The sequence below is a fragment of the Aplidium turbinatum genome, chromosome 16, assembly GCF_918807975.1.
Source record: "Aplidium turbinatum chromosome 16, kaAplTurb1.1, whole genome shotgun sequence".
NCBI classification, from domain to species: domain Eukaryota; kingdom Metazoa; phylum Chordata; class Ascidiacea; order Aplousobranchia; family Polyclinidae; genus Aplidium; species Aplidium turbinatum.
Window position 1 is genome coordinate 1836026 of NC_137487.1, and position 60948 is coordinate 1896973.

The 60948-nt window shown below is 38.3% G+C and overlaps 2 protein-coding genes and 1 pseudogene across 2 annotated transcripts in view; 2 read left to right on the plus strand and 1 right to left on the minus strand.

The window, feature by feature from the left end:
- The window catches only part of LOC145785071 (trifunctional enzyme subunit beta, mitochondrial-like), a 14358-nt gene extending 12449 nt beyond the window's left edge, over positions 1-1909 (plus strand). Inside the window, exons 11-13 of the mRNA XM_082596775.1 lie at positions 1-42; positions 582-746; positions 1169-1909. The exon at positions 1-42 is cut by the window's left edge and continues 33 nt beyond it. Coding sequence (XP_082452901.1) covers positions 1-42; positions 582-746; positions 1169-1207 — 246 coding nt within the window. The 3' untranslated portion in view covers positions 1208-1909. The remainder of the gene's footprint in view (positions 43-581; positions 747-1168) is intronic.
- A 17427-nt stretch (positions 1910-19336) lies between these two features.
- Positions 19337-20937, minus strand: LOC145785888 (zinc finger BED domain-containing protein 5-like; annotated as a pseudogene).
- A 5689-nt stretch (positions 20938-26626) lies between these two features.
- LOC145785564 (uncharacterized) lies at positions 26627-55407 on the plus strand. The gene is made up of 12 exons (XM_082597223.1): positions 26627-26797; positions 27058-27191; positions 41048-41144; positions 42084-42205; positions 44978-45077; positions 46374-46522; positions 47486-47555; positions 48080-48177; positions 48909-48987; positions 52849-52974; positions 53247-53411; positions 54994-55407. The coding sequence occupies exons 1-12, from the start codon at positions 26714-26716 to the stop codon at positions 55099-55101; spliced, it is 1332 nt and encodes a 443-aa protein (XP_082453349.1). The 5' UTR covers positions 26627-26713; the 3' UTR covers positions 55102-55407.
- Positions 55408-60948: the final 5541 nt, after the last annotated feature.

Consider the following 60948-nt stretch of genomic DNA (forward strand, 5'->3'; position numbering starts at 1 on the left):
TCGGATTACTTCGCCGCCACGTATATGAACAGACCCAAGCGGGTGAGTGGTGTTGTCTTGCTGTTACGAACGCGCATGTCCGTCAAGGAACGTGGTTGGTTGGCCGGATGGTGACCTTGCGGAAACAACCATCAACCCAGCAGACTGCGAAACATCATCACTTTTATCAATACTGCATCTTCATTGATATTCACGAAAGAAATAAAAGGTCGATTCCAACTCAAAAGTTTTTAGTTCGAGATTGTAATTTTGCTAAAATCGCAATCTTAACCAGAACATAGTAGCTGCGGCTTACGTGATCGTTGCTTCTACTGGTGGCCAGGCTCTCTTTTGGAAATGTGGTTCACAAGCACGAAAAACAGTAATATCTTTATTGACTTACCCAAGAACTTGTTCTGATCAAAATATCGTCCTCTTATACTTTTTGTTTTAAAATTTGGAACATATGATTTCAGTAGGAGGTCAACTTCCTCGGCGGGGGGAGGTCGTTTGGGTCAAACCTGGTGGCACAACTTTCCACTCTGCGAGAAACGTGTCGCTTTATTTAAGTGACGTAACAATTGCATTTGCATGACTTGCAGGTTGGTGCGCCACCCATGGAAAAGTTCAACCTGTGGGGAGGCTCCCTCTCGATCGGACATCCGTTTGGAGCGACCGGATGCAGGCTGGTGACCACCTGTGCAAACAGATTGAAGGCGGAAGATGGTCAGTTCGGTTTGCTTGCCGCGTGCGCCGCAGGCGGAATTGTAAGTTGAACAACATTTTAATGACGTAATGGCTTGGCGTACCAACGACTCGGCCGGCCTCAAGTACCGTTTATGTCGACAATGTATCAGCGCTCGTGCAGCGCTGTATCCTTCGTTGGTCCACGCGAGGCCGAGCAAACAATTTCATCGCAACTGAGTACTTGGTTATCACGAATTCACTTCCTCAATTACTCAAGCAGGAACAGGATTCAATGCATGTTTGCCACGTGTTTGATATCACTCAATAGAGTATGATGAACCTGCGTATGTTGTAGCGGATATCATCTCTTAGATTAGCAAGCGATCAGCATTATTTAAAACGATTAGTTAATATTCTTGCGTCTGTTGAAATATTATCATAGGAGCCGACAAGTAGGCTCCTCATCAATGAACGCGAGCGGACAGTGTTGTTGTTGTTTCAGGGTCACGCCATGATCATGGAGAGGCATCCAGACTATTGACCGCACCATCATTCCTTTACAATGTGAACAATTGTATCCGACATGTGTGGATTTGCAGTCACGGACTCCTTCAGTGATTTAAATTATAAAAAAAGCTTTTTGTGATCAAATAATTTTCAAATTTCGAAATATTTAAATATACAAATTTACTGTCCAAAACTGCGATATTTTGTAAAATGTTAATTTGTTTTGCTTTGTCCATCCGAACTTTTGTAGTAATTTCCTTTGCAATGGTTCTGTTGTTTGCTTGAGAAACCACTTTCTCGTCTCGCTTGCTACTTGAAATAGCCTGATTAGGAATGAGAAACTCATGTCCATGTTTGTCACGTGATGAGGCCTTAAGGGGAAATGGATCGAGATGACTTCCAACCATTAGAAATGTCGACAAAGAAAGGCTGCTGATCCATAAGTGAGCGTTTATCGTTTGTTGTGAAGTAACAAACATTTCCGACTGAAAGTTGTTTCACTTCCTTTCGACATATTTTCTACTGAATGTTTTAAAGCCGGTTTTGTTGAAAATTGGAGGCAAAAACCAACTGACTTTCAATCCAATTAGTTAGTGGTCGATAGATGCCCCACCTGAGTGATGTGATATTTCAATGGTGCTGGCCCAATTGCTTTGAAACGGAAGATATATTATTATTATTGGCGATTATTTCACGTGAAATAAATTGAGAAAAGAGGAATTTTTTTCTTGGATTTGCCACCCCGGTGCGGAGCATGCAAACTCTAAGGTATTTTTGTTTTGGGATATTTTTAATAAACCGCATTTTTGGTTTTCAATACCGGTAGGCTAAACAGAATGTTAGTCTGCCTACTTACTTCCTTTAAGTCAGGGGCGTTGAGTCGGAACAAACTGCGTTACAAAGGGTTATGTTGGTATGTTTATAGCTTAAGCTACAGCAGAACTCGCCTATAGTGAAACCTGAAGGACGATCCCACATGAGCAGCGATGTAGGCTACGGCTTTTAGCATTTAAAATCGAGATTTTAAGAATTGTCAAATCCGACAAGAGAGTAACATTGCAAGTCAAAAATAATAAACTGACAGTAGGTCTATATATAGACAAGCTCGTTTGAGAACAATCTATTTCAGTGGTTCTTAACCTTTTTATTTTAGCGGACCCCATTTTGGTGCCTGTCGAAGCCGCCTACAAATGCTTTACCTAAATTTTTAGTATTTTCTTGGTATATTGCCTTGCCTGAACCGGGCATCGACGGCCTCGGATTAGACCAAGGATTCCTGTGACATGTATGAATGATTGTTTCAGATGAGTTTGCCAGCTGCTGTTTTCCAAAATTTTTACCAGTTACAGAGAGATGCTCCAGTTTTTGCTTTCTTATTACATGGCCGAGAAATTTCTATTGCCTTGTTTTAATATTTTTAAACAGAGATCTGGTTTGGTTCACTTGTAAAACTTCTTTGTTTGTTTTTGCAAGCCATGAAATACATTGCATTCTACGGAAGCACCACATCTCAAAAGCATTAATTTATTCAGCCATTTTTATTTCAGAGTTGTATTGAATGACAGCATAAATATAGAAATCAAAAGCTCTAAACCTTGTCTTAAAGAAGATATTTTTATTGCAAAGAGTTGGTACCGTATTATTTCTTGGAAGCCTGCTTTTGCTTTTAGGTTTATTTGTGGCATATTCAACGAAGAGATCACAAAATGTAAAGATGGAAAAGATTTCTGAGATGAGATGGAAGAAAATCTCAGGGTGGAAGATGGAAAAAACGTCTTCCCCAGACAGCAAAATCAGTTGTTTTTACATTGATTCAACGTCTGCAGAAGTTGAATCAATGTAAAAATAGTCGATTTTGTTGGCTGGGTTGATTCCATCCCATACCCTGACACCTGACTGAATGGTTTTACTTTGATGTTGAGAAAAGCACCAATTTGACGTCATAATGTAACGTTTTACTAAAACGGAGAAAATTGAAAACCATTAATCGCTATTGAACAAAATCACTGGGGACAGCTGCGGGCGGAAAGGTTATTGCGTGGAAAACGATTGATCAATTATTTTCGTTTACAACAAATGAGTTCCCCAAAGAACGCAAATATTATAGAATAAAACATTTTGCATAAGGTTGAAAACAATGGATAGTCACGGGTAGGGTATGGAATGGAATGGAAAACGTTTTTTCCATCTTCCATCCTGATATTTTCTTCCATTCCATCTCAGAAATCTCTTCCATCTTCACATTTTGTGATCTCCGAGTTGAATATGCCACAAATAGCCTAAACCAAATAAACCTAAAAACCATAGCTTTCTGATTACAAATACGTAGGTTTGACAAAATACGCGTCAGGCAACAGTCCCGTTGGTTTAATACGAACCGAAAATCGAATTATTTCAGCAAGCAACGTAATACTTTCTATGTCGTGATAAAGTGTTAGAAAGCTAATGATGGAAGATTGTCTTCCATCCCATCATCAGGATCTTTTGGAGTGACAACTGCCTTGATTCGAAAACGTATTAGGCGATGTGGGATTGGATCCAATATGTGCTTCACACAGCCCATAGTGATGGAGTCACTTGCAAAGATGAGGTCCGGGTTTGAGCCTCGTTTCCATCTTCCGCCGTTAAAGGAAGTTGTTCTAACCCCAATCAAAACCCTCACCTAATCGTGAAGGTTGGGGTAGGAAAATAGTGAAGTAAATGGAAAATAGTAAAGTTTTAAATTTTCTTTTTGTATAATAAAGTTTAAATCGCCCTTAGGCTACCGGTACACTTGTAAGTGTTAATAGGACTATTTTCACACAAAAAAAGAAGTTTTATTTGTCCTATCTCTTTTGGACTCGTGATATTTGGTATGAAACTAAAAAATAAGAAATCAAAAGAAAACAGAAACAACGGTCATAACAAAGAAAAAGAAGCCGAAACTCCGATTTGTAATTTATCAGCAAATGAAACTATGGCCAATTGGGATGCAAATGACAAAACAGAGCTCAACATAAGAACAGCCCAAGCAAAAGCAAGCTTACAACAAATGAAACCAATATTCTTTGCAATAAAAATATCTCCTTTTAGTTATAGTCTGGGAGCCTACGACAGAAGATTTCACCCCATAAGGTACAAAAGGTTTGACCCCTTGAAGTTACTGGGGTCAACCATGTCACTCACAAAAAGTATGGAAGATTGACCGCACCGGGTGGATCTGGACCCTAGAGCCCCCTAAAAAGCCCAAAAAGGGGGTTAATTTCACCCCATAAGGTACATGGACCAAACTTGGTGAAAACGAAGTTCTATGTCAGGACATCACAAAAATATCAAATCTAACAATATTTTCGAGTGGAAAGGTGATGTAAGACTCCCCCCAAAGTGACCCCCCAGGGGGTTAATTTCACCCCATAAGGTACATGGACCAAAGTTGGTCAAAACGAAGTCTTATGTCAGGACATCACAAAAATATCAAATCTAACAATATTTTCGGGTGGAAAGGTGATGTAAGATGCCTTCAAAGTGACTTCCCTTAATGTGACCCCCTCGGAAGGTTTATTCCACCCCATAAGGTACATGGACCAAACTTGGTCAAAATGAAGTCTTATGTCAGGACATCACAAAAATATCAAATCTAACAATATTTTCGGGTGGAAAGGTGGTGTAAGATGACTTCAAAGTGACTTTCCTTAATGTGACCCCCTCGGAAGGTGTATTTCACCCCATAAAGTACATGGACCAAACTTGGTCAAAACGAAGTCTTATGTCAGGACATCACAAAAATATCAAATCTAACAATATTTTCGGGTGGAAAGGTGATGTAAGATGTCATCAAAGTGACCCCCAGAGGGTTTATTTCACCATAGAGTACATGGACCAAACGTGGTCAAAACGAAGTCTTCTAGGGCAGTGGTTCCCAACTCGTTTTTAAGGCGACCCATTTTAAAAAAAAATTCAGTTCGGTAAAATCTTGCGACCCAAGCAAATTGTAATATTTTAAAAGCCATACAAGATTGTGTTGCAAACAAACAGCACTACAAAAGCAGTAACTTTTTCCGAAAATAATATGTTTATCAAATCACTAATGAGATAGCTGTGCTGGCTTGCTGTCAGTGAGTTTTTTGAAATCGAGGCGTTATTTTGCTTAGGCATAGCCGCATGTCGGCTTTAACTTCCAGCCAGTTTCGCTGTTCAGTTTTCAATACACACATGGCGCTAAATCCAATCTCACAAAGCCAAGTTGTTGCAAATGGAATCTGTTTTTGAATCCCTAATTGTGAAACTGTGGGATACACTTTGTACATGGAAGCCCAAAAGTGGATATTTGCAGAATCTTTGGGGTATTTGTCTTTGAAGGACGCAAAAGAAATACAGTTTGCTACTTCGGTCGTTATGTCCATAAACTGTTTTGCAACATGGATGGAAAATTGAGGCAGATCTTTTCCAACAAATGGATCAATTATCCAATCATTTTGGTTATTAAGTGTTAGAGATTCTCCATAGTAGTGCACAAACTTTTTGGCAAACTGTTCCAGGTGTCTAATTATCGTTTGCTTAATATCAACTTCATTGCCACAGATATATTACGTTAGCTGAGGAAATATATCGTACTCATCTCTGGTGACATAACTTTTCCAGAATATGAGTTTTTTGTGTTAAGCAGAAACATTTGCGGCGTGATCAATCACCGTAAAACCGTTGCCTTGCATAGATAAATTTAGAGAATTCAGAGAGTCAAATATATCGGCAAGGTAAGCAACTTTTGCGTTGAAATCTTGTTGCAAAAACTTCTCGGCTAATCTCACACAGTTCTGTTGCTTCAGGAAGATAGCAATCTCCTCCCGCACATTACAAACTCGCTTCAGAACTCAATCTCTTGACAACTATCGCACTTCTGTGTGCAACAGCAATGCTTGATAATAATCAGAATCCACAAAGACGAAAACAAATGCCGATTTAGTGGACTTGTTTTGATGAAATTTACACACTTCACATCATTCAACACTTTATGCAGCTCTTGAGACAGCTTTTTTGCAGCACAGGCCTCTCTGTGGAGAAAGCAATAAGTCCATACAGCACTTGGGGCTTTGTCTTTGATGCGTTTTACCACACCAGACTATGCGTGGTCCAACGTGTGGAAAACTTTATCATAGTTTGTCCGACATAGCGTTCGTGACATATAGTGCACGTTGCAATATATATCCCGTAACTTTGTCAAGTTAATTTATGTTTGAGACTGGAATTTTTGTTGGGTTTACATTTAATAATAATAATAACAATAATAAAAGCGAAAGTTGTTAAAACTTCTTGCACTACGATCATGCTACAAAGCTTTCCGATGTCTCGACATGAAACGCTTCATGACTTGTGTTTATATTTTCCAGTTTTGTGATCGATCTCATCACGTTTTAAATTTTTTTTTATTGTTATTTTTTTCGCCCAAGATACAATATGCCTGAAAAACAAGCGACCCAAAAAAATTATCAGGCGACCCAACTTTGGGTCGCGACCCATGAGTTGGGAACCACTGTTCTAGGGCACCACAAAATATCAAATCTAACAATACTCTCAGTTGGAAAGGTGATAAAAGACCTACCCAAAAGTGAATCTCCTCCTATAGTTTAATTTACTTCATCCCTTTCTCGAACCAACCTTGGTGTAACGAAAGTGCTATGCCAGGACAGTACGAATGGATTAAATTTAAAAATATTTTTATATAGGTTTTGATGAAATACATTCACAAGCTGTCCCATGATGCATGAAATGGAACTATAGCCTACTTTACAAAAAGTTTTTGTATAAATCATATTAAGTCAATCGAAAAAAGGCAACAGGACATGACAATACATGGCTTTGTAACACCAAAAACAGAAAGTACACAAGAAGCATATAGGCTACAGTAGCCAGAAAATTGATCCAAGATCTTGATACCACCACTAAATGTGGACTTAATCGAACAACTGACTATCCAAATCAAAACGTTTCGAAATGAATCATTTGGAACGTTAATTTAGGCAGTAATGAACATTTTCCAGCTGCTACAATAAATAACCTAATAAACCCAATGCAGTAAATTTTTGTTTAATGCCATTTGCTTCATGTCTCCAATCAGTTATCGTAACTGTTCATTCATAAACAGAGATTGTTCGTGTAAATGTAAACGGTCGTTTCTTTATTCTTCATTGTCACTGCTGTCGCTTTCACTTTCTTCATCTTATTCTTCAGATTCATACAATTCTCCTGTTATATACAGAGATAAAGCAAGCTGTCTGCGATGTACCAGCCCCAAGCAATGTGGTTATCCGCACGTCTGACACTGACTGTCTTGTAATTGGCTTAGGTTGCTATGGAACTTTTGATCCTTCATTAAAGATATGGATAGAAGCTGGCTTGCAAAGCAATAACACGCAGCGGTACATCAACATCAACCAGCTGCATAGGCCTACCGCACTTGGAGTGACGATTTGCAAGTGTTTACCTGCATATCATGCCTTTACAGATTCTGATTACACCTCGTCATTTAGCAGGAAAGGGAAAGTGCGGCCGCTGAAATTACTCCAAGGAAACCACGAAGCGCAGGCAGCTTTTAGCCAACTCGGACACGACAAAGAAATTAGTGAAGACACTATCATCGCCATAGAGAACTTTGTGTGTAACATGTACAAAAACAAGAAAATTAATTATGTCAACGAAGTCCGTTTACAAATGTTTTTAGACGGCTACAAATCCAAAAAAGAAAATGAAAGGATATCATGCATACCAGAAGCTACTGTAGATAGTAGTACTCTACCACTTTGTTTACGAGTACTTCTCCAGAAGACAAGGCGCACACATCTCATCACAAGATGGTGGTTATCTTCAACTAGAAGTGAACAAGCAGCAACGTTGCTGCTAGAGTATGGCTGGAAAGAAGAAGGAGGTTCTTATAAAGTGGTGTGGTTTGAAGGTAAAGGTATAAAGCATCTTTAGATGTCTCTGCGTGGAATCTGATCTCATCCAGGAAAGTCAAGAAGGTAAACAGCATTGGATGTCGCTTGGGTTACCCTTTATAAATATAAAACTTTCTCCTGGTCTATCAGTCGTTTACTTTCTTACTGTAAACATTAGCCAATAACTGGCTGTAAAGTTTCGTTTTAGGAACCTATAACCAATAGTTTCTGCAATCTTGAGAAAAATGCCTGGGTGCACTAAATAACAAATAAATGTTGAACTTTTTCCAGTTAATAGTAAGTTGCAATGTTGCATTATTCGAAGAAAAATAGACGTCTGTAAAAGATAATAAAATTACTATTGTATGTTACGCATATCTGTAGTGCATAATAGCAATTGTTTCGTACAGTCTTTATTTCTCTGTATATAACAGGAGAATTGTATGAATCTGAAGAATAAGACGAAGAAAGTAAAAGCGACACCAGTGATTGATTGATTGATTGAATCTTTATCCTCGGACTGGGAAAGCTTCTTGCAGAGCTTAATCCTGGCAGTTTCGCATACTTGTAGAGGCTTTGAATCACTGGCGCAGGCCCGGTCACCGAGATTGACTGAGTGAAGTTTCCGATTGTTGAAGGCTTGTTGTCGGGGAATTATTCCATCCATTAGATGCCGCTGAATGGAGAGCAGCCCTTAACGTGCGTTGCTCAAGCGCACACCCCGAGAGTCGAACCAGCGCCGCTATTGATCTTGAAGCTTCTTCGTTCCAGAAGTGACGCGCTAACCAATTGAGTTACCGTTTACATTTACACAAACAATCTCTGTTTATGAATGAACAGTTACAATAACTGATTGGAGACATGAAGCAAATGGCATTAAACAAAAATTTACTACATTGGGTTTATTGGGTTATTTATTGTAGCAGCTGGAAAATGTTCATTACTGCCTAAATTAACGTTCCAAATGATTCATTTCGAAACGTTTTGATTTGGATAGTCAGTTGTTCGATTAAGTCCACATTTAGTGGTGGTATCAAGATCTTGGATCAATTTTCTGGCTACTGTAGCCTATATGCTTCTTACGTACTTTCTGTTTTTGGTGTTACAAAGCCATGTATTGTCATGTCCTGTTGCCTTTTTTCGATTGACTTAATATGATTTATACAAAAACTTTTTGTAAAGTAGGCTATAGTTCCATTTCATGCATCATGGGACAGCTTGTGAATGTATTTCATCAAAACCTATATAAAAATATTTTTAAATTTAATCCATTCGTACTGTCCTGGCATAGCACTTTCGTTACACCAAGGTTGGTTCGAGAAAGGGATGAAGTAAATTAAACTATAGGAGGAGATTCACTTTTGGGTAGGTCTTTTATCACCTTTCCAACTGAGAGTATTGTTAGATTTGATATTTTGTGGTGCCCTAGAAGACTTCGTTTTGACCACGTTTGGTCCATGTACTCTATGGTGAAATAAACCCTCTGGGGGTCACTTTGATGACATCTTACATCACCTTTCCACCCGAAAATATTGTTAGATTTGATATTTTTGTGATGTCCTGACATAAGACTTCGTTTTGACCAAGTTTGGTCCATGTACTTTACGGGGTGAAATACACCTTCCGAGGGGGTCACATTAAGGAAAGTCACTTTGAAGTCATCTTACACCACCTTTCCACCCGAAAATATTGTTAGATTTGATATTTTTGTGATGTCCTGACATAAGACTTCATTTTGACCAAGTTTGGTCCATGTACCTTATGGGGTGGAATAAACCTTCCGAGGGGGTCACATTAAGGGAAGTCACTTTGAAGGCATCTTACATCACCTTTCCACCCGAAAATATTGTTAGATTTGATATTTTTGTGATGTCCTGACATAAGACTTCATTTTGACCAAGTTTGGTCCATGTACCTTATGGGGTGGAATAAACCTTCCGAGGGGGTCACATTAAGGGAAGTCACTTTGAAGGCATCTTACATCACCTTTCCACCCGAAAATATTGTTAGATTTGATATTTTTGTGATGTCCTGACATAAGACTTCGTTTTGACCAACTTTGGTCCATGTACCTTATGGGGTGAAATTAACCCCCTGGGGGGTCACTTTGGGGGAGTCTTACATCACCTTTCCACTCGAAAATATTGTTAGATTTGATATTTTTGTGATGTCCTGACATAGAACTTCGTTTTCACCAAGTTTGGTCCATGTACCTTATGGGGTGAAATTAACCCCCTTTTTGGGCTTTTTAGGGGGCTCTAGGGTCCAGATCCACCCGGTGCGGTCAATCTTCCATACTTTTTGTGAGTGACATGGTTGACCCCAGTAACTTCAAGGGCTCAAACCTTTTGTACCTTATGGGGTGAAATCTTCTGTCGTAGGCTCTCGGTCTATTAAGGTCTAGAGTTTTAAAATGCTATATTTATGCTGTTTTTCATTACAACTCTGAAACCTGGAATATCTCAACAAAAATGGCTGAAAAAATTAATGCTTTTGAAATATCGTGCTTCGTAGAATTCAATGTATTTCATGGCTGGCAAAGAAAGCAGATAGGCCTAAAGAAGTTTTACACCAAGTGAACCAAACCAGATGTAGCGTGTAGCCTACTGCGGTTTTTCTTGTGTGTTTTTTAGGTCTTATTACGGTCAGGGTCGGATTTAGCTTATGGGGGGCCCGGGGCACTTTTACGTCAGGGGGCCCCCGTGCAAAAACTTTTTTAGCGCCTACGGCGCGAAAAACCTCCTCTACGTCTACAGTACGGTAGCATTAATACAGCACTGCACAGTATTTTGCATAGGGACAGTGCAATAACGAGACGACTCGCTTTATTGATTTTTCTTGCGTTTTGGACAGCTGGAGGGTCACTGCAAAATTTAAAAATTGGCAGAACTGCAAAAAGTTTTGTTTGCTTTTACGCAAATTCATTTTTAACAAATGAATTGCTATATTTTGCGCGAGGTTGAGGATGCTAGAACATCGACAAAACCTTGCTGCAGCAGTTTGAGGTTAACTACTGTTACCACTGTAGCGTGAAATTTATTGCTGCATTATCATAACTAGTATAGCATTAGGCTACATAAGCATGATATCACATATTTTCATACCTTTATTTTGGCAATACACACTTTGTACACTCGTAGACAGGTCAAACACGCTACACCTATGCGACATATGGCGGTAGACCTCAAGCTGTAGTTGCACCAAATTTTGTCATGACACTATGACCCTCCAGTTGTCCACCTTCTTTTTGAGTGAGCAATCCCCTACTTCTACCATCCCTAACTTTGCAGAAACTTCAAAGGCTGAATGAAAAAATAACGCAAAATCACATTTTTTCCACGTAGGGGAGCCCCTCAAAAGTCGGGGGGCCCGGGGCACCTGCCTCCTCTGCCCTCCCTAAATCCGGGCCTGATTACGGTTGTGAAACCTGAAGGCCTTTCATCCCCTGCAGTTCTTCTGTAAGACTAGGGATATTCTAGGTATCCCTGTGTAGGACATTGCGTCGCTTATTGGAAATTTAAGGCACTAGCTATAGGAATTCAAGTAGGCTATTTGTGCAATTCAAATATTTGTGCGCTTTTTAGGAATTTGGAATGCCACTAATAAATTGAGCGCATTCTTGCTACTGGCAGTGTAGCGATCCATTATTTCATCATATAAATTCCCTTTCTTTAACTAAATGAACCATTTCAAATCATGCGTAATTTCCTACCTAAAGAATTGTAATTTTCCATTTAAACTGCTCCCGAAGTAAATAAGAAAAAGGGAACACAAAATAAAATGGTTTGTTCGTCCTTTGACGAGAGCTCTATAAAATCGGACTAGCTCTATCACATCAAACCAGCTCAATTAGACAAAGAGCTCTATAAAATCGGACGAGCTCTATCACATCAAACCAGCTCAATTAGACAACGAGCTCACACGAAACCAGCTCTATCAAATCGGACGAGCTCTATCAAATCGGACTAGCTCACATCAAACCAGTTCAGCTCTCAGAAAACATTAAATTGTTTGTCTACTTAAAATGTAATAATTCGCGATAATGTTTTACTGTTTTGCAATTTCACTATTCTGTAATGTTTAAATTCAATTTGTGTTATAGACCTACAATATTATACGAACACCTTCTGATAACTAAAAATTATAATTCGAATAACAATTGTGTGGAAATTAGATAATGGAGTCAGATAGCTAAATTAGATAGATAGAAATTTCATCACCCAGTCAGACAGCCTTACTATTAATTCTTATCAACAACACTTTTATAAGTTACGTAAAATAAGTGTTACCACAGCAGTTTAACATTTAGCCTACGACACTTAGTTTTACGTTTTCTTAGCGTTGTAGCCCACATAGGCTATGTTGCATGGTTGGTTGGTTTTTGAATCTTTATCCTCGGACTGACAAAGCCTTGATATGTTAATTCCTGTAGTTTCGCATACTTGTAGATGTAGAGGCTCATGACGCAAGGTGGTTACCGAGATTGACAGAGTGAACTTTTCCGATTGTTGAAGTGTTGTTGACGGGGAATTATTCCATTCACTCGGTGCCGCTGAATGGAAAGATGGTCAATCAAAAATAATAATTACTTTGTTCCTCTGTATGCTACTACAAAACTTCAACGAAGCATCAGGCCTATAGTGGAGTAAAAATATGGAACTCAATCCCACTAGATATTAAAAAAAATCTTTTGACTCATTTAAAAAAACTTTACAAAAACTATCTAACTGCAGAATATTAAAGTTGATTGCAGTGTAATTTACTAATGTGGACCGATACTCTTTAAGCTTTTAATCGTTGACTATCAACACCTAATATTGGAACTTGTAATTTTGTCATATCATGGATGCAAGTTTGTTTCTGTCTTGACTTTTTGTTGCTAGTGTAGATATTTTAGTGTAATGTTTACTAAATGTTTATCATAGACTTGGCTGAGGGTGGCTGCTTGACTCGAAGACCGTCATGGTCACTTCGCAGCTTCCCGTTGTGATATACTTAGGTACTACTTCAACGATGCAATGTAGTACTTTTGTTATTTTTCTTTGTTTCAATTGTGTTCGTTAAGCGTGTTGCATCATTTAATGATTTTGCTGTTATGATATTGCACAACAAAATAAATTAATCAATCAATCAATAAATATATACATGTAATCAAGAAGTGTAGACATTATTCTCTAGTCATTCCCGCCGCACTATCGCGCTCGGAATGTTGCTGTAGGCTAAATACTTACAGCTATGTATGAGTGGATAGTCTGGATTATACGACGTCTGCTACACCAGATCTCTGTTAAAAAGTATAAAAACCAGACAATATAAATTTCTGAGCCATACATTAAGAAAGCAAAAACCGGAGCATCTCTCTTTCACTGGTAAAATTTTTGGAAAGCGGGCATTTGGCAGACAAAGACAAAGTCATCTGAAACAATTTAACGACAAGACAGAAACAATCATCCATGCAACATATACGTAATAGGAATATTTGGGCTAATTATTTATCTGAGACCGTCGATGTCTGGTTCAGGCAAGGCAATTGAAGAAGATATTTGGTATGAAAACACTTTAAATGGCAACACTAGAATCAGTTCAGAAATACCACTTCCGTGTCACTGTTTTGTTTTGTTTGCAAGGACCACGGTTACGGTATTAATAATAATAATAACAACCAGTGGCGTATCCTGGTGGGTTAAGCAAGGAAAGCAATAAAACTCGGGGGGGGGGGGGTAAGAGCCTGCCAAAGGCACGCGTATTCTAGGGGGTCCGGGGGCATGCCCCCCGAAAAATTTTTGCAAAATTACCGTACACTCAAATAATACGGTAGATTATAATGCTTTCTGAAAACACTTTTAGAATAATGTTTGTATGAAATTTATTAGCAGATAAACAGCTATTAACTTATTAAAGGTAGCTCTTACATGAACGGTAGGGTGCATCATCTCCCCCTTATTTTGGAAATTGAATTTGTTCCATTGTTAAATGGTGTCCATTTAAGGTAAAATGACACCAAAAAAATTTTGGTGGTCAGGGGACCCTCCCTACCACCACCTCCTGACCCCCCTAGATCGGCTTTTCAAAAATCGCCATAACTCAAAAACCCAACAAGATAGACATATGTTGTTTGGTACCAAATTTGTTGTAACTACTTGATTTAATGCAAATCTGCAGAAAAAAACTACATTTAAAGAGTCTCACCCATTAGTTTCTTAGGAGGCTACCAGCACAGATGTGTAAATAATTGTAGTGTACAAGAAAACTCACATGCAACAAGCAGTTGATAACTTGTGCTATTTACTTTGAGGTTTGTGCTAATTTACAGCAGACACAGTTACCATAATTACTGACATAATTTCTCCATAATGCAATTTCCATTGATGTGATTAGCTAAGTGATAGGGCAGTGATATCATTTCAGTCCTCCCACATTTTAGTTGGAATTATTTCTTCACTTTGTATTTTGTTCTCCCAGCAGTAAGCCATGTTGCTAACATAAAGTTAAATTCCAGTCAGTTAGATTTTCATGTTAATCAGTGATGTTTAGGTATATACCAGTGCTAGTTATTTAGAAAGTATTCAGCAACTATTGGAAGTTATGACCGATCAAATTTTCTAAAAAGTAAGCAAAAACAGAACAAAAAGACTAACTGAATCAAAGAAGGAATGCTGCAGTTAATGCACTGAGAAGTCAGTTTGAAAAGGTGCCTTCAGACATTTTTTCCTGGTCATCATAAACGTCTGACAGTGCAACATCAGGGCATGATAATGTGCAAAGCTATAGCACAAAATCAGATGCACACAGGAGAACATTGAAAACTGGTGTGCTTCTGGATGTGCCTTATAATATCCTGGCAAGAAATTCAGTTGTTAAAGTTATGACGAGATGCGGGATTTCACCAGCAGCTGGATCAGCTTTTCTACAAAGCTTCATGAATAGAATGCACATACTCAGGAACAGAAGAGCTCACTGATTCACAGTTGTTATCAAAATTTGCATTGTCATACACGGCATGTGATTGATACAAAAGACAAAAGAATTATAGCATGTCGAAAATCATCAAAGAAGACTGGACACCACCGTTGTTGTATAACATACATTGGGATTCCAAACTGCTTCTACAATTTCAAGACAAGTATAAGAAGGATGAAATAATGCCAGTTTTGATATTAACAGATCTTGAGATCAAACGGCTTGGTGTGCCAACGTTTAGCCCCGACGATGAGCGGTCAGTTGGGAGTATTGTTGGGGACTTCACTTCTGACTTACTAAGTGACCGGAACTGTTCTTTAGATGGGGCTGTAAGTATGGTTTTCGATACCACATCTACAAACACTGGTCTGTGGTCAGGAGGCTGTGTGGAGCTGCAAAATAGATTAGACAAGCCACTGCTGTGATGTGCCTGCAGAAAGCACATTGGAGAGCTGATTGTTGGCAGTGTGTTTGACGTATTGTGAATCAAAACCTCCAGGTCTCCAGAAATTACAATGCTTAAAAACTTTCGAACTTACTTTAGTCAATTAGTCATGTGTCTCAAGACAGTTTGTGACTTCCTCCTTGCTTAAATGAACCTGACTGCATTTCACCTGATGGAATAAATTTTGTAAATGTATTAAAAAAACATGCCACAGATCTTGCTACTCAGCTGGTTACAAAAAAAGATAACAATGACATACCTAGAGAAGACTATAAAGAGCTCCCAATCGTCCCACTGCGTGCATTCATATCAACAGCCGATGCTCTCGTAGAAGCCGTGATGCACAGCTTAACTACGCAAACACTCAAGTCTGTACTGAACTAATCACTAGAAATAGAATACTTTATAGCAATTAGATAATAAGATACTTTATAGCAACTAGTTCTGTTAATGAAAAAACGTTATATTATACTGTATTGTTATAACACTTTCTAAATAACTAGCACTGTTATATACCCAAACATCACTGATTAACATGAAAATCTAACTGACTGGAATTTAACTTTATGTTAGCAACATGGCTTACTGCTGGGAGAACAAAATACAAAGTGAAGAAATAATTCCAACTAAAATGTGGGAGGACTGAAATGATATCACTGCCCTATCACTTAGCTAATCACATCAATGGAAATTGCACTATGGAGAAATTATGTCAGTAATTATGGTAACTGTGTCTGCTGTAAATTAGCACAAACCTCAAAGTAAATAGCACAAGTTATCAACTGCTTGTTGCATGTGAGTTTTCTTGTACACTACAATTATTTACACATCTGTGCTGGTAGCCTCCTAAGAAACTAATGGGTGAGACTCTTTAAATGTAGTTTTTTTTCTGCAGATTTGCATTAAATCAAGTAGTTACAACAAATTTGGTACCAAACAACATAATATGTCTATCTTGTTGGGTTTTTGAGTTATGGCGATTTTTGAAAGCCGATCTAGGGGGGTCAGGAGGTGGTGGTAGGGAGGGTCCCCTGACCACCAAAATTTTTTTGGTGTCATTTTACCTTAAATGGACACCATTTATCAATGGAACAAATTCAATTTCCAAAATAAGGGGGAGATGATGCACCCTAACGAACGGGCAAAAACTGCGGCTCAAATTACAAAACACCAAAAATTCAGCTTAACTGCTCAGTTACAGCTATACCTACTTCCAACTTTTTTTAAATGAAAATCTAGCTGAAATCATACGGGGGCATGAGTTAGAAACCATTATAATTCGTATTCAGGTAAAGAAATTACGAAATTGTTTTGCTGGAAAATATTATCTTCTCTTTTTTCAATTTTGACAGGGAAAGCAATGCTTCCCTTGCTTCCATTGAGGATACGCCCCTGATAACAACATTTGTATAGCGCCATATCCACAGTGCAAACTGTGCTCCTGGGCACTGTACATGACAATGGCGATAAATAATTTCAGGCATAGTTTTCAGTGAAATAGAATGTTTTCAAGCGAGTTTTGAATTCATTTAAATTTTTGGCTTCTTTTACACAAATAGGCAAACAATTCCAGCAACTGGCAGCAGCAACTGGGAAGGTGCGATTTCCATAATTTGTGTCTTACATGAAGGGTTGCACAAGAGCAAATGATGTTGAGAATGCATAGTTGTGGCTAGTTTATAATGAGCAAGTAAAGTGTCGAAATAGTTTGGAGCAACACCATGAAAATTAATATTTTGAAGCGAATACGATACAACACCGTACTGAAAGCCAATGCAGGGATTTTAGCAGAGATGTATGCATACGCCGCAAATTCTATGCCCCAGACTTGCGGCATAGACTTTTTGTTTGCGCTAACGCTTGCGGCCACATTTTTTTGGATAGTTTGCGCTTGAGGCTACGACGTAAAGTTTTTGTGATTTTTTAGTGCATAGCGTCAACGCATACTTTTAATGTCTTACCGGTAGTTGTTGTTTGCATGTTTTTTGATCAAACTTTCCAAATTTTGAATAAGTTGAAAGAATGTTTTCAATGGGCAAAGACATATTGAAACCAAAATGCAGCAAAATGTCAGATGAACACTTTCAGATGCTTGTGTTTCTTTGTGGAAATTCAAAATAAAACTTGTTTGTTTCGAGTGGTTTATACCTTGTGAATGTTTGGCACCTAGCGAACAAAAGAAGTTTACGCCAGTGTATGCGCTGACGCTGACGCCGCCAACTTTTTTACAAGTTACGTTGACGCATACGGCGTATGGTTTTCCGAACGTTTGCGCTGACGGCGTCAATATTTTTTGCATGCGCGTCATCACTGGATTTTAGTATAGGAGTTATATGCTCATGTTTATGTGTTAAAGTAATTAGCTGAGCGACAGAATTCTAAGCTCTTTGAAGACGCAAAATAGTACAATGTGGAATGTTATTTAACAATGACTTTCAATAATCAAGCCTGGATGTTACAAGTGCATGAGTTATACAAGCATCAACATGAACTGTCTGATGAGGAAAATATTTCTGAGATGGAATAAGCAAGATTTAACAAAACTGACTAAGTTTTCCAAACGCAAATGTTGGTTTAATGTTACCATAATACCAAGCAATTTAATTGAATTGGAAAGAAAGATTTATATATTTATTTGTTTCAGATATGCACACCACACATGTTAAACATCCACATAGAATTACATAAAAAAGTGAGGAAAAATACATGTACAGGGAATAGACTACAAACGTCTCAATTCTCAATCTTCCTTGCACAACAATTTACCAGCAACATCATAAAATTTTGATCTTAGATAATTATAGACATCACTATTTAGCAAAGTATATACAAATTAGATTATTTTCGCAGTCTGAGCAGCCTAACAAAAAGTTATACCATACACATTTTTTCTCAATATAGCATTATTAATTATTAAGCATTAGCATATATATAGCATTAGCATTATTAAGTTACCGGTAGTATATCACAACAAACTTGGTGAGTACTCACGTTTTCATATCTATCTAAACCAAACACTTGTCTTGTCGTCTATATGCTTTATTGTAGGCTAATTTAAACTTTGTTTTCCATTTAGCAGAGAAAAATCGGTCCACAGGTGTGAATTATAAAGAGGCATACAATAAGCTCAAAACACAGCTCGTTTTGCAACCACACTACGATGTTTGACAAACGAAGGCAAATTGTTAGCAGCACAATACAAGCTCTGATTTGCCTTTTTACATCACTATCGCCACACAACATGCTATCAATATTCAATAACCACACCGAGATATTTAGTTGACTGCACAAACTCAATGTGTTTACCTTAAATGGTCACAACAGAATGATACTGCAAGTTCATGTGTTTGTTGCGGAAGCAAATGCAGTGTGTCTTTGATGCATTAAACATTAAATAGTGAGAGTTGGCATATTCAGAGCAAACTGACAAATTAGTTGGAGACCTTTCAGACTTAGGGCAAAACAATGTCAGTCAGCACTCATATTGTCAACACTCAGCAAACATAAGATTATTTAAACACGCATGATTGACCGTCGACCGATGTAGCATTTTATTGGTCATGCATTTAGTCTCTTTGTTAATTCATCTATATCAGGGGTTCCCAACCTTTTTATGTTCTCGTACCACTTAGCCACCATGGATTGTCAACACGTACCACTATTTTCAAAACAACTAATTTCATCCAATATTAAATTATTTGCAAGATGATGAATCTGGATGTAAAGTCAGCGAAAGTAGCAAAATTAGCAACAAAACTTCACAGAGTCCATTACACCACACAGCACAGAACGCATCAGAATAACAAAGAAAAAGACACAACCAAACACAAACACAATACAACTAAATTTAATGAGATTTTTGTTTTTGCTTATCTTTCACCAGTTGATCGATGCGTGGCATAACTTTGCTAATAGCACATCTGAAGTCATGTCCAGGGGCACATATTCGCTTTCGATTTTTGATTTGATGTTCATAAGAATAGAAAATCCCTGCTCGCATTCCCAAGTAGAAGGAAAAATCAGTAGTTGTGGAACAGCGTGGGAAGCTAGCGTTGGGTATGAAGAAGCCATACTAAGCCAAAAGTTTATTGCAGAATATTCTTTGAGTTGTTTTTTTGCTGTCTGATCCTCCAGCATGTCTATCAGTTCCTCTTGTTCCCCTGTACCGACAGGTAGGTCGGCTGGGTCCACTGAGAAAGGATCTGTGGTGTATGGGCCAGCTTGTGGTATCTGGAAAGTAATGCTGCAATTCAGCAGTTAGCAGCGAGAGGTACTGGGTAATTTCTCTGGAAAAGTCATCACTGATTTCCATTTCAAGGGCTGACAGAAATTTAAACATACCATAGCGCTTGTTTTCCACATTTTTTTTCCATAATTCCACCTTTCGGATAAAAGCTCCCAGTTTTGAAACAAAGTCTACGACAGTGCAGTTTTGCCCTTGAAATGACAGATTTAAAATTAAATGATTGAAAGCTTCAAATATATCTGACAAATAAGCCAATCTTGCAATGAATTTCTCGTCCTCCAGATCGTTTTGAAATTCATGGTCTTTCTGTTGGAAAAATAAAAGTAATTCATTCCTCATTTCAAAAAGACACTTAGTTGTATTTCCTCGAGAGAGCCAGCGCACTTCTGTGTGATAGAGGAGACAAGTGTGGTCTGAGCCAAGATCTTCACAAAGAACCTTAAACAATCGAGTATTTAAAGCTGATATTTTAACAAAATTTACGATTTTGACTACCCTGTTCAAGCACATTAACAACTTTGCAGGAAGAACCTTTGTGCAAAGAGCAAACCTGTGTATGAAACAGTGAACTCTTATGACGCGAGGTGACACAGCTTTGACATGGGCTTGAAATCCAGACTTTCTACCGAGCATAGAGGGAGCCCCATCTGTCGTACATCCGACAAGATTTCCACAATCCAGTTCATTTTCCTTGAAAAAATTATCCAAAGAGTTGAAAATATCTTTTCCTTTTGATGTAGTGAACACCTCATGATTCAACAATAATTCCGTTTTTACAGTATCGTTCTGTGTAAAGCGGACGTAGACAAGCAGTTGGCAGCAGTTTGTGACATCTGTGGATTCATCAAGTTGTAAGGCAAATCCAAACTTTGAATCTCTTACTCAGCTGCAATCACTTGGTCAGTGATATCAACTGACATTTCCTCGATGCGTCGTTTCACAGTATTGTTAAAAAGCAATACACTATCCAACTTTGCCACTGAATCTTCTCCAATCAAATTTCTGACTAATATCTTTGCTGCTGGCAAAACAAGTAACTCGGCAATGACATGAGCTTTTTTGTTTTGGGCTATCAGAAGAGATACTTCATAGGATGCCTTCACAATTCCGGGATTATTTTGGTAAAACTGGCCTGTGTGATCCATGCACTGTCGCTTCACGTTCTCCCCAAGTCGCTCAAAATAACTCTTATCTCGATTCATCTTATCTGCATGATTGGACTCAAGATGCCGCTTAAGCAAACTTGGTTTCAAAGCTGCATTTGAAAGGGTTTTCATACAGATCACGCACTGAGGTAAGCTATCTCCACGATGTTGAATAGCAATGAAGCCATACTTAATATAATCTGCGGTTCTGCGCTATACTTTCGCTTCGACATTTTCAAATATTTAGACAAAACTGTAATGCTGTTCAGGATTTAGCCACTACACGTCGGAAAACCAACATCAGAATAAACGCAATTCTGCAATTGCACAGACCACATTGCACACATAATAGTTTCGTCACAGACACCATTCACATTGCACCCATAATAGTTTCGTCACAGACACCATTAAGTTCGCACAGCAGCATTGCATTAATAACAATGACAGCAGGGAGCAAGATCGACAACAGTAGCTTACTGAGTGCAGAGAATTTAGTACGGAAAGAAATAAAAGTGTTGTTTGCATATTTTAGAAACTCAAAATTAAATAATTGTTACAATAGGCCAACTTTATTTGACAATACTACTACATATCACATGCAACGGAGATCTGCTCGCGTACCACCTGAAAAGCTCCCGCGTACCACTAGTGGTACGCGTACCACCGGTTGGGAACCCCTGATCTATATAGACAGCAAAAAGATAAAGGCTTAGGATTCCACCCTGTGTGACGCCATTTGTAACTGTAAATGAGTCTGATAGGGTAGCTCCCCATTGTATTTGCATGTGATCATAGGCGTTAACTTTTCAAAAAACCTTGGAAGGCGAGAAAGGTGATGATGTCATAACCATAAACGCTATTTTACTCAATTAAAATAGTTTTTGATTAAGCTTACTATCTTGTTTATATTGACGGGTCTGCTACTATTCGGTGAGTCCGATTCGGTGAGTTCCTAACCTGTAACCCCTAACCCTAAAACGGCAATGATAATTAGGCTACGGTACCCGATAATTTAAAAAAAAATTGAAAAAATCCCCCGTTAAGGGATCGGACTCACCGAATCGGACTCACCGAAACGGGCCATTCCGTATATTGACACCTGAGTGGTCAATCTTTTATCGAATAGCCTAGTGCAGTTTTCTCAGAATTGTTGATGTACAATTGTACAATGTACATATACAGTCGAAATCGTTTAAGCCAGTGATTCCCAAACTGTGTGCCGCGGCACACTAGTGTGCCGCCACAGATTCTCAAGTGTGCCGCAAATCTTTTTGGAATTTTGGAAAAGAACTGTATAAATATTTAAAATAAGCCATGCAGACAAGCATATGCGACTTAAAAGCGCTCTAACTGCTTCAATAGATGATAAATAAACACATGTGATGATGAAACCAGCTATGGCATTGCCGATAGAGTAGGGTAACTGCCACGTCATAATTGGGCTGCTAAAGAATACGTTCATTACGGGTTTATTGCTTCAGGACCCGAAGATAACCAACAACCTTTCTGCATTATTTGCAATAAAGCCTTATCTAATGAGTCGCTTGTTCCCACGAAGCTTAGAAGACATTTGGAGAAGAATCATCCAACATTGAAGGCTAAACCAAAAGGATATTTTGCGAACCTGAAGTCCCAAACAAGCAGGCAAAGATCAAGTATACTACCTCAAGCTGCAGGAAAAAGGATTGATTGCAAGTTACAAAGTGGCTCACTTGTTGGCGAAACACAAAAAACCACACACGGATGCAGAAACAGTAATTGGACCGGCATTAGCCGTTGTTGTTGAAGAAATGTTTGGTACCGTAGTGCTTCTCCCAAAAAAGTTAGAGTTCCGTTGTCAAATAACATACTGTAACTTAATTTCACGAACGATAGAAGAGCTATCCTCAGGTTTAATGGATCAAGTTCGCAAACACTTTGTTGCTACACACAACGAGCTGTCTGTGCTATGATCTTTACAAGTTAACAGATCTACTGACAGAACTGGGAAATCTCATTTGCTGGCTTTTATTCTCTTAATTAACACTGAAACATTGGTGAATGATAAAATGAATGTTTGTTTTGCAAAGAATTGAGGGACACAATCAAAGAAGACATATTCAAATTGGCAGATGAAAATATTTTGCTTTCTGAGTTGAAATGCAGTAGCTGCTTGAGCGTTTGTACTGATGGTTGTCCTACGATGCGGGGAGAAATAAAAGTCTCGAAGAAAGTCTTTGATTCGTTTTCCGCTCTTATTGAATATCAACTCATTAACAAGAAATTGTTCTGCAAATTGTGAGCACATTGTCTGGACTTCAGCTTGCACTGCAACATTACTTCCCACCATTTGGAAGGAATGAAGCAATCTTTCTGCAGAAGCAGAAGAACAGCTCATTGATTTACGAAACGACCTGTTTTTTCAAACGCTGTTTCCACAAAAAAACTTGGATGAGTTTTGGCTGTCTGCTTCCAAATCCTATTCCATGATCAGTGCAAAAGCAATCGAAACTATATTACCATTTGCATATTCAATCTTCATGGCCATGTGAACATGGCTTTTGTGTTTTGACTGAAATTAAAAGCTGTAAACGAGAGAGACTGCTTAGAATTAACGATGAAATGCGGGTATGTTTGTCAACAATGCAACCTCATTTCAGTCGTATGTGTTGGTATAAACAAGCACATCCATCGCATTAAAACGTAAAAAAAATTTTTCAAGGCAACTTTTCTTCTCTTGTCAGTGTGCCGCAAGCGTTTCATAATTTTTCTAGTGTGCCACAAGCTGAAAAAGTTTGGGAACCACTGGTTTAAGCGCATAGTCAATTTGTCAAGCTTTTTTATGCGCTTAAACGGTATATGCGCTTAACCGTTTACATTGTTTGACAGTATCCTATACGTCAATACCGAACGTTTATCTAACGCAAAAGCGTAAAAACAGACCGCTGGACTTTTTCGATGAACGAAGGCATTGAGCCTTAATACGTAACCCGGAGTGTTAGGAGATTTACAGAATATTCTAGAATAGTACTGTACAACCGAATTCCAAATAACGGTACTACTTTGTTTGGCTGTTGGTCAGCGAAGTGTGACGCAGCAACAACTGTTCACGCGCGTTCCTCGTGGCTTTCGGGTAGCTGCCCGTGATCACCCAACCGTAACGAATTCGCTTCAGCGAGCAAGAAAGAAAATTCACTAATCATGCGATTTAGATTTTCCTTAGTCTTGTGGTTCTACAGTTCGTACTGCGACGTAATGATACTTGTTTATGATGTAACAATCCATAAATGAAATGTGGTCTTGTGATTCATACAGCACTGTACTCAAATCATAGAAGAGAAGGCCTTTTTTCGTGCGGTTTTACTTTATTGTTTAAATCATGTAGGCGCTAACTGTCTGTCTTGAGGTGTTATCTTGAGCAACTTTGCTTTGCCAAAGGAAATATGCGGTTAAGTGATAAAAGTCTACAAATTTATCAAGAATTCCTAGTCGCTTAGCCGATTTATGCGATTAATCATTATGCGACTAACCGTTGAATTTTCTTCACAAGTGAATGGGAATGGTTTGGGATTATGCAATGCTATGCTCTAAAGCGATTTATGCTCTTAACCGATATGCGACTAGCCGATTTCGACTGTATATATATATATTTTCGCAGTGCTTATTGAAGCAAAACACGGATGACAGTTTTGAAAAATGTATTTTTTCTTAAAGCTGTATTCACGTAATTGTTTGTTGTGTCGTAGTTTCAACTCGATAAAGTTTACTAAAATCGAATTCATGTTTGAAGTCACAAAAAATCTAACGGACGGTTGGATAACTCATGAAATGAGAATAAACATTCAACCTTGCATTCGATTTTTCGCTACCATGCGTTTTGACTTTCAAGTTTCGCCTCACGCACAGGAAGAAAAGCAGTGTGTGAGTTATCAACAAGAATGTTTGTATGAGATCGTACTAACATGAAGTCTAGTGTGTGACTTTTTACAGGAGTTGGGTCATTGATCAATTGTTTCAATCCAAATGTAGATGAAATATTGTTAAATTGCACAACATCCACTAAACCAGGGCTACTCAACTAGCGGACCGCGGTCCAAATCCGGTCCTTCTGGGTGTTGAAGGTGGACCTCGGGCTTCTGGAAGAATAACCTCATTGCCACCATTTTAGGGCCTCTTTAAACAGATTTCCATTAGGGAAAAGCAATTCTTTTGTGATTATCCAAGGAGCTGGGAGCTTTGCCCCCAGACTCCCCCAACGCTTTGCCATCTTCTCAGATGTGCGATCCACTCAGCTAGCCTACAATACAAATACATTTTTTCCTTTTTTATTTCTTTGTTTGTGTCAGAAACAAAAATCCAAGTCGTGTTTCAGTGTTCGTAGGCTTACTGGTTGTTTAATTTTCGTGGTTGCGTATGAAATATTTACCGGACCGCAAAAATATTCAACTTGTCAAAATGGACCTTTGCTAACATGTTGAGTAGCCCTGCACTAAACCAATATTATCAAGATGCAAATTTATTCCTCCAGTAACAATAATTTCATTATAACATAAAGACAATTGTCCCAAATAGTTGGACCACTTATTAAAAAATATGTTTGTTTTAAATCCATTCTTTATGGAGAGAGAAGGTCGATAAATTATACATATTAATACTGGAATATTACCATGCTTTGAAATACATTCCATATGTTCAAGCTGGGAAAACTGATAGCTAGCTAAAGTTTTATTCTTGTCGAGTTTGGCAGAGACATTGTACAAGAAACCTACACCACCACCACGCTTTCCTTGAGATCTGGGAACATGCAAAATGTAATAACCTTTAGCAGTGATGTTACTTAACACATGAGCTTCAATTGAACTTCTTAACCAAGTTTCAGGCACACACATCAATTTTGGAGTCAAAAATAAAGTCAGTTAAGGAGAGATTTATTTTTGATTAATCTTACATTTTTAAACATCCAATAATTAAGGAGGAATGAAACTTGCTAGAAGTGGGAAAATGTTGTACTATAATAAGATGAATTAAGTTCAAGTTATTTTAATGAAAAGTTATAAGCCTACTAGATGACTTTGTGTACACAACTGAAATTGGTCTTCTGAAACACTTTCCTGCTTTCTTTCATCTCCTGGTTAGCTTAATCCTGTTGATTTTCAATTTTAATAACTCATTCCAAGCTGTTTTCTCAAAACTGTACTTTCCAATTGATAGATTTTTTTACTTTTTACAAACCGCATCCTGAATAAGTGTTCTGCTGCTTTCTTGATTTTAATAATCCAGGTTCAAGGTCTGTTGCAGCCGTAAGATGGAGCAAAACAGAAGCCAAAAGAATGATAATCCATAGAATGTTTCAGAGCAGCTTCATAAACTTTAAAATTTTAAAGCACACTGCAACTATTTAATTCCTTAAACCCTATTCAATAGTTTGGTATTATTGGCGTTTTTAATGCCAAATTCGAGAAAAATGGCGTTTTTTTTGCCACGAATCAAAGTTGCGTTTAACTCCTTACTTATCCTTTGGTATTTAGATAGTTAGCCTACATAAACCTAATGAATTAAATTTTGGTATGTTTGTTAACTACAGTATTTGTCTTTTGTAGCCGTGCAATCGTGCATTGACCTCCAGTCAAATTTTAAGCTTTTAAGGTTTCGCCGCTTTTTCCCATTCATTGTTGTGCTAGTATATCTGATAAAAAATAAAATTATATATATTATATGATAGTAATACTAAGATCTAGTTTTTATGCATTAATGTGTTACAGATTATTTTTACTTGATTACCTGTGAGTTATTCTAGCATTGTGAAATATATTATAATTCTAGCCGATGCATTGTGTAATGAGTATTGCTGCCAATGGTTGTTAAAATGACACAATCGGATAACTCAGTGAATGTACGCAGCCCTCCCATGGATAACTCTAATCCTGGTGTTCACCAGGTAATAAATTTTAGTTTCTAAAGTTCTTTTGTTTTAACGTGTCATGCACAGCTGAATCCACAGTATTTTTGAGAATTACATTCATTTGTGTTGCAAAGCTTTTTATAACCAACAATCCAACATTACATATAGCTCATTTATAACACTGTCAGGCCTCTAAGCTCCCGGTGGCTATGGCCACCAAAAAGTTGTTAAATGGCCACTGAATTGTGATGAATAATTGGATGAATTAATGTGATGTTTGTCAATATTTTTTTCAGACTTCACTCTTCCAAGACGGGCCGTCAAACAGCACTATGCAGTCTTACTCCAGTTACGCCTCCAGAATTCGTGACATGGTGCGGCAACTTCATTATCTTGTCAAAGACAACCAAGATTTAAAGAAATCCATCAAGTACAGTGAAATGACCAATGTTGCTGTTTTTAACAATGTTCACAATCTGTCTTGTCTCATAATTTCATGAATGGCTTAAATATGTCACTATCCTGGGTATTTCTTCCACGAGAACTTGAGTTACCATAACTCAGTTCTTTCAATGTATCTTTAAATCATTATGAGTTAATTTAAGACGAAGTTATTGGCCAACAAAACTTAACAAACAGTTTGCACATTGAGTGTGATTCAGTAGAATTTGTTCATTTAATTGGTCAATTTACTTGGACAATCGATCTATTTCCAGGCCTGCATAGTCAAGTCCAACCAAAATGAAATACTATGCTAAGTCTATGTCACCATTTTAAGAGCGTCTTCGAGTATGGGTCTGCTACTATTCGGCGAGTCCGATTCGGCGAGTCCGATTCGACTAGTCCGATTCGGCGAGTTCCCTATTCGGCGAGAGCCCTTTTCGGCGAGTGCCCTATTCGGCGAGTTTTTGAAATTTTTAAAAGGAAATTATCGGGTACCGTAGCCTAATTATAATTGCCGTTTTTACATCGTTTTAACGTCGCTAAACGTTGAAATCGTGCAGAAAGGAATAAAAATAAAATGTTTGAACTATTAAATTAAAATTCGTCATGTCAGTTCAGTTGTTTTTATTTCTGACCATCATATGAAAAACAATACACGTCAACATAACAAAGGTAGAAGCGACAAAACGCGAACGTTAAAACGTGCTTGAATTCGTCATGTCAGTTCAGTTGTTTTTCTTTCTGATCATGATATCAAAAACAATATACGTCAACATAGCAAAGGTGTAGAAAAAGGTAGAAGCGACAAAACGCGAACGTTAAAACGTGCTTGTGACCGAAGTAAGTTGTTGAGTTGAAAGAAATTTGGCACGGTCGCAACACTTTCAGAAAAATTTAAGATATGAAGGAAAAATTAAACAAAGAAAATGTTACAAAAAAAAATTAAAATAGATCATGTTTATGTCTATAAGTTAGTAGTTTTGAATAGTTAAAATAACTAGTTTGGACCAACAAATGTGTGGCCTACAGCTTGGATTGAAAGGAAATTATCGGGTACCGTAGCCTAGTTATCCCGACCAGCAAAAAATTGTTTCAAGAACACAGTTCATTTTTACATTGTAGTAACAGAATGAAAAGGCTAAACAAATGTGTGGCCTATCGTGTTAACGTCGCTAAACGTTGAAATCGTGTAGAAAAGGGAGCTTTTGCTGACTAGGATACTTTGAAACTGAGAAACATTCACAGAAGCCCTACGATTTGTTCCAAGAACCCAGTTAGCATAACATTTCATTTGTACATTGATTCAACGTCTGAATACATTATCTTAAAAATGCAACGTATCGTAGGGCTTCTGTGAATGTTACTCAGTTTCAACGTATCCCAGTCAGCAAAAGCACCCTTTTCTACACGATTTCAACGTTTAGCGACGTTAAAACGATATGCCACACATTTGGTTAGCCTTTTCATTCTGTTACTACAATGTAAAAATGAACTGTTAGGCTAACTGGGTTCTTGGAACAAATTTTTGCTGGTCGGGATAACTAGGCTACGGTACGGTAGCCTACCCGATAATTTCCTTTCAACCTAAGCTGTAGGAGTGTAGGTCACACATTTGTTGATCCAAACTAATCATTTTAACCATAGGCGCTTAAGCCGTGGGGGCCAGGCCCCCACGCATATTTCCGCGTGGGAGCAACTTTTTATGTGGCATTGACACATAAAACAATAGATGAACTAGCGATCGGCAGCAGGAAAACATTTGCAAACCGCAACAGCTTCGCAGTAAATAATCACTAGAACGAGTAGCGATGCTACAATCCCACCCCAGACAAAAAAATCTGTCATTTTTACGTTGATTTAACGTCTGCAGACGTTGAATCAATGTAAAAATGACTGATTTTGCTGCCTGTGACATAGTGAAAATCTACCATTTTGCGTCGATTCAATGTCATCAGATGTTGAATGCACCCAAAAACAACATAATTTGCTACGTTGACGCAGCGTGCATTTAACTTAATGCGCTTGCAAACAGCCTCGCTGTCGCTTTCGAAAGTCGAAACCTCTGCCGAGAATTGTCGCGGCAGTGAATCGGTTGCTGTGAAAATGAACTTGAAGTCTCGGCCCGAGGTTACCACTAACCAACGTAACAAGGGCTGGTACAAACCGCACTGCCCACAGTCGCACAAGCGGCATAATCAACACAACAACGGACTCGCGCAAACTGCATGGCGCACACACGTCCGTTGCCATAGAAACCCGATCAAAGGCGGGGAATATGCGCATCTTTTGTTTCATCTGCAACACGAAAACGGGCGTATTACAGCGAATTGAAACTTGAAAGCTGGTCAGCCATAAGTTGCGATATTGTAGTGAAAAGGGAGCAATGTCAAGTCGAAAACTTAATCAAACGTCTCTATGTAACTATTTTTCAAGGGCTGTTTACGGATGTCAGCAACTTTTAAATTTATTAAAGGTGACGTGCTGTTGAATTGATGTAAACATGAATGATTTTGCTTTCAACAGGTATATTTTCAAGCATATGATCAAGTTAGTATTTTCATTTCATTTACAGTATACCTTTTAGTAAACCTTTTCGTCTCTTGTTTCATGCTAATAAATCTAGTTCGTTGCTAAACTTTATGTTGCGCTTAGCTTAAAAAGTCGCAGTTCATCAACCGCTAGCCAACGCAGACGCATAGCATGTGTTTTGGTCGAGCTTTGTTTATAATAATTAACGGTAGGTCGAACGTAGCGATAACTCCGAGTGTGGCAATAAAAGCAATCTTAGTGTGACGACATAATTACGTCATTCATCTGCGTGACATTTCGCTGAATTTACGTTGCTGCTGATGAAACACGCTTTCGCTCCCACGGCCAAAAAAGTAGTTAGGCGCCTATGATTTTAACTATTCAAAAGTACTAACTTATAGACATAAACATTATTTTTTTTGTAACATTTTCTTTGTTTTATTTTTCCTTCATATCTTAAATTTTTTGAAGGTGATGCAACCTTGCCAAATTTCTTTCAACTCAATAACATACTTCGGTCACAAGCACGTTTTAACGTTCGCGTTTTGTCGCTTCTACCTTTTTCTACACCTTTGCTATGTTGACGTGAATTGTTTTTGATATCATGATCAGAAAGAAAAACAACTGAACTGACATGACGAATTCAAGCACGTTTTAACGTTCGCGTTTTGTCGCTTATACTTTTGCTATGTTAACGTGTATTGTTTTTGATATGATGGTCAAAAATAAAAATAACTGAACTGACATGACGAATTCAAGCACGTTTTAACGTTCGCGTTTTGTCACTTCTACCTTTGCTATGTTGACGTGTATTGTTTTTGATATGATGGTCAAAAATAGAAATAACTGAACTGACATGACGAATTTTAATTTAATAGTTCAAACATTTTATTTTTATTCCTTTCTGCACGATTTCAACGTTTAGCGACGTTAAAACGATGTAAAAACGGCAATTGCAATTAGGCTACGGTACCCGATAATTTCCTTTTAAAAATTTCAAAAACTCGCCGAATAGGGCACTCGCCGAAAAAGGCTTTCGCCGAATAGGGAACTCGCCGAATCGGACTAGTCAAATCGGACTCGCCGAATCGGACTCGCCGAAACGGGCCATTCCGTTCGAGTATAGCCTAGTCACAGTGGTTCTCAACCTCTCCAGGGCACGGCCTGTTTTCACACCAGTACAAATATTTGCGGACTCAAATAAGGTAGCCTTCATATGAGTTACAAAAAATAAAGTAGGCTAGTCTTATCAACACCACTGTAAATTCAACAGGACTTGCTGATTTATTTTCCACAAGCACTGCAAATTTCAATAACCTTCCTTTTGAAACTGTTTTACAATTTCGATCAAATCAAGAATTAACCTATGGCTTACAATACGGGTTTGATACCGTCTTACGCTTAAAGTTGGTTGAGATATATGTACAGGCCTCGAAATATCCGGCGGTCATGGCGGACATGACCTCCGGAATGACCTCGAATGTCTGCCGAAGCCGACTCATTGGTCGGTCATAAATGACCGCCGCAAAATTCTTGACAAAAATAGAGCTAATGTAGCAAAAATATATTTTAAATTTGAATTGTTACAATTGTTTGTTTAACGCGAACAAATACGGAGCTGAAACAATAATAGTACAAGCAATTGCTTTAAAGATCACATTAGAGTGGCGTGGTGAACGAGCTGATGGCAAAAGTAGCCATTTTTACATCATTTCAACGCCTTGCAATGTTGCCTTGAAATAAAGTTGTCTGAACTTTTCCGCAGGATATGTATTCTAATTTTAACGATGGGGATTATTGCGTTACATTGATCGTTTGTTAAAAAGAAACGTCACAGAGAAGCAAGTCTCAGCTGGGTTTCGCATGTGCTTAGGCGAATGTGGCGATCTTATTCACGCTGATACTGATAGAAATAGAGCTGGAAATTTACGACCCCGAGCCGGCAGTGATCGCTTGGCACAACGATTCTATAACGCGAAAACCACGAAATAAGTGATCGTAGTTGCTTTTGTAGTAAGGAAATTTGGATTGTTGTTTTCAATTGTGTTTATTGCGTCCTTACACGACTGTCATTAACGCACTGACTTATTTGCAAGCAATCTGCTCCAGTATACTTCAGGGTCGGTTAATTCAGCCATCAACCATTGCAGAGTTATTCTGTTGTAGAAAGTCTTCTTCTACAAACACGACTACACACAATACTGTAGTCAGTCTTCGAAATTAGCCTCGGCAATCGGCAATTGCCGAGGCAGATACATGAATGGCGCATTAGCGTCGGCAATAAAAATGCCGAGGCCACACGAGCGGTTGTAAGGTTAGGGTTGGACATTCCTCCCAGTCATTATGCCACAGCCATAGATTTTTTCCTTAGTCAACACTCTGATGGAGCTCTGCGAAAGAGGCGTGTGAATGGGTATCAAAGCATGAAAGCCGCAAAACGTGGACGCTTGCGAACGGCGAAGACTGTAAATTTACAGCCAAGCGATGAGCCTGTTGATGTGTCTGATGACGCGACAACCTCATCCTCCGATACAGCAGCTGATGATTTCAATTCTGACAGCTAGTTCTTTATCAAATTGACTTTGTGTTGCTCGCAGTTGTGCCAAAATTATGTTAGTGTACTGTATACGTAAATCGAGGCAATCTTCTCGCAGGGAGCTGTTATTCAATACAATTCAATTTATTTTTCTTCGTCAGAATGCAAAAGAAATGATATTGTGAAGAAAAAAATACAGCTACAAAACCAACAAAAGGAAAAGGTGGCAAAACCTTAATGGTTTAAAAGACGTGCACGAAAAGATTTAATATTGCGGTATATGCATCGATAAATATAGTTAAGCACGGCCACCATTAATTTGTTACCGGTACCTGGTTGCGCAATTAACGTTATTTTATAATAATTCAACGTCACTAGATGTCGAATTAATGTAAAACAAACGTAAATTTCTTGTTGGGCATTGTTGTTACACAATATAACCAGCCTGGAAAGTTAAATCGATTTGTGCTGACTTGAACGTTGAATCAACCCAAAATTAACTTTCTCCCCCCCCCCCCCCCCGTTAGTTGTTTAACGTGAATTACTGTAACAGCGTGCGTAATCGCGTTGCTCGCTTTATCGCTACTTTTGGTATTATTACATCACAACAAATTAAACAGTGCGGTCGTGATAGACAACTCTAGTATATTTTTCGCTTCTCGTTTTACATGTTTTGGTACAATTTTTTTTGTAATAAACGTTTACAGCAATTGCCGAGGCAATTTCAACTTTTGCCGTTTGGCCTCGGCAACGTTTTTGCCGAAGTAAAAATATGCTAATTTTGAAGACTGTAGTGTGATTTTGTGCAAAATCTACATGCAAAAAATATGTCCGGTTGAGATATTAAATGTCCGCTAAAAGGGCCAGTCTGGTAGGACATGCTTGACCGCCGGAAAAAAATACAAATTTCGAGGCCTGTATGTATATATATTGTAAAACAATGAAAACTATTAATACTACAAAAAGTGCTCAATGCCAAGCAAAAAGGCAAAGCAGAGCGAATTAAATCAAATGTAGTTATTACTATCTGAAGCCTTTACAAATTGTTTCACCTAACGGATCATCAGAAGGTCTGCAAAAAACATGTAAACAGTAAAGAATCGATAATTCTGAAAAGATATTAAATATTACAACTGTAAATTAATCTGCCAAAAAAAATCTCTAAACCTGTACTTCCTGAGGAGATATTAAATATTACAACTGTAATTTAATCTGCAAAAAACCTCTAAACCTGAATTCCTGAAAAGATATTACTGTAAATATTATAACCGTAATCCAATCTGTAGAAAAAAAACTCCAGAATTACTAAGGACAGCCTCCATCCGCCACGATAAAGTTTCAATCAATTTGTCCCAATGGAAACCAAGCAACAATGATGGCAACATCTATGACATCACAAAGAAGCAAAATGCTTGTTATGATCGGCGAATCCTGTAGTAATCTGAACAGAATGAACAAAAATTGTTTTTAAACCTGTAAAAATTAAATGAGTTTTACAACCTGTAAAAATGAAATGAAATTCAATTTTTTCAAAATTATAACCTGTAAAAATCCCAAGAAATTGTGATGATGTAACCTGTAGTGTCCTGAACAAATGAAATAAAATCTGTTTATAAACCTGTAAAAATTAAATGAGATTTATAGCCTGTAAAAATCAAATGAACTGTTAAAAACCTGTGAAAATCAAAAGGAATTTATTTTATTTTGAAGTACTTGAGTTTAAATTTGTTTCTATGACGACATTTGCCGACCAGTTCCGAACGCTTGTTCAAAAGGTGGCCACTATCAGCCTTCAGAATGGCCAGCTTTTCAGCCAAACATAGGCCACAATTGTTACGACCACCACCACTATAAGGCCGAGCACAGCTGTGGATGGACCAAGTTATTTTAGGATCAACACCCTTGTCCTTAAGGTCCCAAACTGCCTTAGATAGTTCGGTACTGTTACGTTTAGACCTATCCATGAAGGTACATTTATGGTTGGAAAAACGTTTTTTAAAAGTAGTTTCGCAACAACCAATGTAATTAAGAACCTTCGGGCTGTTATCAATGGTAGCTTTGTAAACAATGGCCTTCTGCAAGCATTGCCCATTCAAAGGACATTCTGGCCTCACCCTACAATTGCAACCAGGCTGCGATGGTATATTATCAGCCTGCAATATTGCTTTATTGTGGGAGGATATGACGCTTGCAACATTCGGAGTACAACTGTAGCTCAGCTTAATAGTATTACGGTTGAATATTTTGTGCAATCTATGATGGGGTGGAAAGTGTATGGAAACAAGTTTGAAAAATTCCTTACCAATATTGCTATCAACCTGCAAGCTGAAAGGAGGGTTAAACCATAAAATTTTCCGGCTCCTTTTCCTAGATGTTCGTAAGTTATTAGCAGGGTTGTAGCAAACTCTCTCCGCAAAACCACTTTTCAAAAGGGCATCATTATAAACAGATGCGGTCTTATCAAATTCATTTTGGCCAAATGATGTGGCGGACAATCGCTTTGAAATCATAGTCGGGATTTGTCTCTTAATGTTGGGTGGGTGATTGGACTGGGCATGGATGTAAATTGGATCATTATTGGGTTTTCTATAAGGCCAGAATTTACCAGATAGCAAATTCAAAGTGACGTCAAGAAAATCAGTTTCAATTAGACCAGTATCCACAGTAATATTTAAGCCATGTTGTTTAAATAATTGAATGACATTCTTTCTCAAACGATCAATCTTAGGGCCGGATAAATTACGCAAAATAGCCAGACCATCATCACGATATAAGCCAAGCATGTCTCTGTCAACAATAGCAGAAAGTTCGTTCAAAAGAAACAAGCCGACCAACTCACAAATCTCAGCACCATCAAATGAGCCCATTGTAACGTCAAACAAACCATCTTTCTTAGCCCAAGTTTCACCACCATCAAAAAGCAACGATTTCCTAGCATGGAAAATTGTTTGTATGATACAATCGTCCAAATCCATAAATGGTTTGGCAAACTCAATTGCTTTACACAAAAGTTCCTCCGTAATGGATGGATAAAAATCAACAATGTCAAATTTCATAAAGGTGCATTGACGTTTAGATGGAATAGCCTTAAACCAGGATAACACAGAGTCTGTGTTTTTCCATTGATTCAGTCGTGATGCATTACGAATGGTTACGTTAATAGAGTCCAAGTATTGTTTACTTATACGGCCAATCTGGGACTTGGAAGGGTTAATCAACCTGCATTTAGGGTTCGATGTAAAATTTGGTTTATGATCTTTTAGCGTAATAAACGCTGGGTTGCTTGATACTTTTTCAACCCGATCATCAACCTTTAACGCCTTGGCAATCTTTTTAGCCTCAGTATTGATCGTGTCACTGATAGCAGGATTCACCTTTTTGTATTTTGCCGATACATTATCATTAAGCAATTTTTTATAATCCTGGGTTTTAACTTTGTATAAGTTAGTAGTTTTATCTGCTGATATCAACAGATCCGTAGAGTTAATAATATTCTTAATGTCATTAGTTAGTTTTCTCTGAAAAGAATTGTAAATGGGTTTGAACTTAATATTACGAACCATCTCGTATAAACCATTCTCAAATGGTATCAAAGCACCGTGCTGTGGAGGTGTTCTCTCAGTCGTAAAGCCAAAGTTATTAAAATGCTCAGACTGAGAAACATCCTGCTGGTTAAGATCGAAAAAATAGGCCTTCCAACGTAAACGTTTAATAAAATTTTTAATCTTACCTAACATCGTCTTCAAATATCGATCTTTACTTGGAATAGCAATGTTTTTTAAAGAATAACCGTAGTTAATCTTTTCCAAATTCATAATAACTGGATAGTAGCATCAAACGAAAGTGCTCAACTAGATCAGTGCTAGGAGCAATATTAAAACAATGAAAACTATTAATACTACAAAAAGTGCTCAATGCCAAGCAAAAAGGCAAAGCAGAGCGAATTAAATCAAATGTAGTTATTACTATCTGAAGCCTTTACAAATTGTTTCACCTAACGGATCATCAGAAGGTCTGCAAAAAACATGTAAACAGTAAAGAATCGATAATTCTGAAAAGATATTAAATATTACAACTGTAAATTAATCTGCCAAAAAAAATCTCTAAACCTGTACTTCCTGAGGAGATATTAAATATTACAACTGTAATTTAATCTGCAAAAAACCTCTAAACCTGAATTCCTGAAAAGATATTACTGTAAATATTATAACCGTAATCCAATCTGTAGAAAAAAAACTCCAGAATTACTAAGGACAGCCTCCATCCGCCACGATAAAGTTTCAATCAATTTGTCCCAATGGAAACCAAGCAACAATGATGGCAACATCTATGATGTTGCCATCATTGTTCATCATCATCATCAACATCTATGAGACATCAACAATGATGTCTCATAGATGTTGCCATCATTGTTGCTTGGTTTCCATTGGGACAAATTGATTGAAACTTTATCGTGGCGGATGGAGGCTGTCCTTAGTAATTCTGGAGTTTTTTTTCTACAGATTGGATTACGGTTATAATATTTACAGTAATATCTTTTCAGGAATTCAGGTTTAGAGGTTTTTTGCAGATTAAATTACAGTTGTAATATTTAATATCTCCTCAGGAAGTACAGGTTTAGAGATTTTTTTTGGCAGATTAATTTACAGTTGTAATATTTAATATCTTTTCAGAATTATCGATTCTTTACTGTTTACATGTTTTTTGCAGACCTTCTGATGATCCGTTAGGTGAAACAATTTGTAAAGGCTTCAGATAGTAATAACTACATTTGATTTAATTCGCTCTGCTTTGCCTTTTTGCTTGGCATTGAGCACTTTTTGTAGTATTAATAGTTTTCATTGTTTTAATATTGCTCCTAGCACTGATCTAGTTGAGCACTTTCGTTTGATGCTACTATCCAGTTATTATGAATTTGGAAAAGATTAACTACGGTTATTCTTTAAAAAACATTGCTATTCCAAGTAAAGATCGATATTTGAAGACGATGTTAGGTAAGATTAAAAATTTTATTAAACGTTTACGTTGGAAGGCCTATTTTTTCGATCTTAACCAGCAGGATGTTTCTCAGTCTGAGCATTTTAATAACTTTGGCTTTACGACTGAGAGAACACCTCCACAGCACGGTGCTTTGATACCATTTGAGAATGGTTTATACGAGATGGTTCGTAATATTAAGTTCAAACCCATTTACAATTCTTTTCAGAGAAAACTAACTAATGACATTAAGAATATTATTAACTCTACGGATCTGTTGATATCAGCAGATAAAACTACTAACTTATACAAAGTTAAAACCCAGGATTATAAAAAATTGCTTAATGATAATGTATCGGCAAAATACAAAAAGGTGAATCCTGCTATCAGTGACACGATCAATACTGAGGCTAAAAAGATTGCCAAGGCGTTAAAGGTTGATGATCGGGTTGAAAAAGTATCAAGCAACCCAGCGTTTATTACACTAAAAGATCATAAACCAAATTTTACATCGAACCCTAAATGCAGGTTGATTAACCCTTCCAAGTCCCAGATTGGCCGTATAAGTAAACAATACTTGGACTCTATTAACGTAACCATTCGTAATGCATCACGACTGAATCAATGGAAAAACACAGACTCTGTGTTATCCTGGTTTAAGGCTATTCCATCTAAACGTCAATGCACCTTTATGAAATTTGACATTGTTGATTTTTATCCATCCATTACGGAGGAACTTTTGTGTAAAGCAATTGAGTTTGCCAAACCATTTATGGATTTGGACGATTGTATCATACAAACAATTTTCCATGCTAGGAAATCGTTGCTTTTTGATGGTGGTGAAACTTGGGCTAAGAAAGATGGTTTGGTTGACGTTACAATGGGCTCATTTGATGGTGCTGAGATTTGTGAGTTGGTCGGCTTGTTTCTTTTGAACGAACTTTCTGCTATTGTTGACAGAGACATGCTTGGCTTATATCGTGATGATGGTCTGGCTATTTTGCGTAATTTATCCGGCCCTAAGATTGATCGTTTGAGAAAGAATGTCATTCAATTATTTAAACAACATGGCTTAAATATTACTGTGGATACTGGTCTAATTGAAACTGATTTTCTTGACGTCACTTTGAATTTGCTATCTGGTAAATTCTGGCCTTATAGAAAACCCAATAATGATCCAATTTACATCCATGCCCAGTCCAATCACCCACCCAACATTAAGAGACAAATCCCGACTATGATTTCAAAGCGATTGTCCGCCACATCATTTGGCCAAAATGAATTTGATAAGACCGCATCTGTTTATAACGATGCCCTTTTGAAAAGTGGTTTTGCGGAGAGAGTTTGCTACAACCCTGCTAATAACTTACGAACATCTAGGAAAAGGAGCCGGAAAATTTTATGGTTTAACCCTCCTTTCAGCTTGCAGGTTGATAGCAATATTGGTAAGGAATTTTTCAAACTTGTTTCCATACACTTTCCACCCCATCATAGATTGCACAAAATATTCAACCGTAATACTATTAAGCTGAGCTACAGTTGTACTCCGAATGTTGCAAGCGTCATATCCTCCCACAATAAAGCAATATTGCAGGCTGATAATATACCATCGCAGCCTGGTTGCAATTGTAGGGTGAGGCCAGAATGTCCTTTGAATGGGCAATGCTTGCAGAAGGCCATTGTTTACAAAGCTACCATTGATAACAGCCCGAAGGTTCTTAATTACATTGGTTGTTGCGAAACTACTTTTAAAAAACGTTTTTCCAACCATAAATGTACCTTCATGGATAGGTCTAAACGTAACAGTACCGAACTATCTAAGGCAGTTTGGGACCTTAAGGACAAGGGTGTTGATCCTAAAATAACTTGGTCCATCCACAGCTGTGCTCGGCCTTATAGTGGTGGTGGTCGTAACAATTGTGGCCTATGTTTGGCTGAAAAGCTGGCCATTCTGAAGGCTGATAGTGGCCACCTTTTGAACAAGCGTTCGGAACTGGTCGGCAAATGTCGTCATAGAAACAAATTTAAACTCAAGTACTTCAAAATAAAATAAATTCCTTTTGATTTTCACAGGTTTTTAAAATTTCATTTGATTTTTACAGGCTATAAATCTCATTTAATTTTTACAGGTTTATAAACAGATTTTATTTCATTTGTTCAGGACACTACAGGTTACATCATCACAATTTCTTGGGATTTTTACAGGTTATAATTTTGAAAAAATTGAATTTCATTTCATTTTTACAGGTTGTAAAACTCATTTAATTTTTACAGGTTTAAAAACAATTTTTGTTCATTCTGTTCAGATTACTACAGGATTCGCCGATCATAACAAGCATTTTGCTTCTTTGTGATGTCATAGATGTTGCCATCATTGTTGCTTGGTTTCCATTGGGACAAATTGATTGAAACTTTATCGTGGCGGATGGAGGCTGTCCTTAGTAATTCTGGAGTTTTTTTTCTACAGATTGGATTACGGTTATAATATTTACAGTAATATCTTTTCAGGAATTCAGGTTTAGAGGTTTTTTGCAGATTAAATTACAGTTGTAATATTTAATATCTCCTCAGGAAGTACAGGTTTAGAGATTTTTTTTGGCAGATTAATTTACAGTTGTAATATTTAATATCTTTTCAGAATTATCGATTCTTTACTGTTTACATGTTTTTTGCAGACCTTCTGATGATCCGTTAGGTGAAACAATTTGTAAAGGCTTCAGATAGTAATAACTACATTTGATTTATATATATTGTATATATATATATATACACTTTGTTTTAATCCAAGCTAGAGTCGAAGATCCAGCTTTACGCAGGCTCGTAGCCGTAAAAGGCAACAGGACTCGTTGTTGTCTGCTTGTTGAGTCCATAAACTTTTGGTTCCATAGATTGAATATTTGATCACAATTGAGCCCGAGAAAGAATTTTAAACTTGTATTTCTACATTTGTTCACTGATACTCACTCAACTCACTACTGCAACTCAACGAATTGTTTTGTAATATATGTGGTCCGTTTCTAACCGAACTTGTAGCGCTGTTATCTCAAAAGGATTTCGTATCTTGTTAAATTCTTAACTGTAATTGTGTAAAAGAATGTCCAACTCGGAAACAGATACTTATGTTTAACGTCAAACACTCTTCCGATGCCATCCACAATTTTATTTTTCATTCATATGCGTTAGCAGGCTACCTTCCAAAAGACCAAAAAAGTATTTTATCCTTCCATAAATAGCAAGCCTAGTTGTAGTTCAGTTGGTTTAGCGTACATTGCTGAAAAAATCAGTTGAGAAAAGAAAATTGACGATCCAATTATTGTCGCTGAAGCGATAGCCTATTGGTCTTTCATGAAGCCTATTGATTTCAGATTAAACGCCAGTGGTCTTGAGCAATGTTCTGATCATAGAATGACTACGTGGTACCGCAGAGTACTCTATAACCGGGCAACAAAAGTCCTCTTTTGTCTTCTAAACGCGTTAAGTTGCGAATTTTCGATACCGAAAGAATGCAATTGATGTTAAGTTCACTACTCGGTTGAAACCTTTTGTAAATTTACTCTGTGGAAATTATCACACCAGTTAAAGAAATATTATGTGACAAGTGTAAAAAGTAATCAAAACTATTGTTTTCTAAAGTTGGCGTGCTCGTGGACTAATTACTCATTCAGAACCTTATGAGTGCACGGACTCCGGGTTAAAAAACGCTGGTAGTGTAATTTAGACATCAAGTAAGCTGTAGAAGCATAGAAATAGAGTCTATTTAATAGACTGAACACTTGTGTAGCATATTATCAACTTTTTAGGCTGAACAACCAGGAACTCCAATCGAAATATCAAGAACTGCTCAAGTGGAAGAACAACAACACTGAAGAAAAACAGAAGTTGCTGCACAACTTTAAGGTGAGAGCTGCTTTCAAGGTGGGAAACTTCAAATGCATGATGCGCATCTTGGGATAGTTCTGTGTGACATTATTTGACTGTGCAATGAAAAGTTTAATCGTTTATTTTTTAAACTGAAGTTTTGCATTCCACTTGTTATTTGGTGAAACTGTGGCAGAATATGGAACTTCGTTTGAGTTCCGGACGGCCTAGGTCTATCTTACGGCTACTTAACTGATGGAGCACGGTCCGCATTCAGATCTATATAATTTATCAAGAACATATCATTGTATATACAATGTACATTTCTCAACTGGACAAATTCGGTCGAATCTTCTACCATTATGGGTAGGGACTGGAAAGCAGCCGGTATCAGACAGACAGAGTTGTTTCATTTCGTGGTCAGAAGGTGGTGCAATTGTTAGAAGATTGGGGCTCACACACTGCTCAAGACGCGTCAAGGAAAAAGGAATAGATTCTAGTATTCAGTGTCAACGTTCCGTTTATGATTCAGCTAACTTGTCACAACCACACGTTGTTTGTCGAATGTCGACCTCGCCGAACAGACGTTAAGCGGCTGACGCAAATGAGTAGAAAGCTTTTCATTTGTTTTTGTCATTTCTAGGCTAATGCTTGGTAGTTGAAAATTCAGATTTTATGGACTGGGGCTGCTAACCTTCATGTCTACTTACCAAAACAAAGCCACGTCCTCTCGATATGTGTCTTGCCTACATCCTTCCCAACCTTCTCGTGGGGTTCTTACTATGGCTATGCAGCCAAGTTGTCTGTTGACAGCTTACCAATGTGTGGCATGAAGCGAATTCATTCTTTTGACAGCTTACCAATGTGTGGCATGAAGCGAATTCATTCTTTATCAAAATTAAACCACGACTTTATTACCACTTATGTTGGACTATTGTTTTCGTCATAACTTTGTAACATATTATTAAATCTTTACAGAAAGCTCAAGCTGTTGTCAAAAATTTACGCGAGGAAAATATCCTTTTGAAAGCCGAAAACACGAAACTAGAGTTGCGGTTGAGCAGCTCAGTCGATGACGACCCATCTGCCGCAGATGCCGGGTAAGGCCACTTTGATCATGTATTTCAGCAGGGATGCCAAGTGTGTCGCGCAACCTCGCAATAATAGCCACTAAGTTTTCACATATATCAGCAGCGATGACGTGTAGTATTTCGTCACTAGACCACATTGGCATCCCAACTTATCGTCGCTGGTTCACTCACCGGCAGCATTTCTAATATGGTTGGTATGACCCGGCTGCAACAAATCGAATGGCTTTTGTAAATGTTTCTCAGGTACAACGGTACATCCACTTTCTTTGCGTCATGTTTATGTCATTCGTCATGTCATTTATTTTTTAAATAAGCTATTTGTTGATTTTATATGATATTTCAAATATATTTTACTTGAAAACAACCTTTTCACAAAACGGTGCTGTAACTCAAAACAGTCAAAGAATTTTTGATGACAACAAAACTTTTGAATGTAATGTAATGTAAAGGTAATTACATCGTTTTAACGTCACTAGACGTTGAAATCGTGTACAAAAGGGAACTTTTGCTGACCAGGTATAGGTTGAACCCAATTCAAAGAACCCAATTAGCCTGACAGTTCGTATTTACATTGATTCAATGACTGAATATTGAATAATATTCAATCGTTGGATTTACAAAAGGCGTCGTTGGATTTTCAAAAAGTCGCCGAATAGGGAACTCGCCAAATCCGACTAGCCGAATCGGACTCGCCGAAAGGGGCCATTCCGTGTTTTTATTCCCAAATGTCTTGTATTCACGCAATCGCTACGATAACTACGTACGGTGTTTTACCTCACGTCTAGATTAAAAAAATGTATTTGACAGTCTTGCAACATATTGGCGAGTGAAAGTGCTAACCATTGTTTTGAATAATTTTTAAGCTATTGCCACGTGACTAAGGGCGCGAAACCGGTTATCGTTGGTCGAAATGTCAGGAAACGAACTTTTGTGACAATAAATTCGCGATTACTTTAAAGTTTAGGCTAGTTCAAATAAATGAAATAAACTGTACAATGTACATGGCTGTTTTGCGATATTGCTTACTGTTGAGTGTATTTGAAAGCGACGAGGATGTTTTAAATGTGTTCAAGCTGGCTACGACTTTACGTTTTTCCGTCCTTTGTTCCCGTATTGCGAAGGTCGTAGCTGGGTGGTGACTGGAAGTGCTGGAAACCTATTCTTTTTTGGCAAAACAGATACGAAATTCATTTGTAAAGAAGTCGAAAATGAAATGAAAACCTGGAAATATTTTGCAGAGTTTTTGTTTGGTTTCAGTGTTAATAGTCAGTAAGGCATCAAAGAAAACTTGTAAAGTAGCTCGCAGGCTAAGATTCGAGCTTACATTCTCAGTTTGTTTTCTCCAAAATGTACTTTGAAAAATCCGAGTCAACACCTATGTAACATAAGCATATTCAAAACATCCTTCTCCACTTTTTCGAAACTCCTTGATTATTACAATTATTATTTATGACCTAGTCCTAACAGACAGATACGTGCTGTTTGATCTACATTTTAAAGCAGGGTTACTCAACTAATGTTAACAAAGGTCCAGTTTGACACGTTGAATATTTTTAGCGGTCTGGTGAATAAATTATTTCATACGCAACCACGAAAGTTAAAGTATCAATGATAGTAACTAACCATTTTTTTAGGTAAAATGTAACTCCTCTAGGATTTGTGACAAAGTGTTGGGGGGCCTGGGGATGAGAGCAAAAATTTCTTGCCGAAAGCGTTTGAATTTATTATGTTGTTAGTCTGTTAGTGTATTGTAGTTGTTTGGAATAATGCTATTCATTCCTATTAAAGGCATACTAAATGAAATTTTCAAATGGGAATTAAGCATTAAAATGCGTAAACTGAACATTCAAGAATACATTTCAAAAAAAATTAACGAAAAAAAATTGTTTTCCATGGCACTGGCAAGGCGTAAAGTCCAATGTTTCATTTATTTTTAATTTTTTCATAATGACCAAAAAGTGGAAATACTGCTCGAGAATACGTCACTGTCGACAGCAATAACAAAATCCACGTTACCACATCTGATGTTTTGAGCAAACTGTCTGATGTTTTGATGTTAAAATCTGATGTTTTGATGTACATACATACAATCATACATAGCCTACAGTTAAATCGCCCGCAGTAACAAATATTGCTCGATCAGCTGATTGCTAGTTTATAGTGACGTAGACTGTACAGTCGCACGCTTCGCTGCTCACGCCCATTCCCGTTTTGAAAGCTGTGACAAAAGCACGCGCGGAATGCTGATCAGGCCGCAATGGGGCAAAATTTTATTGAAAATCGTTTTATGGTAGCATGTTAAACGCAAAGAACGTGTACAATCGCCAAGTCAGGTTTTTCCTTTAGTATCCCTTTAAGTTATTGTCAGTCATCTGTTTGTGGTAAATATGGAACATTTTGCATAGAAGTTTCTACATTTGTGGCGCATTATCGCCACTTCTGGACAACCGTTGATTTACCATGCCCGATGAACACTACTTTGCAACCTTTCAAGATGCTGAACATGCGCCTAACAAAACAATTTAGTAGAGGGGCACTTCTTACAAATTTTTCAACTCAGATAATTAAAAATGAAATTGAGATTTTGTTGGTTTTTATTTGTGTACAAATCCAAATAAATGTAAAGTGATAAGAATCGGAATTAAAACTAACAATGCCACGCCCCATCGCCACTACTGGCCTCATTATAAATCTGGGCTGTCCGCGTCGTGAGCACTGTACGACGTCGTTTACTCAAAATAAGGTTTTATTTATTCAACTAATCCGCTCCTGACGTTGCAGTGATGATGACGTGAAGGCAGGCACAAGGGAGAGGTTGGTTGGAAGTACACTCCGGGACAAGTATCTATCCACGGTTGACGAATTGGAGCGAAAACTAAAGGTGCTAATGATTTGATATCAAATATTTATGTGGGTCTTGTGGCAAGCAACTGAACAGCTTCTGGGTTGGGCTGCTACAGTGTTTCAAACCAATGCGGTCAAAGATAGCTGTTGGTGGTTGGATTTTCAAAAAATCGCCGAATAGGGAACTCGCTGAATCGGACTCGCCGAAACGGGCCATTCCGTTGTTTTCACGCTTGATCGCTTTTATTGGTTTGATGGTCAAGCTGTACTAATTGGCAGAATGATACCTGCCATCTACCTCTGACTGTTTAGTTTTTGTGAGTACACACAAAAATTTTGAAATGAGATAAAGTCAATAACTTAAGGTGCAGCAATAGCCTAACCAATCTATGGAAAAAAGACGGCCGACGATGCCTTGTTTTTAAAATAAAAAAGTCAAAATTTAATAAAGTGAAAAGTGTTAAAATAGTTGGCTAAAAGTCAAAATTATTGGCTTAAATATTCTTTTATTTACCATACACAAACACGTTAATTCCGATTTGATTCAGTCGAATGTCAAAATGTTCAAATTCCTAAACGCTTGAACTAGCTTTAGACTTTTGAGAAATAAACAAATGAAAATTATTGTAAGTTGTGACAACTACAAAACTTTGCCGAAACCGAAACTGGACGAATTCGCGTAACGCAGTATTTCCAGAGTTCGGCGTCGAAGTTCAGTTTTTCTCTATTGGAAATATTCCATTTATATCTTTGGGTTGCTGCCATAGGGCGTTGTGCTTGCCACTCACATCATTCTTGCGTACAAAGATGTGGTAATCACCGCGGAATTTCCAATTTCTGCAGCGAACTTTCCGTTTAACAATCTTGGGATTTTCCACTTGTTTTCGCTTCGAGCCAACTCGCTATTCACAGTATATACTTATAGTTGAAGCATTGTTGGTGGCGCTTGTTCAAACGTCTGTGTTTGGTGTTGCTTTATTGAGCAACACAAACAATGGGCTATGTATAAACTTATAGACTCGGATCTCTTTTGGTCTACATTAACGCATGCGGCATTTGTGTCCCGTTAAGAATGTATCATGCGTGAGATGTTTGCAGATTCGATTAATTGTCTTCTATTTGACAATGACTTTGACTTATCATAGTGAAACATTTTTGCATGCGCTGACTAATTATATTGCCACTATAATGAAACCGAATCCTACTTCATCTATGTTGTTGAAAGATGAGGTCGTCACTCACATACCAGGATACATAATCACAGTCATGCATGGGTGGTGCACGTAACGTGGGCATACAATGCAAGACCACTAAGCTTTGACGACTTTATCAGGAAGCTTTGGCCAGTCGCAACCAGATAGACGCGACTTACCAGCGTGCTATGTTGGCCAACCGTCAGCTTCAGCAGCAATGCGCCGGTGATCAGGTCAAATTGCGGGAGCTCGAAAATATTAAATCCAGCAAGAAAGCTTTGGACACCAGGTAAGTTGGTTGGTGGATATTTAGTGGCCAACATTAGAGGAGCCTTGCTTTTGGTGTGATGCCAATATAGCATTGAAATAAGAGTTCTCATCCTTGATTTCAAACGTTGAGAATGAACATTTCTCATTCAATTGAGCTTTCCCACAAATGAGAGTAAGATAAGGCCAGTTCCTTTTTCTTCACCTTTCGTTTTGGCCTTTTTTCTTGACTCTCCCCCCCCCCTCCATGGGTAGAGTACAAAAACAAGATCGGGAATCGAACCAACATCACACGATTGGTCAGCGATCGCCTTATCCGCTACGCCAGGGGTGGGGAACCTTTTTAGTATTGCGGGCCACATAAAATGAGAAATAACACAGGCGGGCCATTAAAAAATACGAAATTTTATTTACAGATAAAAATGCAGCGAAGTAGACAATGATTTATTTCACTTTCACAGCCAGTGGGATGGCTGAAAGTTTTTTTTATTTTTGGTGAGTCGTGTGCAGACTCTGCAGAGCCTACTCTTTTTTGAGCTGTTGTTTCAATATATTTTGGGTAAAAAAATTTTGACGCGGGCCACATGGAACAGTCACGCGGGCCGCAGGTTCCCACCCCTGCGCTACGCCATCCCGGCGACCGAGTAGCGTTATCTCCACTAAACTACCTTTCATGGTGAAGTATATTTCCCTGGTCATTATGTAATGAAAGTCAACCTTGGCATGTGTTGTAGTACTGTAGTTTGAAACTCAGCCACTGCAGCAAATTGAACTAAGACATTCTACCCCTGCACTTACTGGACAACCCGATTATATTTTGTTGTGGTGGAAGTATCATGCCGATGAACAAATGATAAACGGAGCGTTTTGTCCTTCCAACCGCAAAACACGATCACGGTTTATTTGGTACAGTTTGTATTTGTATTTCTTGTTGCTTTTATGTTCTTTGTTAATAATTAGCAATCATTGCTATCAATGTTCACAGATACCAAACACTACAGAGTAAGTTTAAAAGCTGCCAAGAAGAATGTCGCATTTTTGAAATAAGAGTTTCGGTAAGTGATCGTGTTATCACGTGAAAAGCATTGTTAGTTTGCAACACTCAGTGGGAATTGAGTGCGTGATTTGTGTCTTCCATGGCAGCTGTTCCAATGGTTCTGACTGCTCAAGCATAGCGACTTGTTTGTGTTGTTTCCGCAGTGAAAACTCTGCGTTGTCAGTTTAAGTTGCTTACACATGATTTCGACTTTTGAATCGATGAAGACTTTGATATTGTTGTGAAGTGGGTGCCAACAATGCAAACAAACAACAATTAGTAATATAGGTACCTTCTCCTGCACTGCAGGTATACCAACCATTTGATCAAATTTTTATAGATTGGTTGAGTCTGGTGACCATCTTCTAGACTGTGTTCTCTTACGCTTCCCTGCCTACTTGTTACAAGAGTAGTTCTTGACTAACTTGAACATTGGTTATGGATTTCACATGAATGCATTGAAACCTAGCCAAGGACGTGCCGACAGCCGGGTGCCTGCTATATTTGCTTTGCTTTATCATTGTGTACATTGATGAATTTTAGGAAACCACGGCGCAACTGGTGCAGCTGTTCAACTGTGAGAAGTCCTACCAGAACGAGATCGACGGCCTTAAATCGGAGAAGCTCGCTCTACAAAACGAGTAGGAGATGTTCTTCTATTGCTAGTTGTGATTAAGAGAACTAGCTGCGCCAAACCCCTCATTGTAATTATGTTGTAGTCGAGGGTGCATTCGCGTGATGCTTTCAAGAAGTTGCAAGTTGAAAGTACTGATGTACTCGACTGAAGTCCCTGCTTGCAAACCGTTTTATGTTGATCAGTTGAAGTTTATGTTTACTATTTGCTCCTCCACCGACTAGTGACGAAGGGGGGGGCTGCTACCCAATAATATTGTATAGAAATTCAAGCATATGCTGTCTTTGTGCCCTGCCACACAAGAACGCTCTTCTTTTCCATTACCAAGCGCCAATAATCCGCCATGATATTATCTTGCAAAAGACATAGGGTATCAAGATCAGGTGTTGGAAGTTTAGCTCACACCTGTTAGCACGGTGAGGTTACCTAATATGCAGGTGGGTCTTCACTCGTGGGAGCCTAATAAACCCAGTTTACCCCAAGAGATACTCTTGGGTGGCCTTATTAGTTTTCAGTCTTGATGAATGTTCTAGATTCGAGATGGGACTTTTCAACCCGGTAATGAAACAATAATTGTTTCATTTCATTCAGTGACAATTATTGTCATTGAATTACCTCACCACGTTTAGAAATCGTCAACTATCACGCTTCATGATGAAGTGACTGGGACTACTGCGAACCCGTTCTGCCACTGATCGCACGGTTGCCAGCTAAGATAAACATTTTGATTTATTTCAGGTTAAAAGACTCAAGAAGCTGGACCTATCAGCTACAAGAAAACTTAAAGAAAAAAGAGCAGGATTATATAAAGTTGAAGGTAAAACTTACCCTTTTCTTTCTCCAGTCAAATCGGGACATCCAGTTCTATCATTTGTCACTGCAGGGCACACTTTTTGATTTTGTGAACAATGGAACCGTTCTATTTTCACAAGTTGATATTTTTATGGCTGGACTGCTGTAACTGCGTGGCCACCATCACTGTGGATGATGCTGTGTAACGGCATATCATGGTGCAAACAGTGTGGTGGTGAGTAGGGTGTTGCAGGCGCCCCATGAAATTTAAATCTTAGTTTCACCATGCTTACCTTTTTTGTGGTACTGTGTTTAGATCAGTAGACCACAAATATGAAGTTTCATAAATTTTCATCGACGTTTACCTCCACCGCCGAGGCCATTTTGAGGCCCACTTTTTGAATTTTTTCAAGTTTTTTGCCACTAGAGGGTAGTATATAAGTTTTGCAATATTGAGGGTATATTTAAAAGATGCACTATGATGTTCTGAATTGTTAAAAAAAAAAGTTGGAGAAATGGGATAAGTATATCCAAAAATATTCAAGTTTTGTCACCAATTTTTTGCACAATACTGCCCCTAGTGGTGAAAAGAAAAATTAAAATATCTTAAAAACTACTCATCATATTGTTATGGAACTTGCATGTACCCCCCCATTTTCGTGGGTAAGGAATTTAATTTTAGCAATATTTTTGCAAAATATTACCACTAGAGGGCGGTAATTGTAATTTTGAACTATTTTTCTGTAAAAAGGCGATATTGTTGCATTTCTTGAGCTATGCTATCTGAAGAATACAATTTCATGGCTTATGCACAACAAAATTTATTCAATTGTAAAGAAACTGCATGCATGCATGTACTATATCAATACATCTAAACAGGCCATGTGAGTCTTAGTTTACACAATTTACGCAAAGGCAGTTGTACATCTTCACTGTGTTGATAAATGACGTTTTCTAAGATTTGGTATTTTTCTTCGATCTTCCTCCACTGCTTGAATATAGTTTTGCAGATTTTTTTCTTGCTTTGCTAGATGAAGAAAGTCGGATGCTAGTTTTACCCCTCTCTCTGCTGAATCATTGCAGACTCTGAGTGCACTTGTGATACCATTAGCAGAAGCGGGTCTGCTACTATTCGGTGAGTCCGATTCGGTGAGTTTCTATCCTCTAACCCAAACCCCTAACCCTAAAACGGCAATGATAATTAGGCTACGGTACCCGATTTTAAAAAAAAATGAAAAAAATCCCCCGTTAAGGGATCGAATTCACCGAATCGGACTCACCGAAACGGGCCATTCCGAGCAGAAGCATAGCCATCACCTACTGTATTTCCCACTCTTTCGGGTGTTTGGCAAGAAAAATTGTTTAAGTTTGCAAAAGTTCAAAAAACATTTTGCTGCTGGCATTTGCATAGGAGCACAATGACAATGAGTTATCATTAACAATGTCTGGCAGCTCTGGCTTTACCGTATCCATTACCAAACCTGTTTGTAACCTGGTCATGGAAACTTGCATTTAAATGCAGCAGAGTTCTAGCCAAAGCTTCCTTTTCATCCATAGTGACTTGTTCGTCCCATAGAGCTAAGCGGATCAGCTCCCCAGTTACATACCATGTGTGCCTACCTAAAGCTTTTAATTTTGTCTACTGCATCATAGCTTTAGATGTCACTTACCAGTTGCAAATCTTCTCGGGGTGCTGATGCAGCAATTGGACAGTTGAACTACCATCCATTAAATACAAAAGTCAACAAATCGCTCTAATTTTTGTATTTGTGACTTGGAAATGATTCCTTGTGGTAGAAAGTCTTGCAGCATTACTATCTTATAGCAATAGAGCTGCTTTCCCATCCACCTTGCTCGATGGACTGCACCGCAGTTCATGAAGCTGTACTGTCCACTGTTGATTCCAATGTACATTGTACACCGCCATCAGGTCTAAAAGTTCTTAGTAGTCACCCCTCTGATAATTTTGCATATCTCTCAAAATTTATAAGTGCTTCCACTTTTCTGCTTTGGGTTGTTACAAATTCTCCAAACTCTTGAGGATCTTTGGTATGCAGTACAGCTGCAGCATGTGGGGTTGCATTGAATCCTTTGTTCCGGAATCTTTTGAATAGTTCAATGCCTGGAGATCTTGACGTTTCGACTTTCAGGGCTTCCCACACATGAGAAAGTATAACTTCTCCAGTACGTTTTCTGCATGCTAGGCAGAGAAGTGGTTTGTCTAGCTTTATTTGAAGAAAAATGCATGCAGCAGAGAGATGGCTTGAAAAATGTTTTGGGTATTGTTTTAATTTTTTTTCTTTCTGGCCATCACTATGCTGCATGCACTTCTCTTCAAATAAAGCTAGACAAACCACTTCTCTGCCTAGCATGCAGAAAACATATCGGAAAATGTGGTGCAGTCCATCGAGCAAGGTGGGTGGGAAAGCAGCTCTATTGCTATAAGATAATAATGCTGCAAGACTTTCTACCACAAGGAATCATATCCAAGTCACAAATACAAAAAATAGAGTGATTTGTTGAATTTTGCACTTTTGTATTAATTTAATGGATGGTGGTTTAACTGTCCAATTGCTGCATCAGCACCCCGAGAAGATTTGCAACTGGTAAGTGACATCAAAGGCTATGATGCAGTATACAAAATTATCAGTGTTGCTGCTTTAAAAGCTTTAGGTAGGCACACATGGTATGTAACTGGGGAGCTGATCCCCTTAGTTCTATGGGACAAAAAAGTCACTATGGATGAAAACGAAGCTTTGGCTAGAACTCTGCTGCGTTTAAATGCAAGTTTCTATGACCAGGTTACAAACAGGTTTGGTAATGGATATGGTAAGCCAGAGCTGCCAGACATTGTTAATGATAACTCATTGTGCTCCTATGCAAATGCCAGCAGCAAAATGTTTTTTGAACTTTTGCACATTTCAACAACTTTTCTTGCCAAACACCCGAAAGAGTGGGAAATAGATGATGGCTATGCTTCTGCTAATGGTATCATAAGTGCACTCAGAGTCTGCAATGATTCAGCAGAGAGAGGGGTAAAACTAGTATCCGACTTTCTTCATCTAGCAAAGCAAGAAAAAAATCTGCAAAACCATATTCAAGTGGTGGAGGAAGATCGAAGAAAAATACCAAATCTTAGAAAACGTCATTTATCAACACAGTGAAGATGTACAACTGCCTTTGCGTAAATTGTGTTAACTAAGACTCACATGGCCTGTTTGGATGTATTGATATAGTACATGCATGCAGTTTCTTTACAATTGAATAAATTTTGTTGTGCATAAGCCATGAAATTGTATTCTTCAGATAGCATAGCTCAAGAAATGCAACAATATCGCCTTTTTATAGAAAAATAGTTCAAAATTAGAACTACCGCCCTCTAGTGGTAATATTTTGCAAAAATATTGCTAAAATCAAATTCCTTACCCACGAAAATGGGGGGGTGCATGCAAGTTCCATTACAATATGATGAGTAGTTTTTAAGATATTTTAATTTTTCTTTTCACCACTAGGGGGAGTATTGTGCAAAAAATTGGTGACAAAACTTGAATATTTTTGGATATGCTTATCCCATTTCTCCAACTTTTTTTAAACATTATTCAGAACATCATAGAGCATCTTTTAAATATACCCTCAATATTGCAAAACTTATACACTGCCCTCTAGTGGCAAAAAACATGAAAAAATTCAAAAAGTGGGCTTTAAAATGGCCTCGGCGGTGGAGGTAAACGTCGATGAAAATTTATGAAACTTCATATTTGTGGTCTACTGATCTAAACACAGTACCACAAAAAAGGTAAGCAAAATCCGAGAGAGTCGGGGCGCCTGCAACACCCTAGTGGTGAGGCTAGTTTGCCTTGTCATAATGGTCAATCCCTGTTCACAGGATGATAAAGCTCAAAAAATGAAAGAACTGTCGGATAAAGTGAGCGAGAAGACACACAGCCTCGATGAATTGTTCCGTGAATACGACAATGTTCGGCTCGAGAACCAACGACTTGCCGCCAAGCTGGTAGGAATTAATACCTTACGTTCATTTAATTCAAAGAAGATAATACTGTAATCAACGACCACAGTTGATAACTTTCCTCATGAAACTACAACTAGGCACAATAGCGCCCCCTCATTGTCTTATCGATCTTTCACCGAGATTCGCCACTTTACCCCCCCCCCCCCCTGTATTGTTTGGCGACGTCAACAGAAGCATGTTGTCCATCCTATGCGACCGATGCATACGTCACCGGGTGTTTCGTCATCGAGATGAACTAACGCTTCTATGTTCAGCCTGACATGGATGGTTTGCTTGCCAAGCTGATCTCAGCGGAGGAATCGCTTGGAAGGAATGAAAGAGAGATGATTGATGCGCATGAACGCTTCCGGAACGATATTCGCATCAAGGACGACGAGATCAGGAAACTGACCGAAGATACCAACTTCTTTAAAGCGCAAGTAAGCCTCATTCAATTTGACAATTCAACTCGGATGGGCCACCAGTTGCGTTGTTGTGCTAGACAAACACCACATGCGTATTTCGGATATGTTTGCGACAGGCATGAGTATATCGATCTTTGTTTTAGGGGTTTGATTCTCTTGAACACCAGTGACGTATATTCCAGTTGTTCACCATCATGTTCATTGAACAGTAAATCAAGGCAATAATAATAAGATTTGATTCTCCCCACATTTTTTCTTGAAATCACAAAACTTCAAATGATTTGAAGTTTTCAAAGTTGTAAGTTTGAACCGAACCACGATCTTAAACAGCGCCGGCTCAAATATAAGTCACTGATAAAAGATAAGCAGCTGACATTTCTTTCGCTCATAACTTTTTATTCGCTGATTGTTTCTGGGCGTGCTCAATTGTGCGTTCCTTCATGCCACTCTGCTGTGATTGTTCTTCCTCGCTTGTGCTCATCTGGTCAATCTGACGTCACAATGCAGGTGATCCATCCGCACATCTTCATTTTTGGACTGAGGATTCCTGTTTGGAGGCTTAATCTTGATAGTGACGTATATGAAATAACAATTGGAAAACTCTGCCTTGTCAATCTCGGTGACCGGATTGCTTCAGGGGTTCAAAACCTCTGCAATATGCGAAACAGACCACGAGGGTTTGTTTGGGAAAAGCGACACTCCCAATTTGGAAGGCCTCTGCATTTGACAAACGAAACAAAAGAACCATCTAAAAAAAAATAGAAATAAAAATGACCAACTTTAAGCGTTTTCATCGATGAAATTCACACTTAGGAAGAAAAAAGTTTAAAACTGTTCCTTTTTCACTCCCCCAACTGTTTCACTCCACTTTTTCACTCCCCCAACTGATCCTTATCCAGCTTTTTGTATCAAGCTTTATTTTATTTATTATCTTTTTTTATTATCCAGCTTTTTGTACAAATTGCTTGTGGTTGTAATGTTTAGGCCTAAGTGTTAGTTTTTGTAGTGTAGGCTTAACTGAATATCTGAGAATGAACATTCATGACGAATTAAACATTTAGACAACTATTATTCCATGTCAAACACAGGATTTTGGTCCTGCAACGTTAAAATTAAGATTGTTCATGACTTCTAAACATTAAATGGATGTATGATCACGACATAGGCGCAGCACAATTTAACAGACTTTTATTTTTGATTTGTTTTGGAAATGCTCTCAGAGCGCACCAAATTGGAAGTGTTTTTCAAAAATTTCTGGGGGAGGCCCCCCAGACCCCCCGCTGGAAGTGTTGCCTTCGGCAACACACCTTTGGGCTTCGCCCGACGGTTACGCCCTTCGTGCCTACTACCTTGCTGCAGCATATTTCCAAGTTGCTTTCCCAACGGTTTAAGCCACCGAACGTCACTGCCATATACAGTTATACACGTTGGCCAGTTTTCATCGTCACACTTGTGCGCCAGAAAGGTTTTTAGGTCTAATGTCCCTGAGAACTTCATACGAACAGAATTGTATTGAAACATTCTGCTATCTGCAACGTGGTTTTCTTCTATATTCTATGAATGACACTTACATTGTCGAATGTCTCTTTGTTTGCAGTCTGACGTCTACAAGCAGGACTTCCTCATAGAAAGACAGGACAGAGCCAAGACGCACGAACTGAACGAGCAACTGAAGGCTCGATTGGATCAACTGATGAGGAGGTAGTAGATCAGCCGACGCAACTTCAAAGAAGAGTCGGTGCTGTGGTGACGTCACAATGCCCACCGTTCATCCCACAATGGCGCATCACGACCACAAGCTGCCGGGAAGCGCTTCGTGCTGGAAGTGCTACAGCATTCCGAACCACAGTCGCACTGCTGCCAAGATCATGCTTTCCGCACTCCTTGGAATGCTTTTTTGTTATTTTGTTTTTACAAGTGTAAAAGTAGTAAATGTAATATGTACTATATCAAGTGCGTGCAGGCTATTTGTGTTCATGAATAAACTTCGCGTCAACTCGTGGACCACCAATGCGTTATGAACGGATGGTGATACAATCAAGTGAATATCCTCGTAATAAAGTCTTTGTAGCCTATGTTGTTTGAGATGCGTTGGTGCTTGTAAGCTGGGATTATTATTATTCCTTTGAAGGATTATATTCTTCAAAAAAATTACTTCTCTTCCGGGCACACGCAGTTAGCAAGTACCGATACCATAGTTTTCTTTTCAAATCTATGTGTGTAGATGTGAAACCGGCGAATATTAGTTTTTGTTTGGATTCTACTTCGGGCAAGAAGTTATTAACCTGGTTACCTCTGCAACTACCGAGTGGGTCAAATTACAATAAGATGCGTATTACAGTAGAATTCGCCTATAACGGCTTCGTTTATAACGTCAATTCGCCTATTACGTCACATTTCGCTCGGTCCCGGCAGAATTCCTATCTTTTACATACATCGTAGTTCGTCTACAACAGCATCGCCTATAACGTCAATTCGCATGTAACAGCACCCTTTATTGGTCCCCAGACGTCTTTTGTTCGTTTATAACGTCACTTTAAGCCGTCACCTTCACCACGAACGGTCAGTCTTTTAATCCAGTTAGCGCTGCTGCTTGCAAAATGTCTTCCCTTTATTTCGCTACGTCGTTCTCAGCAGGGACTTTAACTGAATTAACTTTTTTCCCGCGTGAAAAACTATCACCTGTAAAAAGCAGCTCTACTGCTGTGTCAAATCCGTGTCAAAACCAAAACAGCTCAAGATCAATGCCTTTTTTGCTAATAAACAATGAACTTTTCTACTATTGTATGTAACGACTTGTATTGTGCAAATTTCCTGTACCTTTCGCTGTAGGTTATTTTTTTTAAACAATTTCTTTGTTTAATGTATTTTCTGCGTGCCTTTTGTCAGTTTGGTGGTACACAGTAACTCTGATTGGATTAGGCCTATACACCTCTTTCTTTAATCAAAAGATAGTTGTGGAATAGTTTGCGGTAGTTCGTCTATAACGTCAATTCGGCTATAACGTCAGTTTTTGCAAATCCCCTAGAGGTGCCGTTATAGGCGAATTCTACTGTATTAGAAAACATTGAAGTGCACAAAATAAGCTGATGACGCGTTGAAGGGAAAAAGTGAACCCTTGAAATAAGGCACCTGCAGCTAATAAAGCCCGCTAATTTTCAAACCTCAATATTTTTCTAAATACTGCATAATTTTGAACGAAACTTGGAATGAGGATACTTTGGGTCTATCTAAACAACATATCTATGAAACAAGTTTCTAAGTAAAAGGGGTTGTAAAATATTAAAAAAATCTCAAGCGGGCCTTATTAGATGCACGTGTTGTGAATAAGGCCCGGTTTGAATTAGTACCAAAAGTGATGGAAAAGGTGTATTTTCACTATAACAACACCACAAAACAAATTCTAATCGACAACACAGGCACATAACTAATAATTAAATACACAGAGACAACTATTCCCTCCCCCGCCCCATGCTCCATTTTTTAAAAAGCGACATGGTGTTTTTAGATATGGTAGGGATGATAAAGTATTTTGATTCTGAAATTATGGTATTTCCATTGCAATAACAAATTGGATTAATGGTGTAACAAGAATTGTTTAGGTCACTCAAGTCTTTAACCCTCACTTTCTTAACCAGGGGTGCACAACGTTACCCCAGGGGCCCATGGACCTCATTAGTCATTACCAAAATTTGCCTAGTCTGATCATCATTATCAGTCTTGCTTTAATTAGAAAAAAAGTTCAAATTTATTGGTTTTACTGCATCAGCATGCACATATCTTTCACATAAAATGCAAAAAAACCGAAGTCAAAGCGGTTTGTTAACTGCAGAACAGTCTAAAATATGTGAAAATTAATAAAACCACTCAATTTCAGTCCCCCCAAACTTCAACTTTCCGTAACCCAAAAAGTTCTCAACTTTAGGCTGTGAAACTTGACCAGTTAGTGTCAATTCACCATAGCAGCAATCAGAGCTTCCAATTTTGTTTAAAAGATTTGTAACAACGGAGATCCAGGGGGTGGGCCTTATTACTGGCCGGGCCTTATTAGCTGCAGGTGCCTTAGGTCAAATCAGCTTATTTGTATCAATAGGTAATTCAACGTTTGGCAACATTGAATCAATGTAAATTCAGCGAATAATTTGTTAGCTGGGTAATTCTCCAGCTAATTGATGTATAGTTATAATTTTTTCAGTATGTTCGATTTCTTTCGTTACGTTTATTCCAGCTTTCTGTGCAGTTACAAGCATATTAAGTTATAAATCCCACAGATGATCACCGAGAACTCTAGTAAGTTTATGATAGGGGCACTGTACATGACCATATGGCATCACTGTAGGGGAAGGTGGGGTAAGTTGAGCAGGTTTTTATAAACACGCGTTTCTTGAAAATGTGTCAGGCGTCAGAGAATATTTTTGTCATGGATGTTAAAGGTATGCTCATTGGCCCTGCTTCAAAGCAAAAATATTTTTCTTGTCTTTTATATTTCATCTGATCTGAGTAGTTTTGTAAAAGTTGCTCAACTTACCCCACCCTTTTTTTAATGGGGTAAGTTGAGCAACAGCATGGGGTAAGTTGAGCAACAATGAATTAAGGCGTTGATTGCTTACATTAATAAGAAATCAAGACAACTTCAATTTCTTAAGTTGCAGAGTTAGTATTAATACATGTTTTTATTGCAACTGAGCCATTGATTTACCACTCAGAATATGTTTTTGGTCTTCGTATCTACTGTAGGGAGGGGGTGGTTGCCCCAGTTTTCAATATATCACCATATAAGCTATTCAAATGTTAGGCTATAGTGAGGAGTGTTTGGAAAAACCTCTTGCAGACCGATCACGTAATGCTGTAGTAGGCCTAAGACTTAAACAGTCCGTACACAGCCTTGTCTAGAGGCTGTAGTTGATGCGATGTGTGGGGTGGTGTGGTTAGCAAAACCATAACGCTAGCTCTGCATAGCTCTACTGACTGAAGTCACATTATCGCCAGCGACAGCATTCTTCACTCGATTTATGTGATGGCTATCCCTCGTCTTCGAGGATGATGGCCTTCGCAATAAAATAAAAGCTAACGGTGAGTTCTTAAATGGCTAATTAGTCCAATCTTGGCTTTAAAAGTTCGGTTACATTTGGTACATTTAAGGTCCTTTGGGAGAGTTGGTTGTGGGTGTGATTGTCGTTCTTTTCTTTGCATTCTTTTTTCTTTTAACCTTTTAGATCTGCTCTTCTCAAACGTGGCAATACCTTTCTGAGTAACAGATCTCCAAAGCAGCCTATCCTCAGCCGTTTCCTCCCAGTTTGTATAATTGATGTTACACATTTTAAGATTACTCTTCAGTGAGTCTTTATACCGCTTCTTTTGTCCACCTACCGAACGCTTACCCTTAGCCAATTCCGAGTAGAACATTTGCTTAGGGAGACGCTGATCTGGCATTCGCACTACATGCCCGCACCATCTGAGTTGATTTCGAATAATGCGGGACTCAATGCTTGTTGTTTCAGCCTCTTCTAGCACGCTCAAATCGATTAGATGTAACGAGTCAGCGTCATCCGTTTAATACCATGATCAATAGAAGCAGCGTTTACGGATTTTCCATTTATAACATTAATTATCTGCTGCACTCCTCAGCACAGCATCTTGAACGTCTCCCCTGTTTGTTTTTCTTTGGTATATACGTGGCATTGTATTTAACTGACCAAGCAATATACTTGAAAAGGTAACCTGTACATCAATTGTAGCTTTAACATGGAAAGGAAAGAAAAAACAAGATAATTAGCTGGCTTGACCTGATCAGCTGTCTTAAGTTATTTACTGGGGTAAGTTGAGCAACTGCTCAACTTACCCCAAGAGCAATTGCTCAACTTACCCCATCTCCATCATTTTTAAAAAAAGTTAATTTTTTCAAAGACTGCTTGAAAACTATATTGCATTATTGGCTACGAGCCGAGGCAGATGTAACGTCTACCTCAATTGAAAAACGAATTTCATCTATCTCTACTAATAATTCAATAAACAGAAGTTTCCGCCGCTGTCAAATATTTACTCCTAAGCACCTAAACTCAAAAAAGTGGAACCATTCCTAAACAAAGCTTCCAGTTGTTTAGATCGATATAGTGGATTAAAAGGCATTATGGGTAAAATAACTTGGTGGCGGAAAAATTCGTTTTAGCTTTTCCGTTTTCCTGGAACTAAGGGTTGCTCAACTTACCCCATTGCTCAACTCACCCCACCTTCCCCTACTCGACCGTTTTCTACAGTGCGCCGATTGAAGCACGCTTTTTTTAAACACTTGCCACGCAAAAACTACTAACCATAGAGTGCCAAAAATACGATTATATTCAAGAGCGAAGCTTACTTAACCTTTCGAAACTAAAATAATATAAAAATACGATTTTTTATGCCAAAAAATTCCTTAAAAGAAAAAAAAAGTCGGCCGCTTTCAAGCACTTTCCCCTACTACTTGTCCTGGCTTGACTTTCCATCACCTGCCCTGGAATTTTAGCAATTGCTCTCAAAGGTTGCAAATTTGTTTTGACTTTATGTCGAGGTAACATTTTTGTAAATTAGGTTTGATTTAACTCAAACAAGGCGGTTTGAATAATCCCTGGTGTGACTGTGTCTTGACAATTTCTGCTGCTACTCCCTCCTAACAAACAGAGCTAATTTAGCAAATTGAAAAAAAAGTGTGGCAGCCTAATGTTTATACTCTATCTCGGGGTCGACTAGATAAAGAGTTTGGAGTTTTATCAGCGTAATCCTATTGAAAGCATGTCGCTGTTTGATCTCCATGGCTCAAGGACTTGCCTGTTTTAGTGAAATAAACGAATCTCTCTGTCTCCATTTTGCTTCAAAGAACCTGGTCTTTATTTCGAAAGGTTAGAGTCGACCAATCAGCAGCGACGCATCCAATTATATCTGTCATTGGCATCTTCAATAAACGAACATAGCCTATCCTACTTTTGCGAAATAGCGAGTTTGATAGCCTACATTGATCGAAACAAATGTTATTGACAGTTCAGGCTTCGAAGAGATCTAAGCCTTTTAAACCAACTTCATCACATTAATTTGCAAATTGCAAATACTGATGCAAATAAATTATTATTATTATTATTAATTTAATATTACAGACGGGGCAAATGAATGCGGCCCACCTTACCAGCAACCAGGGCCTATGAGAGGGGGGTACGAAGGGTACGGCGTACCCTTGAGGGCCCAGGCCTGTGTTGGTTGGGGGCCCGAAATTGTGGTTTTATAGTTTACGCGCAAAAGTGTTTGGTTAAACCCATCCTAAACGACTGATTTCAAACATAAAAGTTGTCATTGTTTAGTCTTGGGGGCCCGCAATCTAGCAAAAGGGCCCAGAAAGGTAATCGAGTGCTTTGTGAGCAAATTAGGCGCCCAAAGTGGTAATTTAATGCTTTACGTGCAAAAATGTTTTGTAAAAAGCACTCTAAATTAAATCATAAAAGTTAGTTATTCTCCTGTCCTGGGGGGGAGGGGCATAGTGCAGCAAAAGCAGGTTTGAGAAAAACCCAGGCAAAAAGCCCGGGTG

Coding starts and splice junctions, on each gene's coding strand:
- LOC145785564 (XM_082597223.1), top strand. CDS start 26,714: ATGGTTGTTAAAATGACACAATCGGATAACTCAGTGAATGTACGCAGC. Junction 52,975..53,246: donor AACGACTTGCCGCCAAGCTG/GTAGGAATTAAT, acceptor TTCTATGTTCAG/CCTGACATGGATGGTTTGCT. Junction 53,412..54,993: donor CCAACTTCTTTAAAGCGCAA/GTAAGCCTCATT, acceptor CTTTGTTTGCAG/TCTGACGTCTACAAGCAGGA.